Source organism: Dipodomys spectabilis, unplaced genomic scaffold (assembly GCF_019054845.1).
Source record: "Dipodomys spectabilis isolate Male_0828 unplaced genomic scaffold, ASM1905484v1 ptg000009l, whole genome shotgun sequence".
Lineage (NCBI taxonomy): Eukaryota > Metazoa > Chordata > Mammalia > Rodentia > Heteromyidae > Dipodomys > Dipodomys spectabilis.
The window spans coordinates 8,678,458-8,750,546 of NW_024870686.1; positions in this window are offsets into that span (position 1 = coordinate 8,678,458).

Genomic DNA, 72,089 nt, shown 5'->3' on the forward strand with positions numbered 1-72,089 from the left:
GGATGCCTTGCAAGCATGAGGCCCTGGGTTCGATTCCTCAGCACCACATAAACAGAAAAAGCCGGAAGTGGTGCTGTGGCTCCAGTGGTAGAGCGCTAGCCTTGAGCTGAAGAGCTGAGGGACAGCGCCCAGGCCCAGAGTTCAGACCCCATGACCGGCAAAAAAAAAAAAAAAAAAATCTTGGCCAAGCACCAGTGGCTCGTGCATGCAATCTTAGCTACTCAGGAACTTGAGATCTGAGGATCAATGTTTAAGCCAGCACTGCCTCCCCGACCTTCCCCCCCACCCCCGCAAAAAAAAAATGTCCATGAGACTCTTATGTCCAATTAACCACCAGAAAGATGGAAGTGGAATTGTGGCTCAAGCAGTAGTGTGATAGTGAGCTCAGGGACATCACTTAGGCCCTGAGTTCAAGCCCCGTGGCTGACAGACAAAAAAAAATGCCTAGGGACAGTGCCCTAGGCCCTGAGAGTTGAGGTAGTACCAGCTGAAGTCCTAGTGCACACGCAGAAACTTTCTTTATTGATAGTTAATCTTATCATCCTGTAAAACCTCAAAATCTGAAAACAACCATCCCAGCTATCCAAAAATTGAAAATGGATATATACATATCACATATACATACACATACATAGGAGGGCAACTCCCCCCCCCCAAAATGAAGAAGGCTGTTACTGGAGCTGCTCAGGGTAGACATTGATGAAAACTGGGAGTAGCCATGGAGAGAATCCATGATTAGAACAAGAGAGCTGCTGAAAGAAGAACTCAGCAGTGAGCAAAGAGCCGGTGCTGCTCACTTCCAGGGCTTCACACTTAGGATAGTCAAGTGCGAATTCTTTACTCCCCTCCTCCCCATCCACCCTTAGTTACCTCCCTCTCATTCTAGGAGAGGCCGAGATGGCAGTTAGCCAACCTGGAATAAGGGGAATAGAGGGAAACCTTTTTCTTGGTAATAGATATGGAAAAATTAAAAAGTATAATAGACTATATATTTGAATTCCTGGAATCTGATTCAAATTGATTATAAGATCATTTCGAAGTGATCAGAAAAGTCATAGAATGGCCCAAGTTTGCCCACATGTGCCAGACCCAGCCATGAGCCAATCCACATTAAGAACTGAGGGAAACCATATTATACTTGTTTTGGGTGTCACATCGCATAAATCCTATTTATTCAATAATTGATGACCATCATTAAGCAAGTAATCAAAAATCCTGCACATTGGAGGTGCTATTAAATAGTTGAATAAGGTAACGGGTGAATCTATGATTTAATCCTCCGTGAGTCAGTGAAATACATAGAAAAATGGGTTACCCGAGGGGAAAATAAAGTAGAAGAAAAGAATTAAAAAAGATGACCTGTCACTACATGAGAAAACTAGTTTATGATTCAGAGAGGCTGTGCTGATTTTAAACTCTTTCAGGAAATGTTATAGTAAAGGAATATGAATGCAAAGAGCTCCTTCTTAGAGCCGCCTCTATGCTTGAGTTACCTCTGACAGTGACTAACAATCAGGGCCCTAAACAAGATGGTTAATTTTAAAGGACCCAGGGTTTCGTACCTGGATGAGGAGAGGCTTTCCACAGGAAACCAAAGCATTGAGCTAGTAAAAACAAAAGGTTGAGAGACAGTGCAGAGGATATGACCAGAGAACGCAAATCTGTTGTCCCATATAAGACATGAACAAGAGCTAGGGAATGCAAGATTGATCCAGAAGGATAGGACCAGCGCTGAATCAGAAGGAAGGCAGGAAGTGACTAGCAGGGGGATGCTTTGCCCTGCCCTGGGAACAGAATGGAGCCCAGGCACATTCTCCCTTGTGGGGAAGTGATCCTGTCTGCATGCTCCATTGGTCTGGAAGCAATGAAACACAAATAGAGTAAATAGGCTCCCAAGGCCTCCATTTCCTCATCGGTAATAGAGAAATAATGCCTTCCTTGCCTAGATGTCAGACTTAAATGAGGCTATTGTTTGCAACTTCTCTATGTTTGTAAAGTTCTCCTAGGCATGGTCTCATGGAATGTTCAGATACACTAATTTAAACCCGGGGTCAAGGTACTCTGGAAATTCTTGTCCATTACTGCAATGCTAATCTGAATTCCAGACATTTTACATCTGATCCAGGGAGTAAATAGCTGCCTTGGGAATACATGTCTGCTTGTTCACCATGGAACCAAATGAGCATTTTGTTCTTCAACATGCAGATGCCACAAGCATAGGGATAGATGAGTGAGGGAGAAGAATGCAAAGTTTTGAAAGAAGTAAGGAGAGGAGACCAGAAGGATGTCCAGTAAAAAATACAGAATGAAACATTGGATCCAAGTTTTAAAGATCAGAAATGATTCCATGTTTAAAGTTGTATCCTCTTGGAGAATTTGGTGCTCAATTCTTTTCTTCACAACAATGTAGTTCTCAGTGATACAAGTGGCCACGACCTTGTAGCCTGCCATTTTGCTTCATGCTGAAATTGGACAACTGCCCGAGAAGTCAACTAAAAAGACATCTCTGTGAGATGAGAAGCAAACTTTCTAGTCACAAATTCTTGATCACTTGATCACTCAACCTTCCATGCGTTCTTTTTGAAACTGGAAGAACTTCAGCCTCTGGGCTGCTGTCAACACTAAGAGTCTTGCTCATTGGAAATCACCTGGGGCTACTTTGTGATGAAGAGCTTTCTGGCATGATGATTAGAAAAGTGCTTTTTAGTCTCAGCACAAGAAATTGTCTCAGGGGAGGCTGGATACAGAGACCCATGGGCTTCTCTTGCCTTCTGCCCTGGCTGGCAACATCTGCACTTAAGTTGGTAACTGCTGGAAGATTTCTGCTCTTCTAAAACGATGTGTGTATACATGTGTGGGTATGGTGTGGTGGTGGTGGTGTGTGTATGGTGTGTGTATGAACGCACATGTATTCTTTATTCTTAGAGCTGAAAAAATCATTCTCCTTCTTATTAAACAGAGCTGTCTCTGGAGGCTGTTTCCTAAAATTGCTCCGCCTCTGTGGATGACATATTAATCTAACACCGCTTGTCAGAAATGTCAGCAGCATTGTTAGACTCAAAACTCAGCATTACATGTACCTAGTACATAGTAAGCATTCTCTCTCTCTCTCTCTTTACCTGTTTCGCTCCAGACAAACAATGCCACAAATACAAATATACACACACAAATGCACACGCATCTTCTTTAAATCCTTTGTAGGGCCTAACTGTCTCTTCACACATTTTGTCTCCACTCTGTCATGATTACCAAATAATAGGGATGACGTTGATCAAGATACATTGTACTCATAACCTGATGTCTAGAATTGAAATGCCTTTGTATAAAACTAGTTAAAAACAACCCCTCTGTACAGTATGTTCACAAAAATAAAATAAAATTGAATTAAAAAACTAGTTAAAAACAATATTTTAGAATTATTTTTCTCTAAATATGTGTGTTTATGTGCTTTTTTTGGTTTGTTGAGGTTTGTTTATCCAAAGCCACCGACCTCCTGAATACTGTTTATGGACTTCCACGTGATTTTCTGAGAATGTGTTAGCCACAGAAAACAGGTTCTTTCACTTTTGAACACTCTTAATTCTCAGAAGCATAGTATCTCATTATGAAAGGTAACTTAGCCTTCTCATTAGTTCTTGTATTTTACTAATTTCTTGATTTTTTTCCTTAATCTTTACCTATTATCAAGAGAGATAGTCCTGTCCTACTCCCCTATTTTAAATTCATGTTCATTGATTAGAGGCTTTAAGGCTTCTATTCTGACTGTCTTTTCCTGAAGTTTACCCTCTTGATCAGGTTCACTCAAGTCTGATTGAAAATCTCAGGTCAGAAGAGGCTTGCCCTGGGGACAAGAAAAAAAGGCTTTGAATCCTTAACGCTAGCAACTGAAATCTCAGTGATTGATCCCCCTACATTCCCTAGTATGTTCCCATTCCTTTTGTCTAGTATAAGAAGTTGGCTTATGTTGCGTATTCAACAGGTGAGGCTCATAATCTGGTAGCTATGAGATTTTGTGAAAAAACCACGGGAATCCTTAAAACTCATTCTTATCACTTTATTTTATGGGTTCAGGTGCTAGCTAACATGTCACCTTGCTCCTAGACTAGGCAAGAGGAGACCTTGCTGTATAGATCACTGTATCATCCTCTCTCTGCGACTAAGATGTATAAGACAGTGTGGTGATTCAGAATAAAGTCCTTGTTGTGATACTAAGTAGCTATGTGACGTTGGGAAAGTTGCTTAATTTTTCTGTGCCTCTTATTACCTCACATGTACTGCATCCTTATGGAGCATTTTCTCATAGAAGTAACAGGTAATAAGCACTCAATTAATCATGCTATTATTAATATTACCAATATAGATAGCAGTAGCAATAGCTGTAACACCTTGAAGTAGCCACTAGTATTAAATGACATTAGCAATCCCAGACTTGTCCAAGGTTAGGAGTAAATCCACTTCTAATCAAGATTATTTGCTGATGTTCAGTATTACTCCATATAGCACACAGTCTAGGAAAAATGACCCCCCTTCTTGTCTTCAGTGGAGTCTCTCCAGTGAGCTAGCACCTCAATCCTAGCCCCCTGTGCTAGCCCCAGATGTAACCAGCATACCAGATTGTGGGGCTTATAATTAATATGCCCATCTGCGATCAGGATTAAACTCCTGAGAGATACAAGACAGGTAGGGCATGGTCATTCAAATATCTTCATTTATTCCTGGCTCAGGTTTGTGTCCCAGTTTATCTAAACTGCTAAGTTGGACTGTATACAAAAAAAATCTCAAGGCCTGCTTTCCTGGCTTCCCAAATCTGAATTATACCAGAGCCAGCCCAGACTCCATTTCTCATCCCTGGACTTTTCTCTGTCTCTAAGACACCCAGACAAAAGCACATGGCTTTCCTTTCAACAAGGAAATGCAGAAATAGACTTTTAAAAAGATCCTCAAGAGTTAGAGCTGGGAGTGAAGGGCATTATGGAAGTCCCTAAAGAGCTAGAGGTAGAGGTAGAGGCACCGCTGGTAATAATCTTTGCAAATGGCTGCCTGCCTGGGTCTCTGAATAGCCTAGTAGGAGCTTTTGCCTTCATCTGTCCTCTTGGCCTCAACTTAGATGAAAGATTGGTTCACTTGTCTTATGAGTTCATCATAGAAATACATACAGGAGTCAACTGCAGTGGCTTCAAAGAATCAAGAGGAAGAAACTGAGGAGGCTCTGGCTCTAAGGCCAGCCGAGGCAAAAGTTAGCAAGACCCTATCTCAAAGACAGGGAAGGGTGTAGTGATACACTGTTATTATCCCAGCTAGGTATAGGGTAGAGGCAGAAGGACTGAGGCCCCAGGACTGTCTTAGGCACAAATCTAAAGACTCTATCTAAAATAAATGAAAGCAAAACGTGACTGAGGGTGTGGATTAAGTGGTAAAGCACCTTCCTAACAAGTACAGGGCCTTCAGATCAAACTCTAGACAACTGAAAAGAATTAATAATTTACATTAATAAATAAATGAAAAAAAATATCAAGTGCATTTTTTTAAAGGCTATCTTTACAGTTCCTATATCTCAGAGCATGTAAGAATCCTGGGAAAACAATCCCATTATAGTCACCGGTTGGCTCTTATGTGAATGGAAGAGCTCTGAAGGCCCTATGTTCCATCAGCGTAGAATAGGAAACCTTTAACTTTCAAAAATGGAAAGATGTTTCTGGGGCCCAGACCATGACCTCTAAAGGCTAATTTTATATGAACTGGTTCCAGCTGAGCACCAGTCATCTGAACTACTCAGGAGGCTGAGATACAAAGATCATGGTTCAAAGCCAACCTGGGCAGGAAAGTCTGTGAGACTTTTCAATTAACTATCAAAAAGCCAGAAGTGGAGCTATAGCTTAAGTAATAGAGCAGTAGCCTTGAGCAAAAAAGCTCAGGACAATGCCCAGACCTTGAGTCAAAATCCTAGGACTGGCATGCACATAAAATACATGTAACTGTGCATGCGCATGCATGTGCGTGTGCACGCACACACACACACACACACACACAAACCAATCCCTCCAACAAATGTCTAAGCCTATGTCAAGGATAGAAGATGAGCCTGGAATATCTCATAACAGAATACAAATAAGCACTCCAAAACTCTGAGGGTTGAAATGGTGCAGGAGCCTAGTGAAAGAGGACCATACTGGTCAAAGTTGGGAAATTTTTAAAATTAAAGCTGGGTGTGAGGGCTCATGACTGTAATCCTAGCTACTCAATGGGCAGAGATCAGCATGATCATAGGTCAAGGCAAGCATAACTCCTATCTCAACCAAAAAGAAAAATAAAAACTAAAAAAAAAAATCTGGGCATGGTGTTGGTGTGTGCCTGACAACCCAGCTACATAGAAAGTATATGTAGGAAGATCCTGTACAAGCCCAGTGAGATGCTATTTCCAACAACAACAAAAGAATAAAGGTCTGGGGTGTGACTCAACTGGTGGAATGTCTTCCTAGCTAGCACAAGGTCCTGGTTTCAAGCCCAGTAGTACCTCCCTCCCCCTCACACAAAGAATTACGTAAATGCAACAGACCAAAGAATTTTGTAATTACCAAAATGGTAATGGTCTTGGCAATGACTCCTGACATCATACTTGAAGAGATCACTGAACTAGTTTGGGTTTGCTCCTGAAGGCAATAACATGTCTGTGAAGTATTTTGTCAAAAACCTAAGCCCACAGGAGCCTCTAGATCTAAGCCCAAGCACAAAAGGAATCAGGAAACACTCATATGGTAAATAATATCATATCAATTCAAGTCAACAAAATTGACTGAGTTGAACTCAAAAGATCAAATCCCTTAAAAACAAATTGCTAACCCAGAAGCCTCCTCCCTCTTAGATTAACATGCTCTCTCCCTAGGCAACACTAGGCCATATAGTAAAGGCAGCAAATGATCAGCTCCCTATCCCCTTTCCCTGAGAGCACACCCTTATATGACCATATAAAGCAGCAAGATCCCCCAAATCCCTGAGGTTATAAAAGGTCACCTGAGACATTAGCAGCACTTCTTTTCACTACCTTTCACCTGGTGAGGTGGTGTCTTGCTGGTCCCTTACTAGCAATAAACCTTTGTTCTTCCTACCTGGATGTCCATGTGGTTTTCTGGCTGAGTCTAACTTACTCCAACACAAATCCTCAAAGAAACAACCACCCCCTTAGTAAGTGGGGTAGAACTTAAAGAGACTTCTCTGAAGAGGAAATAAGAATGGCCAATAGACACATGAAGAAAAATACTCAACTTCTGTAGCCATAAAAGAAATGCAAATCAAAACAACATTGAGATTCCATCTCACCCAGTTAGAATGGCTAAAATCAAGAACTCTAATAACAACAGATGCTGAAGGGGATGTGTGGATAGAAGGGAACCCTACTGCATTGTTGATGGGAGTGTAAACTTGTTCAACCACTTTGGAAAGTAGTATGTAGGTTTCTTAAAAGACTCCACATAGAGCTCCCCTATGACCCAGCAAACCTACTTCTGGACATTTACCAACATGATCACAAACAAGGCCATACTAAAGCTACCAGCACAACTATGTTTATCACAGCATTATTCACCATAACTAAGATATGGAACCAACCCAAATGTCCCTCAGTAGATGAATGGATCAAGAAAATGTGATATATATATATATATATATATATATATATATGTGTATATATATATATATATACATATATACATATATAATGGAATTCTATTCTTCCATCAGAAATAATGATACCACCCCATTTGTTAGGAAATGGAAAGACTTCGGGAAAAATCATATTAAGTGAAGTAAGCCAGACCCAAAGAAATATAGGTCCCATGGTTTCCCTTATTTGCAATAATTACTATATGTCTAGGATAATCTTATCAGATGAGCAGACAAGCTCAAAAGCTATGTACATATGACCATATAAGATGATGCTAAGCGAAATGAACCCCAAGATAGGGACACAAGAGGTTTTTATTGTTGTTAACGTTGTATGAGTTTTTTTGGTTTCTTTTGTATGTTCTTCCTCCTATGGTATATCCCCTGTTGTCCCTATATTTGATTTTGGTACCCTGCATCTTGTATATCCATTTATCTAATTGGGGAGGGGGGGAAGGGAATAACAAAATGCTGAAACAACAACAGGCTGACCCATTGCAACAATGATACTCATAGGACACTATACTGGAAACAAACTTTACAACTTCTGGGCAGGGGTGAGGGGAGTGGGGAAGGTGAGGGAGGGAAGGGATAGTAAGAGAAAATCAAAGGCGGGGGTAACAATGTTCGACAAGAAATGTACTCATTACCTTACTCATGTAACTGTAACTCCTCTGAACAGCATCTTTACAATAAAATTTTAAAAAATTGACTGAGTTTCAAAAGGCCCTTCACAGGTAAAGTTTGAGAAGTCAAGAAAAAGAGAACAAGCATAAGGGAGAAGATAAAGAGGAGAAACTCATTGAAAGAGAGTATATAATTATGTAACTATGATAAATTTTCCATATTGTAATTATTATTGTATTATATGTTTTTTTAAAAGTAGGTATTTGAAGCAATTAGGGAAATTTAAAGGATGACTGGGTAATGGATGATATTAAAAATTATTCTTAATTTGAGGAGTTGTTATGATAATGAATTATAATAACTTATTTTTAAATTTTATTTGCTATAAATGCATAATGAATAAGGCTAACGGTTGGGAGTTTCTTTAAAATATACTTTGGGATAGGAGACAGTGGTTGATGGGAATAGAACTTTAATAAGCTACTCTAATTTTACTAGTAAGACACTCTAATGTTAAAATTTTAGCATGTTAAAAAGTTAAGAAAGAATAAAGTGAAATAGCAATACAGCCTTTTTTTTACCTATGAGACTGCTAAAAGTTCATTGTAAAAATTCTAAGAATTTTGGTATTAAAAATACACTAAAAATCTCCCAGAAAGGAACACCTATATTTTGTTATTATAAAGCAGAAAGGCAACTCACTTGATAAATCATCTTCTTTTCCACGTTTAGCTTCCAGGTCTCTGAAAATGGATAGAGCAAGTGAGGTTCATATGTTCTATGAAGCTGATTCAATGTCCTATTTTTCTAGAACATGCCTAAAAAATAAAAGCCTGTTCACAGAGGAGCTCAATCCAGTTGTTGTACACAGTAGGATGTTTGGCTTTGTTTTGTTAGCAATGAAGAGTTGACTTTTCATTCACTTGAACAAACAAGGGAATATTGGTATATTTGCCTATGGATTTGAATAAAAAGCAGCATGCTATACACATAAGCCATAGGTATGAAATTAAGCAATTGACATCTTAAAAGTCCAACCTCAAGAGTTTTCTGGAATGCGCACTGAAGTTCAGGACTAGTAGAGTACCAGATCAGGAGTATGTTTAGTTCAACCCTTAGAACCAAATACTGAATGATTTACCAAAGAGCTTCAAATTTCTGCCCAACCTGCAGTAAAAATGTGAGATCTGGGTCAAGGAAAACAGAGTTCCGGAATATTATCAGGTTACACCACTCTGGATAACTGCAGCTATTTAACTTCATGTTCTTCAAACGAGTGAAAACAGACAATTTGATCAAGGGTCAGAGTGACTTGGAGGTGGGTGTGGAGAGGGGGAAGCTAAGACATTAAAAAAAATGTGGAGAGCTACAAGTATATGGCCTCTGATAACATGACCTCATTCATTGTTTAATCTGATCACATTGCCTAGGAAATGAGCCCAACTAAATACCTATAACTATAGTTTATGCAGAAGCAAGAATAGAGGACTGAGATTTCTTTCTTTTTTCTTTTTCTTTTCTGCTCCTCATGTCCCAATTCTTTTTCTCCTTCCTTTCTCCTTCCTCTCCTCTCCCCCCACCAATCCTCCTTTTCTTCCCCTTCCTTTCCCTTTCATTTTTCCTTCTCCCCTTTCCCGCTTCCCCCTTTTTCTTTCTCCCTCTCTCCTTCCCTTCCCTTCTCTTTCCTTTCCTTTCCCCTCCCCTTCTCCCTTCCTCCTTTTCCCTTCCCTTCCCCTTCTCCTTCCCTTTCTTTCTTTTCTTTTTTTTGAATCTTTAATGAACATAATTATATTAAGGAGTTTGAAAGTCTGCTTCCTGCTAACCTTGAGGATTTAAATTTTAAGAAATTATTTTGAGCTCGCTAAACATAAAGTTCTAATCTCTCTATTTCAGTAAAGATTGTCAGGGAGAAAAATCATCTGAAATTGAAAACAGACAAAAGAAAATAGTAAACTTTTATTTTGTTCAACAGTGCAGTTGTAGGCCTGGCTTTCTATTTAGTATCCTGTTTTATATCTTCCCAGGAAGAGAGATCCACTAGTATATTTTTGCTCAATAGTAATGCAAATTATTTCTCTCTGGTAGAACAGATAACCCCAAAGGTTACTTTTAAATTGAAATGGATATTAACCAGCTTTATATCTAACCAAAGGATTTATTAATTCATTCACATAGCTTTCCAAATACCCTTTGAACACATTTTAACATCTTTCCATTTCCCTCATTAGTAAATGAGCTGAGCAGTGTTTTTGGACATGCTCATTTTGTAGCTGCCCTTTATATAAATTATACTTTATGTAAATTATGCTTTATTGGGATTACTGTGTTCCTCAGACAAATGTCTTAACAACTGTCTTACCTTGTCCTACCTCCTCAAATTTTAATATTATATTCAACGATAATTAAAAAGTATTTTAAAATGTTCTAAAAGTATGTCCACTACAGTTGACTTAATGTTTCTTATATAGTATCATATCACATTTTGTCTAGCAAGTAATTGAAATAAAAGTAACCAGCCTAGAAGACTACATGGACAGAGTCACGTAGAGCAAAAGGAGTTTATTGCCAGCAGCGCTGACAAAGCCAATTCTCTCATGGGAGAGGGAGAAACGGTGCCTGTTTCCTATGGGGCATCCTTGTACAGTCACAGGACTAGAGGCAGAGGTACTCTGCGTGTGCAGCTGGTCCCTGAAGACAGTGAGTAGGCAGGCCAGAGTTTAGGTCTGGGCCAAGGGTGTTCTGCTGATGCAGCAGGAGCTCGAGATACATGTTGAAGGCCAAGGATGGAGATTGTCACCCCCGTAATGGAAGAGGATATGCTAACAGTAACAATCCCTAGGTAGTCTAATAGGAAGTTTACTCTTTCTTTTTTTTTTCTCTTGAAAGTTTCCCATTGCTTTTAATAAACTTTACTTGATTATAAGTTTTTTTTTTTGTTTTTTGTTTGTTTGTTTTGGTCGGTCCTGGGGCTTGTACTCAGGGTCTTGGCACTGTCCCTCACGTCTTCAGCTCAAGGCTAGTGCTCTACCCACTTGAGCCACAGCACTGCTTCCGGTTTTCTGGTGGTTTATTGGAGATAAGAGTCTCACAGACTTTCCTGCCTGGACTGGCTTTGAACCATGATCCTCAGATCTCAGCCTCCTGAGTAGCTAGGATTACAAGCATGAGCCATTGGCACCCGACATCGATTATGTTTTTTAATGTATCTTTAAATAATGGCTTATTTAACAATGAGATTGGGGGGAAAAATTCCAGCTGTAGGAAATCCTTTCATCTCAATTCATTCAGATACCGTCACACCATGCAATGTCCTGAAATTCCCTTGTGGCTGGGTACCATCCCATGAGCACCAAGGTGCCAGTGGTGGTGAGAAGACCTCATGTGCCTGGTGGTTCAAATGTGAGCACTCTTCAGTCTGCCTGGTGCAGTTCCTCTTTCTCGTTCAAACATTTCCAAGCCTTCAGTCCAACAACTGGTCAAATTACCAGCTCTGCCTATGAGCCTTATTCCACATAGTTCTATAACAATACTAATAATAACAACATGCACCAACACTCACCAGGTATGACTGGCACTTAACCTTGGACACTTTTTCCCAATGAGTATCAATTAGTTGTTCAAGGAGGCTTCAGTTTAACATGTCCACTCATGCATCTGTACGTCCTGATCAGAGTCACGCTTCCCATCATTCTCCCTTTCTTCTCTTCCTCCTTACCCAGAGTTTACTTTGTCTGCCTATGAAATATAGGCTATGTAATGCCCGTTGAATGGGATTGTCTTGGCCCTAGCTTCTAGCTTCCAGGAGTTATTTTACTTGCAAGAGACACCGTGTGAGAGCTCAGTCATCACCCAGGAAGAAGATGAGTCATTATTATTGCTGGGAGAAAGAGCCTCTGCTATCACAGACTTTGGCCACAAACAGGCCTCCCGTCTGCTTGCTTTCATGAACTGGCTTTGAGTCCTTGCCAGGGTTTTCAGAAAAATGGAAAAGAAAGGATTTGTAGTATTTATGAGGCTCAGTCCTTATCTGAGTTCCCAGGGCTGGATTGTCCATTGGAAAGAAGCCATCCCATGGCTCCATCCCCTGGCTGTGCCTCCAAGGCTCTGGTTTAGCACCCTGCCCCCTATTTTCACATGTTATAGCTTGGTGAAGATTCTCTGATACCTGTTTTGGGGGCACTTAGGATGACATACTTGATGTTGGCAATGTTTCTAAGCACAACATTGTAGCTGCCTCTTAGCAATGAAGATCTGAGCAGGCTTGGCAAAATAGTTTGAAAACCAAGCTTGGAAACCCATTTGGTTTCAGGTAAACAGGCATTTTTGTCTCTTTGTGGATTTTTGTGGGGTTTTTCTTCCTTTTGTAAAAAGGTTTTTCTTCCTTTTGATAAATTCTGATAAATTCTAAGATGATAGAAAAAAACACACTCAAAAAAGCTCTAAGTTTCATTTGGATTATGGGATTCATGAGTAAGAAAAAAAAGAACAACATTCCAAAAAAGCTTTGCTCTGATTGATAAGGTGATCATGGATGACAAATGCAACCTCACTGGAATTTTCTCTTTGTACCATTCATCTCTCTTGCTGTCAATGTTTTCCTCTTGCCCTCATTACAGTCTGTAAAGGCAAGAACAGGAGGACATATGGGAAGATGTTTGGAACATCTCCTAAGAAGCTCCTCCTAAGGACTTTTCACTCATGGATTAGAAATACAGGCTACCAGATTGTAGCACATGAACCAGGCCATTTTTTTTTCATGCCATAGGTGTGATGTTTCAAGACAGAAAATGTTTGCTAAGTGAATTGAGCACATTCTATGTGAAAATCATATTCCACAATTACAAGATAACTAGAATTACAACTAAATTTGGCTGGAGAATGTCTGTAACATTCAATCCTAATATGATGAACTGCAATCTATTTTAGCACTAACATTAACCCTGTCTAAGGAGTACACATACTCTTGTAAACAAAAACTGTCTCAGCCAATCACAGGTAACCCATTGTTCTGACAATATTTAAATAAAGCCAACGCTGAGCTGCACTCAATGAAGCTGTCTCTGAAGCTGCCTCTCGTGTCTACTTCCTATACCTTACTTCCGATTTCTTCCATAATCACTGACTGACTTCATTTCAGGTTTTTGGAACCTATTCTGATTCTGAGGGATTCTTTGATTCATGACAAGTAAATCAACAGCCAGTTCAGTCTCCCAGTTGGTTGTGACTTTGGCAAATGTTCTTTAGACACAGCTAAGAGAAACTCACTTAGCTGAAGCTGTTGCAAAACTTGGCTTTGTGGTTACTACATTTACAGACGTCGTCATTTGTAAGTCACTTCACACAACAGCCCGGGCAGCTTCTGTGGTCGTAGGAGGATCAAACTGCTTTAACATCAGGACTATTAGAAAGTAGTAGTTTGTAAAATGTTCAGCCAATTTTGACAGAAAAACAACATCTAAAGTAAGCTTGTTCAAATTCTAATCAAAAATAATTTAACAATGATTGTTTTGTACCTAAGCAATCACAAGCATTTAAATTCATGTGTTAGTCATATGTGTGTTTTCTTTTAATTCCAAGTTTTATCTCTTGAGCTAAACTGAAAAGTTTATTAATGTCTTTGTTGCCATGTATGGCAAGTCTAGTCATGCATCTGGGTAAAAAAGGAAAGATGCCCTTCACAGGCTTGCAGTTTGAAGTGTATACCAGTATTATAATGTGCAAGGCAAGTTCTCTGAATGTGGTCTAGAATGCAATCCAATGCTGGGTAGTTGATTTTAGCTCTAAATTATTTTTTATGAGTCTATTTTGTAATCTGTTAGAACAGTTTGAAATATGAACTTGTTTCTACCTTATAGTATTTCCTTCTCTCCCTTTAGCTTTCTGTGTCCAGTCAGCCTGGCCATTCTGCAAGCATGGCCTCAAGGAAGATAAGACATCACAGAGCAGACACCACTAAGTCAGTTCAGACCTTTAGAACTACAGAAGTCAAGACCTATAGGGAAGCAGGAAGGACAGATGGAGGCAAGCAATGAACTTGGAAGAATGTTGCCCCTGGAGCTTTTCTACCTGGAAGATGACCAACTCTCCTTGGGATACAGGATGTGGGACAGAGATGATAAGGATTCAGATACTGCTGCTTCTGGAACATTGTGTTATGCCTCTGTCCGACTGTGTAGGTGGGCTAGGAGTAAAGACAGACAGACAGACAGACAGACAGACAGACAGATAGATAGATAGATAGATAGATTGATTGATTGATTTATTCAGAGTGATATTTGGAAGTAAAGAAACTTGTGTCCAGCCATGGGTAGAAGGCTAGTTAGAAGTAGAAGTGACAGGACCAAAAGAATGTGGGGCTTTCTAAACTGATGGTGCAGATTGTGGGTGAGTTCCCAGCATGTGGGTAGAGTAAATCTTCCGGTGACTCAACATTGACCTACATGTACAGATGACTGATGGCCTGCTGCGGCAAGATCCATCATTTGCCAGTTCTCTGCACTGAATACTGAACTCACACGCAGCTCCAGGAAATGAGGAATGCTGAATTGATGGTTTTCATGACACCTCCAGAATAATGAACTCTGCAAGATCTAAAGATCCAGAAAATAAACACTTTTTTTTGAATACCGAATTTTTAAAACTGAGTTCAGTATTCAGAACAGAGTGGTTATTTGTGTTTTCAACTTTTTCTGTATGTACTTTTCCCTCTATCCTGTCTACTTCCCTTCTCTGTTCAATTCTAATTTTGTTTTAGAAAGAAAGTGACAAAAGAATAGGTTTTTAGAGTTACCTCACCTAGATATATTTGCACTCTGAGGGAGATTAGAAACGCAGACCACAAGAAAAGAAACCTATCATTAGTAGAACACCTGTGAATTTCTATTCACACTGTCAGAACAATGGCTTTCTAGTAGTGCTCTCTTCCCAGGTTCTCTGGTCCCACTGAAGCTTCCTTCACACAGAATAAGGAAAACATGTTTAAAGACTGTCCACTACACTGCTTCTCAGAAAGCAAGTGCAATGTTTTTTATTAGCATTCCTCTAAGAAACTTGTTCAGACATTTTTTCCTCCTCCATGAGATTTTAATACCATAGAAACAGTATTAAGAGCCATTATAGTCTCTCTCTCTTTTACCTCTCTCTCTTTCTCTTGTGTGTGTGTGTGTGTGTGTGTGGAGGGTGGATATTGATATGCCACAAATGGTCATGTAGTAAAGTTTGGCTATTAGATAATGCTTTCAGTAGGTGGTGGGGCCTCTAGGAAATAGGGCCTATGGGGAGGTCTTTAGGTCATTGGAAGTATCTTATTGAAGGGGATTATGGTACGTCAGTCTTTTTAATCTATCTCTCTTTTGATTCCTGGCCATTGAGAGGCTTTACTCTATGACAAAATCCCATTATGGTGTTCTGCCTTGTCTCAGGCACAACACAAGAAAGGGAAACCAATCAAGGACTGAAACTTCCAAAATTGTAAGCCAAAAGAAACAAAAAAAAATAAATAAAATAAAAAAAGAAACCTTTATCTATATAAGTTGTTTATACTAGGTATTTGTTATTGTTACAAAAAGCTGACTAATACACCCAAAGAACCAATTTTTCTCCTTGGGAGACAGATTAGCCTCATCAACAGTTCTTTTCATGTGACCACGCAAGACTAGAATTCATAGAGCCACAAATACAAAAGGCCAATTGTCCTCCTCTTCTTCTAGCCTTGCTCCCTAGCTTTGAGATAACTCAGGCTCTTTGTAAGTAAGGTGAAGAACTTTCTCATGCTGTGGTTATTCACAGCTTCGGGAGACACAGTAAATAGATTCTTGGGAAATTTATGTTCAAGGCCCAGCCAATGGAATCTGAGGCACCTGACTCACATCAAAGTGTTCCTATAAACAGATAGCCAACCAAAATCCCTTTAAAATGGTATCCTGTGGTCTCATTGAAACTTTTCAACAATTGCCCTTTGTTAGATCAGCGTGATGGGGTATTTTGTATGATGGAAGCAAATAATGAACAGTTATATACATGGGCTATAATTATAGGAAGCATAATAGTATCTCACATTTTTATTGCTTGCTTTCATCTTCATGAATCCCAGGCCATTTTGCACATTATATCATTAATGATAAAAAAATACACCTACAGTAATTCTTCTTTTTCAATGTAGACATTATAACATAGGCTGTACAAGGAAATCTGTTCCTATGCAAAGTTGCAATTTAATTAGCACTGTAGAAGGGTTGAACTTTCTCATAATCTCCACTACTGTAATCTACTTGCTTTAGACAGACTATACCTTCATCCACTTCCATCTGGTGGTATGCCAAGCCCAGGACCAGTTAACTTACTCATTCATATTCATTCGTTCATCTATGAGCTGACTTTCTATTCCTGAGGTACCCATAGTTGTGGTGGGTGCTGGCTTTCTTTGTCAAGTACACAAGCAACACGCTGGGGGATGATCTGAAGGCAGAAAAGCTGCAAGGTATGGAAAATGTCAAGTTTCCTTCCTGGCACTCACTTTAAACATATACTCATACTTGCCTGAAGCATGAAGCCCTTTGTCTCCCTTAAATTAAAGTGAAGATAGAGCACTCTTCTCCTGCTTGACTCCCGAATGCATTCTGCAGTCCCTGGCAAAGATTTGCGTGTGCTCCATCACAGCAACCATCTTGGCAGCTCCTTTTCCTTCGAGAGGGTTTTATGTTGTTCTCAAAGAAGAAAAGAAAGAGGTAGCCTGAACAGCTCAGCAGCCAGCATGAGTCTTCATCACCCTTCTAGCAATGTATCCTGACTTCTTGGCTTAGTATGGCTTGGTTTGTTCATCTGTTTGGGATGGTACAACTAAAATCTGAGTAGGATCTTGATGAGTGGGTTGTGGTACCCAAGCAGGCAGCTATTTCCAGGAAAAGGAAGCAATTTAAGGTGAGACCTGGAAGTTAGAGAGAGCACTTGTTTCCCAGGAACAGAAAGATCTTCAGATAGAGCCTTCAGGCTGCAGGAATACTGACAGATATGGGGGAGGAGTACAGGAGGAAAGGTGTGCAGGGGGAGGGGGATATAGGAGAAGGAGTGCAGGGAAGAGAGGCAAGGCCCAGAGCCTACAGGCTCTTGCAGGAACTTCCATTTTATTTTTTAAGCATTACAGTAACATAGTCCAAAATGATTTTTTCAGCTACCTAAGGGCAAAAAAATTGGATGTGAATAGCAAAGAATAACAATGAAGCTAGGTACCAGTGGGTCACACCTGTAATCCTAACTACTCAGGAGGCTGAGATCTGAGGATTGAAGTTTGAAGCCAGTAGTTTGCTGTCTGTGCGACACCTATCTCCAATAACCAGCAAAAACCTAGATGTGGAGCTGTGGTTCAAGTAGTAGATGCTAGCTAGCCTTGAACAAAAATGCTCAGGGACAGTGCCCAGACCCTGAGTTTGAGCCCCAGGATAGGCACCAAAAATAAATAAATAAGTAAAGACAGAAGAGCAATGAAAGGGGATGGAGGTAAGAAGATGGAAGAGGGGACTACTGTGGTAGTACTAAGCAATATTAAGTACTAAGACAAGACTTGTGATGGGTGGCAGTGGAGCCAAGTGGAGGATTTGTATTTTGGGGGTGTAACTTGTCATTCTCGGCACAATAAGGGGAGCAAAGGAAAATGAGATGTGGTGGGTGAATGCTGAGTTTCAGGCCTAAGGCTGTTTATTGAGGTGGTAAAGGCAGAGAAAATAATTTTTCTGGGTTCCAGGGGAGCGTGGGACTCCAAGTCTAAGTAGTTGGAGGCTAGAACTGTGTCAGAATTCAAGGGCTGGTATTAACGATTTCCAGACACAATTTCCAAGCAGAGGAATTGAGCCACTCTTGATCTACAGTGTGGTTTTGCCCAGAACCAGAAGTCTAGGAACCAGAGGGATGGAGGTGAGGAAGGCATCCCTCACTGTTGCCTGTAAGGATGCACTTCAAATACTTTGCTTCCATTTTTTTAGTGGTGGTACTGGGGGTGGAACTCAGGGCTCTGTGCTTGCTAGGCAGGTGCTTTGTGACTTGAGTCACATCCCCCGATCATTTACTTCCATTCTTAACTCCTACATTCTTCCCCTCCAAGAAGAAAGAGTTTCTAGAAGATTCCATAGTCGAAAACGGTCACTTCCTTATGTTTCTGCTGCAATAAAACGACAGCAATACAGTGAACAATGACTTGCAAGCAACCTTCACCTCCGCACTTAGATTGGCTATGTATAGGGGTGGTCTGGCTTCGGAGAAGACCTAGAGCTGAGGGACAAGCTCACCATATGGATTAAGAGAGAGTGGAGTTTTCTGTACTTAAAAGGGTATGAGAAAGGGGGTAAAAGGGAAGGCCAGAGTGAAGTTTTTGGTTCAGAATGGGAACACATTTGAGCATAAAAGTTGAATAGCTATAACTGGATAAGGAAAGCTGCGCTGAGACTTAGGGCTGTGATTAAATTCATCAGGAATTTGAAGCACGATGTTGAGATGGATGAGCTGTCAGGATCAGTGTTTCTGCCTCCAACAGGTCACTTCATTGGATGGAGCTTCCAAAACCTTTGCTCCTTGAGGCCCTGATAAGAGCTGGAATGCCAGACTACAGTTCTGGGTTGGGCTGGTCTCATAATGCAGGCCTTGAGCATATGTGAGCTTCTTAGGGGATTTTCTTTTTTACCCATTTAGATTTATAATTCTAAAGCTTTGGGGAGAATGATATTCTGAGATCAGCTGGGTTCAATGCATGATGTTTCTTTATATCACACACGATGTATCTTTATATCACTGCCTAGTCTCCCACATAAACTGGACACATTCAGCAATGCTTTGGATGAGAGGAATTGCCTCCACACAGGGGGTGGACATCAAGGCTGTGTATTTTTTTAAAATTCTTACAGGTTGTTGTTGGCTGGGAATTGATCCTACTCTCCATCCTTTTAAATGACCTTTCTCTGCTAAAGACTATGTGGTAAATGAATGAGCTGTTATTTACAAAGTAATAACAACGAATACTTACTGTTGAAGTATGACGGGGGCGGGGGGGGGCATAACATGTTTAATGTCCATTAAAGTGGGTCCTTCCTTATTCCCTTTCTTTTTCTTTCTTTCTTTCTTTCTTTCTTTCTTTCTTTCTTTCTTTCTTTCTTTCTTTCTTTCTTTCTTTCTTTCTTTCTTCTTTCTTTCTTTCTTTCTTTCTTTCTTTCTTTCTTTCTTCTTTCTTTCTTCTTTCTTTCTTTCTTTCTTTCTTTCTTTCTTTCTTTCTTTCTTTCTTTCTTTCTTTCTTTCTTTCTTTCTTTCTTTTTTCTTCTTATTGTGAAAATACCATACAGAAGAGTTACAATTACATGGGCAAGATAATGAGTACATTTCTTATCAAGCATTGTTGCCTCCTCCTTTGTTTCCCCTTCCTAACCCTTCCCACACCCCTCATAGCCACCTCCCCCACAGCCAAAGTTCTAAAGTTCATTTTTCAACACAACGACTTGTACATCTCATTGTTGCAATGGGTCCACCTGTATCCCTATTTAAACAATTTGTTTTTTTTCTCTTTCCCTCCACAAATTATACCAACATCAAATACAGTGAAAGCAGGGGTTATATCGTGGGGGAGGAACATACAAAGCAACAAAGAAATCATCTTATAAATATGTTAGAAACAATCACATGAAAGGAAAAACATTTGAATACTTGTCTTGGGGTTCATTTCACCAAACATCAGCTTATCTGACCTTTTCTGCTTGTCTCAGACATATACTAGTTATTGCAAATAAAGGAAACCATGGGACCTATGTTTCTTTGGGCCTGGCTTACTTCACTTAATATAATTTTTTCCAAGTCTTTCCATTTCCTAACAAATGGGGCAATGTCATTCTTTCTGATGGAGGCATAGATACTTTCTTTCTTTCTTTTTCTTTGTCAGTCGTGGGGCTTGAACTCTGGGCCTGGGCGCTGTCCCTCAGCTCTTCAGCTCAAGGCTAGCACTACCACTTGAGCCACAGCACCACTTCCAGTTTTCTGAATCATTTTATTGGAGATAAGAGTCTCACGGACTTTCCTGCCTGGGCTGGCTTTGAACCGCAATCCTCAGATCTCAGCCTCCTGAGTAACTAGGGTTATAGGCATGAGCCACAAGTGCCCAGCTATTCCATTTCTTTTTATCTCCTTCCTTTTATTCCTCCCAATGGTCAAAATATTGTTTGGTGAGACTTGGGAGCTTGGATTGGAGATTCATCTTCATACATCCTTCTTTTATATCATGACTACACAACCTAATCTTCTGGGACTATTTGGAAATACGGAAATAATAAATTCCCTGTAATCATTTTTCCCTTTTTCTTTATGCATACTTTATTTTTCAGTCTTTTACCCTGTAATTCTTATGAAATCACAAAAGGTAAGGTGGAGGGCCATTACACAAATGGGGCCCTGCTTTTGTTGTTGAGGAAAAATAACAGTGGAATCATTTCCACTTGTCATTGGGTACTTTTATGCTAGACACTGGAGCTAAAGTGATAAGCCAGCTAAGTCAACCCTGAAAGGATTTCAGTACAGTTGGACATGCACTTGCTGGGTATTATGGAAGCTACCTACAGTGTATTGGTGGTTATTGGAACACAAGGATGGGACACCTGGCCCAACTATCAAGGTCAAGGTAATAGCATCTATGCACAAGGCTGAGAAGTTAACCAAGTAAGGCCTGGGAATACAGAACATTCCAGGAGACAACCGTGAGTGGGAAGGTCTGCCAAAGAGCAGTGTCTGGGGAACAGGATAATTCCAATGTGTGGGGTAATTGCATTGTGGAGGAGAGTGAGGATAATGGAGGGGAGGGAGGTTGGAGGGAGAGAACAGATCTTGCTGATGTGAAATGTCTGGACATCTCTGTTTCTTTCCGAAGGAACAGGGAGCCCCTGAGCATGTGACATGCTAGATGACAGAGAAAGGAAGAGAGACAGACCAGTGATCTAGGCCTGCAAAGCTTTTCATTTGTACCCATCTTAAAGGTTTCAAGCATGAATCTCACAATATGATTATCTATTTATAAATTATATAGAGTAGCACATATTTTGTGCATATTTCAAACATATAAATAGTATCAAACACTTCAAACAAATGCATAAATATATGTAAAATACGTTTTTGAATGCATACAATAGAATTTTAAAGATAAAGTGAAATATATAAAATCAAAGTTTTCAACTGTCGCCTCATTCCCAATGGGTTCTCTGGTGCTGACCTCATGTTCTTGTACTTGCTCCACCTTAGAGACTTCAGTGAGCATGAGGTAGATCAATCCGCTAGATTCTGACACCGGGTACGGTGGCACTGTGATTTTTTTACTGCAGCCTAAGCATCCTTAATCTGAAAACCCTGAGTGCCTAACTGGTAAAGTCTATGTCAGTATTTCAAAATCTAAAAAAAATCTGAAATCTGACACTCAAGCATTTGGGAAAAGGCAAACTCAACTTGTATGCTTATGCTGTGTCTCAAGGTAATTTGTACACTCAGCCAGTCTGAGAGTCCTGGGTGGGTCTACATCTCAATCTCAGAGTGTTTGAACCCTACTTACAACAAATTCTAATACAAATACCGCAGTTTCCTAGAGAAAATCAACTTGTCAGCTATTTTCAACATTATAGAGAGAAACTAATTGCACCGTCTCTTACCAAAGCAAAGCTACTTTTCTGAGTGTTAATATTTTTCTACCTTCTTAAATAATATTTTGATGTTGCTGGTTGAATTATTTTCGTGGAAAGTTATGAGAGGATTTCTCATTGCCTTAGTTACATGTAAAATTCTTGCAAATTTTGACTGAATCAGCTACCTGACCATTGATGGAAGAGTGCCTGTGTTCACCTCACTTGAACGTCTGGAAAGCCAGTGGTACAGCGAGGATCAGCCACCTGTGCCAGCCATGTGTCAGATGCCAGCAATGCATAGGAAGCTCTTCAAACTGTCTACTGAGCAGAGTTGTTCTCTCCCTGGTCCTGACTTCTCTGCCCTTCTTAGTCTGTGACCTCCTTCTACCCCCTTCCATCTTCCGATGGTCTGTTCCAGTACTTACATACCATAACCCCAGTAATATTAGGCACTGAGACACTCACAAAAATCAAGAGGCCCAGGTGATGGACATTTCATGGTAACTTTTGCTCCTTCTAGGAAAGGACTTAGAGATCCCTTTCCTGCATAAGTCAGATGCTCTTTTAAAGCTCACAGATGCATATTTATAATGCATATTTCACAGACATCTGTGAAAGCATAATTCTGTATCCAAATGTTTCTTGGGACACAGGAGAATCAGGGAGAATGGAAGTGAAAGGAATGATAAAATGCTCCAGTAATTTTTTTAAAGATTGTTCTTTCTGGCTGTATTATATTTCTTCATCTTTCAGGATCTGACTTGAAACATATGTACACTGGAAGTTGAAGGAAGATACAGAGAGAACCTTTCAAACCACAATGCATGGGTGCATGAAAGGCATCTTTCACAGAGATAAAGAGAACATGAAGTTACACAAAATGCATCAAATTTAACCAAGGACATAGAATCATACAAGGATTTTTAAAACTGCTAGTATTTGAATGGATCTAAAGTTCAATGTGTTCAGTGTGTTAAAGCCTTGGTTCCCAGGAGGAAGGTGGGTCTTTCAGAGGTGAGGGACCAGTAAGAAGTCATTAGGTCATTGGGCATGTGACTTTGAAGGGGATTATAGGATCCCCGCTTGTCCTCTCTGATTCTTGACTTTGTTGCCCATATTCCTGACTCTGCTGCCCTTACTAGGGGCTTAGAGCAATGGGGAAATGTAATTTTGAACCAGAACCACTAGAGTTATGAAATAAAGAAAACTTTTCATCTTTGTGAGTTATTGCCTCGGGTATTTTGTTAATTTAACACAATGCTGACCAATGCAAAAGCCTAATTACAAAAATAACAACTTATCTTCAAAAATATAACAGTGCTGTCTTTGGATGAATGTTATGTTTCTTTTGTTTCCTTAAATCTCAGGTATTTCTATCGTAATCTGGAGGGAAACAATGAAGGACCTTCTTTTCCTGATGATTTATTCTCTCTTCTGTTCTCTTCTTTTTTCTCTCTTCTATTTTCTTTTTCTTTTAATTTGAACCAACCATGAACACAAGAAATGATTTATTCTTTTGTTTCTAGACCAGGCAGTTGTAAGGCAAAAATGAAAGAGTACATTGTCACTAGGGCAGGAAGGCCGTAGTAGAGAGGAGATGGTGAGATGAAGGAGGGTGAGTTGCTTAGTCCAGGAAGAAATGCCATCTTTGGCAAGCATCTGGCAAGGCTGGGTTTAAGACTGCCACAGCAGTTGGGAAAACCACCTGGAATTTAATTAATAAAAAATGAGACTTTTCCTCAGACTATCATCTTCAGGGACGTAAAGGTCAGGCATCCATAATTAGATCACTTCATTCTCTCATTCATTCATTCATTCACTTGTTTAACAAAGATTTATTCAGCACCAGCTTATACCAGGTTCTCTTCTTGGAACTGAGGTTATACTGTGGACAAAACCAAACAAAACAAAAATGCCTATAGTCATGGATCACACATTCTAGGAGGAAGTTAAACAATAGACTGGTAGTCAAATAAATACGTTATTTTAATTAACAAGGAGGACAAGCAGTATGGAAGTCTAACACTAAGTTGAAAATGGGCATGGGTAAGAGGGAAAAGATACAGATACTGAAGGGAATGAGAGTTAAGTCCTTTCAACCTGCAAGCATGAGCCCAGAAGGCTGAAACTGTGTGTGTGGAATGTGAAGAAGAGCAAGAGGCAAGATGCCTGGAATTGAGGGAGCCAAACAGTGGCACGGAGGAGCTGGAGGAGATAAGATATAATGGAGGGCCATTATAAGGATATGACACAAGACTGGGTGAGATCAAGCTACTGGAAGGCTTTGAAGAGAAGTGTGTGGAAGTTATTAGGTTATATGTTGAGAAAGATAGACCATGATTGGGGGAAAGGAAGGTCAACACAGGAAATGAAACGAGTTCACTTGGTTCAGGATGCAGACTTTTTCAACCACGCTGGGCTACGTAAGCGGTGGTGTGGAACAGACGCAGAGCTGAATTGAGCTAGGTTTGAGGTTTGCAAATGAATGAATGAATGAATGGTGATAATAATGATGATGATGATGATGGATCAGGGACCAAGGTGAACACATTTATTTTCTGCAGCTTATATAACAGACATTTTGTCTGAAAACCAAAGAAATATATTTCCTCACAGTTCTGGAGGCCAGAAATCCAGAAATCAAGTTGCCTGTGTGTTGCTCTTAAACAAACAGCTCTGGGGAGAATACTTGTTCACCTTCTTAATTTTTGGTAGTTCCAGAAGTTCCTTGTCTTATGTGTTCTTCTACCTTCACATCAGATTCTCCTCTATTCTTCTGTTTCTTATGAGACCTTTTTATTGGATTTAGGGCCAGCCTAATATCTCAACATCCTTTAACTTAGTTGCATTTATACAGGTACTTCTTCCAAATAAGGTCACATTCATGGGCTTTGGGGATGAGGATGTGGGCATGTTTTTGTAGTGGCACACAGAATTTCATGCTTAAACTGTGTAATGCATTAAATTAGACTCTGCCATCCGGTGCCATGCCAGTGGCTCATGCCTGTAATCCTTGCTACTCAGGAAGCTGAAATCTGAGGATCAAGGTTCAAATTATCTCCAATTAACTACCAAAATATAACTGGAAGTAGCAGTGTGACTCAAGTGATGGAGAACTAGTCTTGAGTATGAAAGCACAGTGTCCATGCTCTGAGTTCAAGCCCCAGGACCAGCACAAAAACAAAATTAGAGTATGCCACTGTGCTGTTATGAGTTGAAAGTACAGCAACAAGTATAAGTAGAATAGGTAGGGTAAGGTGACCTTGAAGATCAAGGGGATAAAGGCATCAATGATTGGAATGACCCTCCAGTGGCTTAAGAGATCATCATCAAGAATGATGTCAGAATCAATGGTGGACAAAGCGATCATAATCCTGAAGCTGAAATTTCCAAATAACTAGGAGAGCAAGTGGGCCAAACAGTCTATGGTGTGAGTCTCAAAGAGTAGGACTGCTAGGGAAGAAAGAGATAGGGGGATTTGCCAACAATAGCAAAGGAGCATGCTTCTCCACCCCAAGGCTCAGAAATATAGCACCCCTGGTGCTACAGGGTAGGAGGAGACCAATAGCTACTCCCTGAAAAGGTTGAAGGGAAGCGGGGTCCTAGGCAGAGTCTTAGGGCGAGAGTTTTAGTTAGAGCAAGGAGGTGAAGAGAAACTTTGGGAATAAAGCTGAAGATAAATTAAAGGTTTTTGATAGTGAACCTAAAACTCTAAGGGACAGGGTAAGAGTCTCAGATGTTTGGGGGTATGGGCAGTAAGGAGAGGAGTTCAGGTCAGGAAGAAGCTAAGCGATGAAGGGTGTTCTGGTGTCTCCTTCTTGGGATAGAAAGAGGAGGTGGACGAGTAAGGCTGAAAGAGTTGTTTCTCCATGAATCATGTATTACTTTGGAGCTAGGATCCTGGCTTCACCACTTTGGAATGATGGGTTCCCATAGCACCCACAACTCTAGAGGCAAAGACCCTGATCGTGGGAGAAGACTGGAATCTAGTATAGCCTCAGGGAGAAGCTAGATAGCAGGTAAATCCTCAGATATGATCAAAATTGACTGGAGGCTCAGAGGGCTTCCCCTGGTGTTTTCTGAGAATGGTGAAGAAAACTTTGGGGCGGCCCAGTGGGACAAAGGGTGAACTAATTCAGCAGTGATACTCACTAGACACTATTTTGAAAATGACCTATATAACTTGAGGGGGGTGGGGGACAGGTTCAGGAGGGGAAAAATTGGGAGAAAATGAGGGAAGAGGTTAAACTGTTCAAAAAGAAATGTACTTATTACCTGACCTATGTAACTGTAACCCCTCTGTACATCACCTTTATAATAAAAATAAATTAAAAAGCTGGGTGCTGGTGGCTCACGCCTGTAATCCTAGCTGCTCAGGAGGCTGAGGTCTGAGGATCGTGGTTCAAAGCCAGCTGCTCAGGAGGCTGAGATCTGGGGATCGTGGTTCAAAGCCAGCCTGGGCAAGAAAGTCCATGAGACTCTTAGCTCCAATAAACCACCAGAAAAACCAGAAGTAGCACTGTAGCTCAAGTGGTAGAGGGCTAGCCTTAAGCTGAAGAGCTGAGTGACAGTGCCCGGGCCCAGAATTCAAGCCTGTGACTGACAATAAATAAATAAACAAATAAATAATTTAAATTTAAAAAGAATAACAATATATTCTTTTTGTATATATTTTATTGTAAAGATACTGTAGAGAGGCTACAGTTACATGTGTAAGGTAATGAGTACATTTCCTATCGAGCATTGCTACCTCTTCCCTTGTTTTTACCCTACCATTCCTTCCCTCCCCACCTCCCTAACTCCTCCCTCCTATCCCCCCCTCCCTACCACCCCCAAGCTGTAAAGTTCATTTTGTACATAGTATCTTGTACATCTCATTATTACAATGGGTCAACCTAATAACAATATATTCTATTGGTCAAGGGCACAGTTTGTTTATAGCTGGGTTATTCTAAGTCCTTAACATAGATGACCTTAATTCAAAATAACTCTATGATTCAAGTTGTAATTATTCCTGTTTTATAGAGGAGAGTAAGTAGGGCTTAGAGATCCTTCAGTGCTGAAGTTCCTGAGTTTGGAGTCAGATTGGTCTGGATTAAAATTTGAGCCCAGTAATTTAGATATGTTAACCTGGGCAACTTGCTTTTCCTTCTTATCTATGAAATGTGCCATAGTAGTTTTCATTATTGCCACTTATTGTAGGTTCTGCTGAGTTAAAATAACAATAAGCTTTGGGAACCTGTTGTGTTAGCACTACAACTATATTACCATTCAGCATCGAGCACAGTGCCTAGCTCTTGACAAGACCCCATAAATATTTGTTCAAGGAACAAATATGTCAAGCCCCCAATGCTAAACTTGTAATCACTTTGCTATATCATATCTCAAAAGAGCATGTGTGTATATGTATATGTGTGTGTGTGTGTGTGTGTGTGTGTGCGTGTGTGTGTGTGTGTGTCTGCCTGTCTGTCTGTAAGGGAGAATGGAGATTGAACTCAGGGTCTCATGCATTCTAGGCAAGTGTTCTAGTACTTGAGCTATAGCCCCAGTCCTTTTGTTTATATTTGTTTTGGAGATAGACTCACTAATTTTGTTCAGGTTGACCCTTATGATCCTCCTGTTTCTTCCATCCAGGTAGCTAGATCATATATCATACAAGTGCATCACCACATCCCTAATTAAAACGGGGATCTTATATGTGATGAAGCAAAAACTTGAGTCAAGCCATTTTCCCAAGATCCTATAGCTAGTTCTTCACAGTTCTGTAACTGCTGTTTACCCCAAATCCATATTTCCTTTTTTTTTTAATCTGCACCACATCATTCATTGTCATTAAGGTCATTGTCATTCACTGTTGTCAATGCATGTCAATATCCTAAACTCCAGACTGGCATGATCTCAGAAAATATGGGTTAAGAGCTTTACCCAATTCCCCATTTTTAGTATATCATATATATGGCCTATAGACTCATCCAACCATAAAACAGCCAAACTGCGGTAGAGCTAGGAGGAGGTGGGTCTTATAAGTATCTTACACAGGAACTGAGAGGTATCCTGATCTCCAGCAGCAGACTAGGTCTTTAGTGTGGAGGGAAAAGTAATAATTGGCAAGTTCTTAAACTCTGTATCTAACACCAAAGAGACCATTGATTTCATCTCTCGGTCCCCTAGTTCAAAGCTTCTAGGAAGGGACTTGCTGGTTTTCTGGTGGACTGTAACCAAGAACAATATCATGTAAGCACACACCATTTCTAGATGGCCTTGTAGGTAGAAAAGAGCAAATGGAGCCAGAATCTTGACTGGGAAACGCAAAGCACTCTGCTTCCTGTCTTTTTTTCCTGTTAGAGAGCAAGGTTATTGGTCTTTTTCCAGTGCTTATGCAGAACAACTGATTTTTGTGTGTACTTATTTGGTCAGCTTGAATCATGCTTTGGGTCTGTTGTAGCAACCTGTCCTTCCTTTCCCTGAATCGAGTACACATTTTTTTTCAGGGTATGTTCCTCACTCTGCTGTTGTTGCTTTTTTGACTTTGTTAAATACCTAAATACATAATGGTAGATGGAGAATCCAGCACCTTTGCTTCTTGAAATGGTTTGAGTTATGCATTTTAACCAAAATGAAACATTACTCATTGGCATAGCTAAATCTCAATATACAATGGGTTTTCATTTATTTGTTCATTCATTTATTCACTCAGGAAAACATCTTTTTTAAATAGCTGCCAAGTACCAAACGATATTTTAAAGAATTCAACTGGAGTTGGGTGCTGGTGGCTCATGCTACTCAGGACGCTGAGATCTAAGGATCACAGCTCAAAGCCAGACCAGACAAGAAAGTCGTGAGACTTTTATCTTCAACTAATCACAAAAAGGTGAAACTATGGCTCAAGTGGTAGGGCACTAACCTTGAACACAACAGTTAAGGTACAGCATCATGCCTTGCGTTCAAGCCCCAGTTCTGACACAAAAATAAAAAAGAGAAAGAAAGGAAAAGAAAGAAAGGAAGGAAGAAAGAAAGAAAGAAAGAAAAAAGGAAGGAAGGAGAGAAGGAAGAGAAAGGAAGGAAAGAGAAAGGAAGAGAGAAAGAAAGAAAGAGAGAGAGAAAGAAAGAGAAAGGAAGGAAAGAGGGAGAGAGGAAAGAAAGAAGAAAGGAAGGAAGAAGGAAGGAGAGAAAGAGAAAGAAAGAAAAAGAAAGAAAGATTAAACTTTTTAAAATGAACTAAGCATGCTATCTCTGCAGTTCAAAAATATTTCTTGCAAATCTTCTAGATTTAGGCTCTTTTTCAGAGCACTCCATCTTCAGTAGTTCCAATACTATGGGAACTTGTCATCCCTGCAGTATCTCAAGTCTACCCCAGAGCTGTTAAATCAGTATTGTACATCTCAACAAGACCCCCAGATGATTCAAATACAATCTAAAAACTGGGGATTGATATAGAGTTTTAGTTTTCATCAAACAGGGGATTCTTTCTCTGAATCTTGCAAGAAAGGCCACATTTATCTTTCTGAACTTGCAGCTAAAAAGTCTGCGCTATCTGTTACTTGCTAAACTTCAGGTCTGCTGGAGCCATCGCTCTGTCCTGAGATAACAAAGTCCTAGAGGACTTTCACCAATCCCTGCTTCTTTCTGAGAGTCAGCACACACTTACTAATGCTAAATCCACTGCCCTAGAATGGGGTGGTCTGTGGCTAATCTATACTCAGATCATGACACTGGCACTAACAGGAAATCCCTTGTCATGAGTTTCTACCACTTTCCCATTTGATTTAAATCCCAAGAAGCTCTCCCATTCTGTGGCCTCGCCTGCTTATGCTGGGGCTCATGGACTTGCCCTGGGACTTCATTCCCAGGGTACAGAATGAGTGTTTCAGGGATAGTTCATTTGCAAATCTAATCATGGGAGGAATGCTGGCAACAATACAGTCAGGATGGTCTCACTGTGCTACAGATCTCTTCCAGAAATTTGCTAATCTGATCTTGCCTCCTTTCCTGGCAGTGCCCAGCAATTTCCAAACTCCTACCTTTTGCTGCCCAAGGCTGCTATACTCAGCATTGATAATCCCTGTGCCTTCTTCTCAGACACCTCCAAAAGCCTAATAAAGGGCATATTATAGGCATGGAATGACACGCATTGTGTGACAAATGCTTGACTTCCATTCTCTAATCAGCTAAAATCATTTGTTCTTCTCATATTAGATACCTACTACCATTGTATAATTCCATACTTATACAGTACAATGATTTTTCCCTAGCAACCCTATTGATATTTTCTAAAAAGTATTCATGTGTTTAAAGGGCCTGCATTTTATCCTCTTAAAAATATCTTAGAGCACTTTAAATCATTTCTCATTCTCTCTGAGGGGAATTTTGCCTCTTATGAGCTGCATTAAGGGCCATGCATGCTTATTTACAGTGAGTCCACTGTAGAGCTTCATGATAGGTTTTACAAATAACTAATAATTATCTCAATAATGCTATCCATCCAGGTAGAATAAAAATTCAACATAGCAACCAGTGGAACCCATATTGATTTGCAGTCTTACAGGTGAAGTTCTACTCACATGTAATCTAAACTAATAAGTAACAAATAGCAAACTTGTCTTGGTTTGTTGGCTGTTGTATGTGCCTGTGTAGATAGAAATTGGATCAGAATATCTATTTGATCATGTAACTCATAGGAAATGGTGACATTTGAATGGTACACTGAGGTCAGCTATAGCTAACCTCAAACACCAAACAAAGCTGTTACCATTCAAGATGGCTGCCTTCTCCCTTCTCCCTCCCCCTACCTCCCAACCACTGCTCAGCTCTGTCTGGGAAAGTCTTACAGTAAGGGAGTTATTCTTACCTTTAAAGACTAGAACACACAAGCAGATGACGATGACTCATATGCTTGGCTGGCGTCCAGCAACAACGCCCGCTGTTCCTATCAAAGGGCAGGACATGCTCTTATTAGGAAGTGCTACAGTAATAACCTCCTCTGAAGTTAGGGCACAAGTCAGAGCCCACTGCACTCACTGTCATCTTACCTCATGTTCTGGGGTAGTAAGGTTTCCGGCTCATATTGTCTATTGTCTAATTCAGTGGATGGTTTCGGAAAAACATTTCATATAACTCAGAGAAGTCTTAGAATTTCCTTCCTGTGTGTTAGATATATGTCCAGGTATCTGGTTGCATGATCTAGAAAATTCACCAATAAAAATTCTTCAAAAAACAAAAAAGGAGATACCTGTTGTAGATATCCGTTGTAAATTTGCAAAAATAGATTTCCAATATCCTTAAAATGCAGGGTATATCATTAGTTATATTTCTGTGTATGTAACAATAAAACAACTTTTAGTGGAGTGCCAGTGCTTTATGTCTATAGTCCTTGCTACTTAGGAGACTGAGATCTGAGGATCACAGTTTGAAGCCAACAAGACTCCATTTCTAAAAATAAAAACAGCAAAAAGCTGAGCTGGAGGCATGGCTCAAGTGGTTGCCAGCCAAACAATCAACCTGAGAAAACAAGAGCTTGAGTTCAAGCCATGGTAAAGCATTTGGAATTTCTCAAATTGGAAAAATTATGTGTATGTTTTCAATAAAATTTAACTCTTTAAGAGTCCCAAGGAATAGTTCAATCGTGGTTGAGAAATACTAACATAAAGAACTAGTTTATTTTAGGAAACTATCTCTTAGTTGCAAATTATTACTGCAGAATAAGTGATTTTTCTGTTTTATATTATATTTTTAATATACACAATATATAGATACAAAGATGTTATAAGCTGTTTTTATGCTTACCCATCTTCCAGCTTCAATAAAGATAAATTCAGTTCACAGCCACTTCTCTTTGGTCTTCACTGTGCCCACCATATTATTATGAAACAACTCTTAGACATCATCTCAGCCTCTTGGCAAATACTAACTGAAAAATACTATTATTTCACAAAAAATAACTTGTGATTTCACCATTGCACTTAGTTTTTCAATATAATCAAGTATCTAGTCTGTATTCTGATTTCCCCAAATGTCTCCCATGTAGTTTATTACAATGGGATTAGACAAAGTAGGATCCAACTTTTCTATCTGTACACTTACTAAATAAGCATGTGATAAAGATTACACTAGAATAAAAACACAACTTTTTTTTTCAAAGTCTAAGTTGGGGATTACTACCAGCTCTTTGACTTACAAAATAGGTGGACTAAAGTTTGAGAAAAATTAGTGTGGAGGTAAACATGAGTTAAGCACTGGTGGCTTATAACTATAATCCTAGCTACTAAGGAGGCTGACATCTGAGGATCGTGGTTCAAAACTAGCCTGGGCAGAAAAGTCTGTGAGGCTCTTATCTCCAATTAATCATAGAAAAAGCTAGAAGTGGCACTGTGGCTCAACTGATATAGCACTAGCCTTGAGCAAAAAATAGTGCCCAGGCCCCAAGTTCAAGCCCCAGGATCTGAAAACAAAAAAGAAAAGTAAATTGATAAGTTTAATTAGAATTTGGCTCCTGAATTCTGAGCACTATTTACTAGCTCCGTGACATTAAGCCACTGTCAAAGAATCGACCATTTCTGTAAATGAGGTTAGGACAGTTCTGAATTCTCTTACAAGGTTGTCAGACAAAGCACGGTATGCTTAGCTAACTTTGAATTTCAGAAGAACAACAAATATATTTTGCAAATTTTCCCCAAACAAAGATTCAAATTAACTAGGTATTATGTTAATTTGGTTGTTTAGCTTTGCGCCAGTACTGGGACTTGAACTCAGGGCTCATATTCACTCAAGACTAGTGCTCTGCCATTTGAGCCACAACTTGTCTTCTGGCTTTTTTGGTGGTTAATGGGAAATAAGAGTCTCACAATCTTTCCTACCTCTGCTGACTTCAAACTGCAATTCTCAGATCTCAGTCTCTTGAATAGCTAGGGTTATAGGTGTGAACCACTATCCCTCAGAGTAGCCCAGGGTTTTATTTGCTCAATTTGATCATCTTACTTTCATGAGTATTGTCAGGATTCAGTGGAATTGCACATGCAAAGTGCTTACCACAACTGCCTTATGTATGTCAGCTGCCCCTCAAGTCCATGGTTAGGGAGTGGAGGGAGGGAGGAAGGGCTGACTCTCTTGTCTGGCTCCCATCTGCTCTCTGCTTTGTTTGGGTACTAGTCCCCAGGTGGGTGATAGCAATCTTCACCACACTCAAACTCTGAGCTTCAGTCAGTAATTAGCTTGCACTGGTTTCCAAATGGCATTGAAGAATTGTACAGGGTTTGAGCAGCCTGCAATGGCTCTGATAACAAAGATATTTCTGGCTTCTTCTTAAAAATTGAGAGCTCTGGCAATAATAAGTCCCCACTCCCACCTGGTACCAATCAGGAGTGCCACCTAGCAGCTGCTCCCTTTAGTGGAGTCTGTGCTTGCCAGTATGCCATCTGGCCTACTCACTCACTTAGATCACCTGCCTGACCTCCTGTGGGCATGGCAGTTTGTGAGCCCAAGCCTTCTCTTGGCTCTCTCCCACTGCTGGCACTTTGGCCCCAGAAAAATACTGCCTAAAGTAAGACTGGGGGCTGGAGGGAAGTGTTTGCTAGAAGGAAATGAGAATAAATGCTCTGAAGATAACATCTTTATTGGTCCTAATTCAAGAAAACAGAATGGAGTTACCCAAGATGCAAGAGAAGGGGGGAGGGGGGGAGTTGGTACAAATAAAATGAAGACCAACAATAAACAAAAGGGCAGTGTAGTCTGTCTGGCCTGGGTTGAAGAGGCTCAGGAAAAGAGTGGAGAAGCAGGTGAGAAAGACAAAGAACAGAAAACTGGGGAGTGAGGAAAACCAGTAGGGGGGAAAAAGAGGCAGGAAATGGCAGATGGGTAGAGAATATTACAAATGGACTTTTGTTCTAGTGGATTAGAGTCCCTTCAAGTACAATCCCCACCTGTTTAGAGTTTCTGAGGAATTCTTAGAAATATGCAAATACACTAACCATGGCCTTTCTTTTCTTCTTCTTGCCTCCACCCCTTCCCCTCCTTCTTCCCTCCTCCCCCTCCTCTTTCTCCTTTCCCCCTCCTCCCCCACCAATCCTGTGCCTGTACTGAGGCTTGAACTCTGGACCTGGGTTACTGCCCCTTAGCTGTTTCTGCTCATTATTTGTCATTTGTAAAATCCCATGTTTTAATCTTGTTCACAATCCCACTACTTTTTTTTTTATTATTACATTCTAACATTTTGCTAAATTACTTGTTTTTTTTTTCAGGATTCTTTTTTTGTTGTTATCTTTTTAACTTCTTGAGTACTAGCTGGTTTTTTCTATTTTCAAGTCTTTCCTATTGAATTTTTCTATAACTCACTTCTATTAGTATTTACATTTCAGATGAGGAGCACCACTTATTATTAAAAATCATCCTATTAGAAAGGAACTCCTGGGACACACCCCTCCTGACAAGGACATTCTATTTCTCTTGTGGTTCTGAGAATGCCCGGCATGGGTACTACAGGTAACTATTATTTTGCTACCAAAAGCAACAGAGAGGAAACAAGAATTGATGACATGATTTGAGCACCCAGAGCAAATCATAGCTGAAGTCTACACCATACCTTTTATTTTTCTCCATGATTTCATCCTTCAGTTCTTTTTTTAAAAATTGTTTAATTATTATCTTTAAGTAGTTGTACAAAGAAGTTTCCATTCTACAAAACAGTATATGAGTACAAGGTGTCTGACAACATGGTCATGCATCGCTCCTAACCCATCCCTTCTCTCACTTGTTTTTTTAAATTGAAATTAGGTGATTGCATAAATTTCACATATTTCACAGTATTGTGGGATATTGATACTTAGGCAAAGTCATAAACATATTTTAACCTTCACAAGGCACATTGTCATTACCATGGCCTATACAGTTTTACACAGGACTTTTTAAATATATGTCACTATATTTTTCCATTTGCATGTGCTATTTGTATTGAGTTTCATACCCTTAAAACTGGGGCATTTTCTTCCAATATGGCCATTTAGATCTTTCTATATTCTTCCTCAAATCATTGAGAGTATGTATTTTGATATATTTTTCTTATTGTATTTAATTTCTTTTACAGTTTGGATCTTTTTAATAATTTTTATTGTAAAAATATTTTACAGAGGGGTTACAGATACATGAGTAAGGTAATGAGTATATTTCCCATCGAGCATTGTCACCTCCTCCTTTGTTTTTCCCCTACCATCCCTTCCCTTCTCACCTCCCCAACTTCTCCCTGCCACCCAAGTTGTAAAGTTCATTTTCAACATAGTGTCTTGTACATCTCATTGTTACAATGGGTCAAATTGTATCCTTATTTCAGCATTTTGTTATTTCCCTTCCCCTCTCCTAATTAGAAAAATGTATATACAAAATTCAGAGCACCAAAATCAAATACAGTGAAAACAGAGGTTATACCATGGGGGAAGAACATACAAAAGAAACAAAAAAAATCACATGGTACATTATAAATACATTAAAAACAACAGCAAGAAAGATGAAACCGCTTGTGTCCCTATCATTTCACTTAGCATCACCTTATATGGTCATATGTACATAGCTTTTAAGTTTTTCTGCTTGTCCTAGACATATACTAGTTATTGCAAATAAGGGAAACCATGGGACCTATGTTTCTTTGTGCCTGGCTTACTTCACTTAAGATAACTTTTTCCAAGTCTTTCCACTTCCTAACAAATGAGGTGGTGTCATTCTTTCTGATGGAGCATAGAATACCATTGTGTATATACACCACATTTTCTTGATCTGTTTATCTACTGAGGGGCATCTGAGTTAGTTTATGGTTTGGATCTTAAGAGAAGGGCCAAGGGGCTGGGAAGGTGGCTCAGTGGTAGAGTGCTTGCCTTGCATGCATGAGGCCCTGGGTTCAATTTCTCAGTACCACGTAAGCAGAAAAAGCTGGAAGTGGTGCTGTGACTCAAGTGGTAGAGCGCTGGCCTTGAGCTGAGGACCCCAGGCCCAGAGTTCAGGCCCCACAACCTACAGAGAGAGAGAGAGAGAGAGAGAGAGAGAGAGGCCAAAAGAATATGTGGTCCTCAGTTGGGACCAAGTAGAGGTTGTAGAAACTTTAGACTGTGGGACTTAGTTGGAAAAAATAGACTATTGGAGGAATGACCTTCCAGGGTATATTGGGACCCTCATCCCTTCCTTTCTCTCTATGCTTCTTACCATCACGAGGTGAACAGTTTACCTCTATCATCCACTCTAACAATGGTGTTCTGTCTCACCACAGGCCCCACAACAGTGGAACCACAGACCATGGACTGAAACTATGAAAACAAGAACCAAGATAAATCCTTCTTCCTTTTAGGTTAATCTCAAGAATTTTGATACAGCAGCACAGAGCTGACTAACACTACTTCTAAATAGCTAACAGATTCTATTTTAATTTTCCCTTATACTGGGACAGTTTAATTTTCAAATTCTGATTAGGTCATTTACTTTTTTATATTTTTAAAATATTAATTATATTGATGGGTGCCAGCAGTTCACACCCATAACCCTAGCTACACAGGAGGCTGAGATCTGAGGATCAAGATTCAAAGCCAGCCCATGCAGGAAAGCCCATGAGACTCTTTTCTCTGGTTTATCATCAAAAACTAGAAGTAGAAGTGTGACTCAAATGGTATAGTGCCAGCTTTAAACAAAAAAGCTCAGGACAGTGCCCAGGCCCTAAGTTCAATAATATTATATTGCATTACAATCAGTAACTGTGACTTACTTCTTTCGTGGGGAATTTTAAAATTTATGAAGATTTTTTTCTGTGTTAAAATAAGGATGATTTTTAGGAATTTTCCATGTATGTATATCTGGATTCTGTCTACACACTTTTGTGTATAAATACATTTTGTGATGAAGAGTTATATTTTGTAATGAAGAATTACATGCACTAGATTGGGTTTATCAATTGTGTCATCCAAATCTTAGATGGCTGTTTTACTGGGACATACTTTAAAAATCTCTTTTAACACTAAATTTGCTCATTTTTTCTTTGTGTTTGTGCATTTCTTATGTAGCTTGTGCAATTTGTTGGCAATGTTAGGGTTCAGGGTATAATTTGCTAGATAATTGTACCTCTTCACAATGGAACATACCCTCTTTGTTCCTTTTAATGCTTTCTTTTGCCTTGAATTCCATTTTGTCTGGTATAGTTGTCATACTTGTGATGTGGGTTGTTGTTAGTATTTGCCTTGTAAATTTTTTTAACTTTTTAGATTTGTAATTGTATCTTTTATACGCAGCAGGTAGCTATTTTATCTTTTTACCTCAGTATTTAGCAGGTGAATGCATTACCTTACTGTAAGAGCTGATATAATTTCTGACAGTAAAATCTAGCCAATTGCTGTTGTAAGTCTGTCAAGGAATATACTTCTGTCTTTGAGGTTCACTTCCCTCTCCTGACTGTTTTCTTCTTAGATAGATGTTACAATTTTTGTTCTCCAAAACTTTTCATGCCTTTTTTCTTTGTTTTTGTTGAATTGTCTTTTCAGAAATTACTTAACTTCATTTTCCACCATTATAGCTTTTGTGTATGTCTACTATTAACTCATCTATTGAAAGTGTTAGTCCAATAATCAGTATTTTAATTTCCATACCCTTTTATTATGTTCCAATCTGTGTTTTGCTTCATGGATGAGTGATCTCTTACACTGCTTATACCTTCGCATCATCTTTATGCCTCAGTTTTGTTCCTCCATTAACTCTGTTATCATTCATTTCAGTTCTTTTGTTTATGAAGTTGGATTATCTGTCATAGATAATGGGATTTTTAGCTGGGGGCTCACCTTTATCCTTGAAAGTTTCTCCTTTGAATTTGTAAATGTTCTATCATTTAACATAATCTGTCCCAGTGATGTAGGGTAGAGTCAAACTGTTCGAGGAAGATGCTGAACTAATCAATAAATGGTATTGTGAGGGCATTACAACTCCCCCTGGCTATAAGCTGCCTTTGGGGCTTGAGTCCCCATATTCACTACTCTTGTACTGGAGGGGAGGAAAACAGCCACACTGTCATTTCATAGTGGCCTAACCTCTCCTCCTGCTTTCTCTCCATTGTCTGGGTGAAGGGAACTACAATAGACAGCAGATTTGTCTCTGTGTTTGGGCTGCCTTTGTTTTCTTTAGTTTTGAATATCATTTTAAAACTTGGTAACTTGGAATACCTCACACCCTCCTGTTTCCTTTCTAGAGTGAGTTAATAGAATTGACTCCATTCGTAATGTAGCTCTCATAATTTAATTTCAGAAAGCCTCTCTTGCTGTTGTATATTTAAAATATTTACACTTTGAATTGCTTTGGACTGTCCCCTTAAGAAGCAAGGAAACATTTTCCAATTTAAAGTGAGATGTTTCTCAGGATTATCCTGCGCATTTCAATGCATTCCATAGGGTTTATAATTAATAGTCAAAGCAGCACCTGTTCTAAATCTTAATTGCTTTCTTTCCTCATGAAAACCGATGCTGGAGGTGTTGGTGAATTGATTTGTACTACATAATCTGGCTACAAACTCAGCTCCGAAATACACAATGCAGAAAACTGAACACAGTATTGGAAAATTCCCAAGGAAAAGCGTAACTGTAATTGAGATATTCAAGTCTTGCTAATGAATGGATATGGATGGAAAGTACTATTATTTAACATTTGGTGTTGGGCATGTGTTAAATGGTTATAAGTACATTTGAATATCCAAAGAAACTAATGGGGTGGTGTCATCTCTCTTATAACAACAGAAACCATGTAGAATTGGTTTTGCATTAAGCTACTTGCAAAAGACTACATGTTTGTGTGTTCCTCAGTTTTTACGTTGAACTCCTAATCCGTTGTGCGATGGCATTAGGAAATGGGCCCCTCGGAGAATGATTAGATCAGGATGGTGGACACCTGGTGAATAGCATTAGCGCTCTGTAAAAAGAGACACAAGACCTTGCTAGTTTTCTTTCCACCAGGACAGGATGCAGGGAGAAGACAGCAGTCTGCACCCCAGAAAGAGGGTTATTACCAGAACACAGCTATGCTGGTATCCTCAGCTAACTGAATTTCAGGCTCCAAGACTGTAAAATAAATGCTTATTGTTTATGAGCTTCTAACTTATAGTCCTTTATTACAGAAACTCCAGCTGAAATACTGGCCCAACTTCCCCAAGGCATTCAACCTCAGTGTCATTTTATTCATTATAGCTCTCTATGCAAAATATTTCTAGGCTTTGAGCCCATCTGTGCCAGATGAGGAATGGACCATGCTATCCTCATACCTCAGCTTTTTTTTTCAATCCCACAAAAATGATGAGTCAGATGCAAACAGCACCCAGCCCACCATCACAAGTGAAGCTGGTACCGGCTCCAGGGTTTGGAGTAAAATTTACTTTGGAAAAGATTAGTTAAAATGTCACTTTTACAAATTAAACTTTTGGAAATAGCTTCTATTATTGTTTCTTCTAAACAAATAAGACAAATTTGTTTCAGGGGGAAAATGATGAAAGACAGAATTAGCTATGAAGAAAATTTCCTGCCCTGCTATGGTTACAGTCTTTAATACTTAATCAATTGCATTTTAAATGTCCTAGAGGAAGAAAAATGTTATGAGACCCATAAGATGAATTCTTTCGTAATGGGTGTTTGATTTATTTGCCCAATTTTTCATGTAATAAATTTCCTGTAAAAAAGATTCACTAGAATTTCCTGTAAGATGCTCATTCATTTATTCAATCACATTTCTAGAGTTCTGCTTTAAGGCCATTTTTGTGGATATGTTGCATTTGATGGGGGGGGGGGGGGGGGTTGTTCCTTTCCATAGGTAATTGTAGTGATAGTTTCACATTGTGAAGCCCTTGGGTCCCACAACTGATTCATTATTCTTGCATTTACTGATCCAAGATGATGGAGACCCTCAGGGTTTGTTGTAAACCCTGTGATTTCAGTCAATTATCTAACTAATCTTTATTGCTATTGTACTAGAATTCCATTCCCCAAAAGACATACTTTCAAAACATGGTTTATTTAGGGGATGAATTTGTTACTCTTCCTTGGTCTCTTGGATGGAGAGTGTATGGGTGAAGGTTGAATAAGGAGCAGACAGCCCCTCCAGATGCTGAGGGAGAGCTGCAAAGAATTGTGCATTTCATTATGTGCTTAAGTGAACGAATCAGATTCAAACAGTCTAAAACAGTGCCATGAAACTTGAAAGCACATAGGTCATTTCACATCCTGGTCTCTCTGTAATTGTGGCTTTCATCGTCCATCTCTGAAGAGCAAGGAGACACCTTCCTGACGTTCCCTAAAGGAACCATCATCATCAAAGGGAGCTAGGTTTATTCTTTCAGCTAGTTTTTCAGATTTCCAGTTTGGCTTCTTGTGTTAATAAAACATGCATTGTAGTTGACAGTTGCTGTTGAAATTAGCTCTCATATTTATGGTTCTCCAGAGCCTCCTCTTCTGAGATTTCTAACCACAGGGATTTCCTGGTACTCTACTACTTTATTTCTCTGGGCTTATTATTTGAAATGTCAGTAAATGCAAGATGTGAGTGAAAAAAAATGTGGATTTTTTGCACAGGAGCATTTGATTCTCCAAAAATGTCTCCTGTTGTATGAAAAGAGAGTTATGCATAACACTGTCTTATTATTCATGTCGTGTCAAAGCTTATTGATTAAAACAAATAGATGAATAATGCGCAAACACAAATAATCCTTACAAGTGACTAGATATATTCACAGTGTGTACATAGGCATACATCACAATTATATATACAGTAATAATTTTGGCTCTAGATATAGATACAGATGTCTTGAAGGACATTTCATTTGCTTATCATGCATTTACAAAATGTCCCGAGAATAATACATTCTGTGGATTTATAATTTTTAACTTTTTAAAGATGGGTAGACACTGGTCTATGTGGGATGAAGGGAGAAGCTTATTGTCACTCTATGTCCATAGATGAATCTTCATTTGGTTTCAAAAGGTAATATTCTGACTAATAATATAAGGACAGCAAATAAATGAAGTATATTTAATACTTTTTAAAAAATACTTTGAAGTTTTAATTGACAAATAATAATTAAACATACCTATAGGGCATAATGGAACAGTTTCCACACATATGTATAATGAATACTAACCAAGTCAGGGCAATTAGTCTGTCCAGTACCTCAAACACTTACTGCTCCTTTATGCCGACAACATCCAAAATCATATTAACTATTGTCAAATATACAGTTAATTATTGTCAAACAGTTACTCTACTGTGCCATGGAATATTAGAATTCATTCCTCCTAGTCAAACTGCATTACTACACCTGTTGGCCATATTTCTCCACTCTCCTTTCCTTCCTTCCATCCTACATAGCCCCTGATAATATTTATTCTACTCCACACTTCTATGAAGAAAGCTTTCTTAGTTTCAACATGTGAGTGAGGTCATGTCTTCCCATGTCTGACTCATTTCAGGTAATAGAATGTCCTATAGGTTCATCCATTCTTTCGTATTCTTTCATTGATGGATACCTAGGTTGATTCTCCATCTTTGCTATTGTTAACAGTGTTGCAATAATGTGGGAGAGTATATGTTGCTTGACATACTGATTTCATTTCCTTTGGATAGGTATACAATTGTTTTTATGTATAAAACAAACTAAATTTAGCCAGGCGCCAGTGGCTCATGCCTATAATCCTAGCTACTCAGGAGGCTGAGATCTGAGGATCAGGACTTGAAGCCAGCCTAGGCAAGACAGTCCGTGAGACTCTTATCTCAAAAAAAAAAAAATCACCAGAAAACTGGAAGTAGTGCTGTGGCTCAAGTGGTAGAGCTATAACCTTGAGCAAACGAACTCAGGGACAGCACCCAGACTGAGTTCAAGCCCCATGACCAACAAAAACAAAAACGAAGTTTACCACAATGGCTGTATTAACATTTACAGTTATTAATGATTAACATTTACAATTATTAATTAAAAAGAAAAATTACAACAATAACTTTCATCTGTCTGCTTTTCTCAGCCATTTGGAGGGTTTTTTCTCCCCAGCTGTTTGTAGTTCAATGTGTTAAAGCAGTGATTCTCAACTCTAGGTGATATTGGATCCCACAGGATACTTGGCAACATCTAGAGAGTACTAGTTATCAGAGCCCAGGACTGAGTTGGTGCTACTGGAATATGAGGCCAGGGAGAGCTCATAGACACCCTCCCATACATGGTACTGCTCCCCAAAGTCAGTTATCCAATCGAAAATACAACAGTACCAAAGCTGTGTTATAGCTTTGTTATAGCGTGAGACTAGTGGGAAATGTTAGGATTGATGGAAATGATAACTGAGATGGAAGGGGATATTTTTCTAGAGGTTGGTCTTACAGTTGTCAAACCTTAGTGGAACATTCACTTCTAGACACCTTTAGCAAATCTATGGAGAGAGGTATCATCAACTGAGAAACCTGAGTATGGCTCTCCAGATTACTGCTCAGCGGACAATTCTCTTCCCCCAACTTCCTGTCTCTCCCTCTCCCCCACCCCACCACCCCCACCATCTTTTCAGGCCTATACTTCTCTCTTCCAATCCGCTTTCTCTTCTGCTCTTGATTGTCTGTACTTCTCTTATGGATAACCCAAGTCCTATATCCACTATTAAATGCTACTGTACTTCCTCAGGAACCATTGCCCACAAGATGCACACCCCTCCAGTCTGCAACCTAATTCAGACAGCTGACTCCTTCTTTAAATTAAGGAATTTTAATGGCAGGACCTGATAACAACTGTGCCCATTTTTTCCCCCTCTAACATTCACAGAAAGATCTGTCTTTCAAAGAGCTGCCTCTTCTTTCCAGTATACCATTAGAGGAAAAGTATAGCAATTTACCCTTTGAAGTCTTTCCATTTAAAAGGGAACATGAGAAGATTGTTGGAGAAAAAGAATGCAAAAAGCAGCATTCCTCCAAGAAAATATCCCAGACAGATGAATTGATTTAGGGCCCTTACACGCAGGCAGCTTTTTAACAGCCTGAATAATTCAGCAAAACTGAAACAAAGAGGATTCTAAAAAAAGTAACTTAGTGCAGGGGGGAACTGAGGGTAATGAAATTTGCTTTGAACAATGTGACCACTGTATGTGAGATGACCAGAACACAAACACAAAAATCTTTGTGCCATTCGTGGTGTTCTAATCTTAGAAGCAGATTAGATCGTGTGCATTTGCCACCATGGAAATTTACTTCTTTGTGGAATTACCCACTTCTTCTCTAAGATGGGACAGAACATAGCACTGCAGATGCTCTAAGGCAGAGGTGACGAAGGTCTACCCATGTCTGGCACAGCTGTGGATCTTCTCCCTGCTTCCTTTCCCATGGGCAGCACTGTTCACTAACCATGGCTTCGATCTGCTTGACTCCAACTTGCCATTCCCATGACATCCTTTCTCATCTGAGATACCTGAAGAGGACCAGGATGTAACTTAGTGACAAAGTGCTCACCTAGCAAGTGCAACGTCCTGGGTTTGATCCCAGTACCAAAAAAGAAAAGACAAAAAAATACAGTTAAGATACCTGAAGAACAGGTGGAATGATCATGGTGTGAACTGCAAGATCTTTTGATCACAGAGTTTCTAGAGTTTTGACAAAATGCAACCAAGAAAATATGTTATTTTTCTCAACCCAAAGAACATCAATAGTCAAGTGGGCTACTGGAATCTAAAAACTATACTAAGTTAACTCTAAAAATGGCTCCAATGGTTTCTTTTACTCACACTTAGATCAACAGGAAGTACAAAACTCTTGAAGCAGAGCAAACATGGCTATGCTTAAAGACCAGAAATATGGCACCTGTGACTAGCATGGGCCAGGGGAACAAAGTGGGTACAATAAAGACAGAGTCAGACATAGCTACACTGAGACCCAGGGTAGGATGCTGGGCTTTCATGTTAAGTGTGCTGGGAAAGCATCTCAGAAGTACATAACAGGTCTTCAGATGTAAGAGGAACCATAGCTCTGTGGGAGAATAGTAGAAGGCCAGAATTGATGCAGGCAGGCATCTGGGGTTCTTGTAGTAACATTGACCTAAAGCAATGGTTTAGACCAGAGCTGCCCAAGTGAGATGATAAGAAGTGAGAATATTTGGATATTTGGGGAGTTCAGTGGACAAGTTTTGCTGCTGGCTTTGAACAGAGTTGAAGGAATGGCAAAGGAAGGTGAGTAACTTTTATACTTGGAATTTTTCACCGCAGGTACTGGGAATTGAACCCAGGGCCTTGTACATGCGAGGTACTTTACCACTTGATTTTGAGACAGGGGCTTGATAACCTTGCCTTTCTAGCCTAGAACTCTTGATCCTCCTAACTCTGCCTAAAGTAGCTGGGATTCCATGCAGATGCTATTACACCCAGTTTGGATTTGGAATTTGAAGGACTAGGTAGATGGAAATGTTGTTGACCAAAAGAGTGAAGACTTAAAGAAGGACCAGCCATTTTGGGCATTTGGGTGGGTAGAGTGAGTAGGAGTAGAAATCATCTGCCTGTTCTAAACAGTTACCACTAAGCAGCTAAACATAGCTAGCTTTGTTGTTAAAGGTGGGTAGCAACTTCTCTACGGTCATTATATTTAGATATGTAAAGAAAATGATCACCTTTGCAACAACTTTTTTGAATGTGACCATGACTACAACTGCTTCTTAAAGTTGGTAAGAACTAACATTTGGTACAGTTTTCTTCCTCAGCCTCACATGGAATGAGGAACTTCTTTTCATGATAAAAATAAAAGAATGAAAGTCACAGAAGTGAGGAGAGAAGGCTTTTTTCCCCTTACACCATAACAGATCAGACTATAGATCATCTAGCTTGGTGTTGTGTCATTTAACACACCCAATTTATGGCTGACAATTTAGGCATTTGTTCCTTCTTCTTTCATTTTTGACATGGCTGAGGGCTTGCATGATGTTTACATTTCTCAGAAGGGAGTGGTTTCACAAAGGTTTCTGTCAAGCTGTTCAGGAGACAGATGAGTCCCGGTCTGCATGCTCTATTGGTCAGGTCACTTTTTCTCAGTTGAATAATTCAGCAGTCATTTGACCCTCTCTCTGGTCTGGTCCTCCTGCCTTTTGTAGTAGCAAAGTATTTTTCTCCCACCTTTCTATTTTTAATAAACTAATTCAAGCCCAATCACTAGGTAACATAGTGGCAAGCAAAGATAGATAGATAGATGGATAGATAGGTAAGTAGATAGATAGATAGAGAGAGAGAGAGAGAGAGAGAGAGAGAGAGAGAGAGAGAGAGTCATACAGGTGCTCATGTTGTACAAATATGCTAAGGAGTTCATTTGAATTGAGTTACTAAGTGGATATCAAAACCCACTGGGCACTCTTCAGTCTACCTTACAGGTAGACTTGCTAATGGTCTATTTTTGTCTGAGTCTTTTTAATGTCTACAAAGCTATCAGTACCATGGAACTCCAAGAATCTGAAATGTATCCTACAGGTGTGAGGACACCTGAATTTAAACAGAGGTCAGCATTCTCATGAAAACAGAGTGAGGGACAGGTATTTGACCTGGCTAGGCAGTTAGGGATAGAAAGCAACTGGGACAAAGGCTCATATGACAGGAAACTAAGAAAGAACATAAATTTCCTTTCTTGTCCCAGCAAGTTCCAAGTCTGGACACCTATGCTTAGACCAGAAGCAAAACCAGAAAGCTATCCCTCCCACTTTTACCCAGGATAGGAGAGGTCCAACCAGATGAAAACTTACATCCAATCAGAAAGGCCTTCGACAGTGAGTGTGACCCCAGCTTAACAAATCATACTAAAGATACATCCCCCAAGAGGGAGGAGACTAAGGACCAAATATCTAGGGGGAACAGACAAAGAAGGCTTGTCCTCCTAGGGTGACAGGGAGATCCCCTCCCACTTGGGATTCTGCTAATTCTTCCCACTTTCTTTCATGACTCTCCTTTTACCTTCAAATAAACTTGCTTGGTTTACCTTAATCACTTTCCTGTCTTTTTATTCTTTAAAAGGCCAAGAAAAGGACTGAAACTGCCCCTGGACCTTATCAAAAGTGTGAATAGTTCTTGGGGCAAAAATCTCATACTGCCTTTCAAGTATCAGGAAATAAAGGACACAGAGCCTTAACATTCTTCATAGTTGTTGGTGTTAAATTCTGAAAGGCTGCCTATGCCCAGGGCAATAGAAGGCTGAGCTGGTAACCCCCTCAGGCTAGGAGCACAAATTGACAGAGATGTGGGGTGACACAAATTTGAAATGGAAATTAGGTTTATGATTACCATCTGGCAGTCCCTGTTACACAATGTAGCCCAGAATGCCAGAGAACAGATCTCTTCACCCAAGAAAAGCATTCAAATCAGGAGCAGCTGGCTAGGATGTTTGTTCCCCCAATATAAAACTCACAGTCCTTGCTTTTCTAAACCCTGGTTGGTAACCCCTTATCCTAAAGTGTCCTCCATCCTCTAGAGAGTCAACTCCAGGAAGAGCAGACAAGACAACATCAATGTCTTGCTCCATGAACCAGACAGCCAGGGGTCAGTGGTCTCCCTTCCTACTTGAAAAGCAACCAATTCTTTTATACTCCAAAGCTTACTGCTAGGGACCTTCATTCAGGACCAGACTTCCAAGCCTTTGAACTCAGAAAGGCTCAAATTTTAATCCAGGATGATTGCAAGACACTCCTTTAGTCATCCAAACTCCTGGACAATGAGATTGTGTAATAGAGGAAAAGGAGGTCAGGGATAGCTGCCCAGACAGAACCTCTAACAGAATGACATTGCCTTTCACCTGGGTTCCCTTACATTGAGATGCTTGGAACCTTGGATGGTAGTTGGTTTTACAGTTAGATCCTTTGATGTGGTACATAACTGTTTCTTTGAAACAATCATAGTGCATTCCACTATTTAATAGGCATATAACAGGCAGCATGGCAAGCCTGTACCCATCCCTTCCTACCAGAGGTAGCATTAAGCTGGTGAAGATTTCAACAGCCTCTAGCCATGACTCCTATGACTTCTACACAGGACCAAACAAGTGAGAACAAAATCAGGAGGAAAAGCAAAAACCAGCTAGATCACACATAGACCTATCCTCTACAAGAAGCCAGAAGGAAGAGAAATTAAGACATAGACTTACTCGGAAAGTCATCGATTGTTTCAAAGAGTTTTTCCTGTTATTTTGGATATTTTGGCTGTTGAGCTATAACAAATGGTACAGTCCATAAGTCGCAAGTGCATAAGTCAATGCCGACAAATGCATGCACTGATAAAACACTTAACCAGTTAATCATTATTTTTAAGTAATCAAATGTCTAAAAGGAACATGAATAGGCTAATCTAGTTTCTCCTTTGTTTTCAAGTAAACTTAAAATCTTCTGTTTTAGACATCAGACCTTGGGGAAGTTTAGAAACAGAGGAGCAAGTATCTGACTCTCCCATGACCAAAGAGATTGTGGGTTTAAATAGAAGTAGAAATCTTCCCATCAGCAAGAAATAAGATCTCTGGGTAAGAATTTTTTATTTTAAGTTTTGATACATGGAAATCTTGAAGCAAGTCATTTTTTAATATTATAAAATATTTGTTGAAAATTCTAATAACTTATATTATACCCATCCCCTCTCCCTTTACATAAGCAAATGGGATTTTGATTTGGTTTGGTTTGGTTTAGGTTTGTTTTGGCACACATCTGTGATCACAGTTACTCAGAAGATAGAAGCAGGAGGATCATAAGTTTAAGGCTAGCTAAGGTAAAAATATGAAGCCTGTATCTCAAAGACAAAATACTTTAGAAAGCAAAAGTACTGGAGATTGAATGTATGGCTCAGGTGGTAGAATGCTTACCTAGCAAGCCTGAGGCACTTGGTTGAATACCCAGTACTGAGAGGAACAGCAGCAGCAGCAGTAGCAGCAGCAACAACAACAAAACCCTCTGACTTCAGTTAAAAAGTTGGAAGTCTTTTGAATGCTACCAATTCACAACCTTCTTTTCTGAAAATGAACTTGAGAGTACTAAATGGCCAAAGTTAGTGTCTGCCATATTGCAACCATTTAATAGGCTGACTGTCCTTGATCATTCTTCAACCTTGTCCCCAGGTATTTTTAGATGTGAAGGTGATCCTTCCCCAGGAGTTTCTGGGCTACTTTCCAGCAAGATGGAAGGTACTAGTCCACTCATCTTTCTTCTCCTCTTTCCACTGGCTCAGTTCCCATATCTGGTGTAGGAGCCAGATGCCATGCTGTCCGTCCAGTCTCACCTGCTACGTGGCTTCCACTGCTCCAGGAAAGCAGGCTGTGTGGATCGGTTAGAATATGCACCTGAATCTAATGTCAGCCTTCCTTCCTTAGCAACTTGATCGGTAGGCACCAGAGCTCTGCAGATGTCTCCAACGGGCCAGATGAGGAGTGAGGGCTCCAGAACGCAGGTGGTCCTGGCATCAACCGAGTCTTCCACGGAGTCATCTCCAGCCTCCCCAAGGCACTCTGTTTACCACAATTTAGGATGCAGACCCTTTCAGGGCCCTGAGCAACAACTCCAGACTGGAAAGTAAGCTGCCCTTCCTGAGTTGGCCTACTCAGCCTTTCCATCAGCTTCCCTTCTGTTTCTAACACTCCAAGCCTGCCCCCACTTTCTGGCCCTGGCTTTCCTCGATGCCTGTTCTCCTATCCTGTCTGCAAAGTTGAAGTTTCTCTCCATCTTGTTTCGGTACATCTCCAGCTGTCATGCATGATATTACTGGATCACGACTAAGGGCTCAATACTCAATAAATCTTGATTCGCTTATGATTTTATTTGAATGGCTTGGTCATTAAATCACAAAAAAGATGGCATTATCCAGGTTCAGGTATGGTGGAACACTTCTGTAATCCCAGCTATTTAGGAGGCAGAGGTAGGAGGATTTCAGCTTGAGCTTGAGGCCAGTCCAGGAAAAGCAAGAGAACTGGAAGAATGGCTCAAGTGGTAGAGTGCTCACTTAGCAAGAATAAGGATGTGAATTTAATCCCCAGTGGGTGGGGGGGGGGGGGGGTAGGGAAGGAGGAAGGCTTAGTTCCCTATCAGAGTCCAGTGGTAAAGCCTCAGATGGCCCTTTCTTTTTTCTTGACTGTTTTTTGCTTCAATCAGTGCCCAGGATTGATTGAAGTTCAGTCTTGACCATTAGAAGTCAGGCAGTTACGATAAGTTATTAAAGGGCTTTGAAGTCAAGTAGAATTTTTTTTAACTTTCAAGTATGACCCACTGTCATTTCCTACCGTAATGGAAGCATAAGGACAGTATGGTGGGACTGTGGAGAACTGAAAAGTGACTCACCCACACCCATACAGTGTTACCTGGCATCTCTTGGGTGTCTGTTGCACATGGTGTGTTTTACATGAATAAACTAATTTCATCTTATTTGCAGTGAAGTAGTTAAGCAAAATTAGGATTAGGTATCATCTTCATTCTAGTGATGAGGATATTGATGTGTGCGTGTGCGTGCGTGTGTATGTGTGTGTGTGTGTGTTGTTTGTGTGTGTGTGTGTGTGTGTGTGTGTGTGTGTGTGTGTATACTGGCCTCATGCTTTTAGCCTTTTTGCCCAAGGATGGTGCTCTACCACTTGAGCTATATCTCCACATTTGGGTTTTTGCTGGTTAAATGGAGATAAGAGTCTCACAGACTTTCCTGCCTGGGATGACTTCAAACCACAGTCCTCAGATCTCAGCCTCCTGATTAGCTAGGATTCCAGGTATGAGACACTGGTGCTCAGTGATTTTTTTTTAATTGATGGAGAAATTCCATAATTTAAACGAGAGCCCAAATGTTGAAAAGAATCATGTTAGGATGAGAAGCCAAACCAAATGTCCCCAGAACCAGAATTTGCAGCTCTACACTAGACAGGCTTTAAAATAGCATTTTTTTTTAGCTGAGCAATCATTGAGTTCTCACAGTTCTTGAGACCCTGCAGACTGTCAGGAGGTGGATGGTATGAAGCTTGTGAACACCTGGTTACTGGCTTCTATTTACCTCTCCAGGTATCCGCTGTAACCACAGTCTTCTGACTGCTATAGTGCACTTCATGAATGAATGTCTGAACTTGAAGGAGGTAATCACAGGAAATATGTAATTCGGCAGACTGCGCTCCATTAATCAGGGTCTGTTTGATTCCTCATAACTCTAGCACCTAGCAGGAGGTCTGGCATGTGGTGGTTGCCTAACATGTGCTTGTTGAATAAGCTGATAATGTTCTCACCCCTGGATTCCTTGCCTTTTGGAGATGAGGGAATACATATAGGAGGAGAATGACAGAATGACAGAGCCAGCGTGCATGGCCTTGAAAGGGACCCTGCACTGGACCATGCTCCTCATCAAGTGGACCTGCTAAGTCCCAGGAGACTCACTTGCAAAACTCTGGGAGCTGAATAAGAAAACTTTGGGGTTTAGAACTCTAGGTTTCGATGAGTCAACAGCCAGAGGGCCAGAACTGAGAGCCAGCTCCCTATCAGAAGTATCAGTCATATATCTATCTCTTATCTGTAACAAGGGAATCTCTCTTTTTCTGTAGGAAGCACACAGGACAAGTTGTTCTATGCCCGCTCTGGGAATGCCCATGGGAGAAAAGTGTTATCAGACTTCTCAAGGAAAGAAACAGACATGTAACTGAGTGAGATGACTCAAGCTTGTAATGCTAGCTACTTGGGAGGTGGAGATGAGAATAATTGTGGTTAGAAGCCAGCATGCATAAAAGTTCTCAAGACTCCATTTCATTCAATGGCTGGGCACCATGGCATGTGTCTGTTACAATAGCTGGTCACGGTGACTCTTCCCTGTCATCCCCAGCAACACAGGAAAGCACAAGAAGGAAGATTGCAGTCTGAGCTGGCCAGGGCATAAATGGAGACCTTACCTTGAAAATAACCAAAAGGTGGTAGGGACATTGCTCAAGTGGTAGAGTGCTTGGGGTATCCAAGGAGGAGACTCTGAGTTCAAACCCCAGGACTATCAGAAAATTAGACACACACACACACACACACACACACACACACACACATCAGCTGTGTATGGTGTTCTTAAGCAATATATGTCAAAAATGCCACATGAGAATAGGATCATTAGGGAAGTTCTATCGAGAGACAATGTCAAAGAAAGAATTAGAGGCCAAAAGTTACTGGGTCCTAAAGGAAGGCTCACTATTAAGAGAAAGAAGTAGCAATATGGAGATCTCACCATCAAATCATAGTCCTTGAACCGATTTATAAGCACTAAGAGTTAAATGTGTCAACAGTAATCTGCAAAAATAACCTGCAAGTGACATAACCAGCAGGTTACAGGGGCACTGAGATAATTTTACAGATCATGGATTTTAAGCACACTATTTATTTTCTTAACTATCTTTATTATCTTGTAAGTATTTGTACAAAGGAGTCGCGATTCAGCAGAGCAGTTGATGAGTACAGTGCATCTTGATCAGTGTCACCCGGCTCAGCCTTCTCACCCACCCCTCCCCACGCACCCCTTCCCTCACTTTTCTCCATTTGGTATGTTATGTATTGACTTCTTTTTGCCCTTTAACAAAGCAGTGTGGGTATACAGTGTATCTTGATCTGTGTGATGCCTTCAACATCTTCACTCTCCTTGGACCTAGGCCTTCCCTTATTTTTCTCAATTCTGTGGTACGTACAAAGCATTCTTGCCTGCGTTCTCCCCCCTCCTCCCTTCACCCTTCTCCCTTGGTCTCCTCCTCCTCTCTTGCAAGTCCCCGTTTCCTGGTACTCATTTTGTGGGTAAGATGCTTTCTGATCTCCTTTTTGGCTAAGATTGGTTCATTAACTTCCTGTGGTTGCTGTAACAAATTACCTCAAGTAGGGTGGCTTAAAATGATTTTAAAAAAACGTTATTCTCTCCTGGTTCTGGAGGTCAGAAGTTCCAAATCAAAGCCACGAAGCTGCAGCAGAGGTAGCTGCAGCACCATGAGCCCCTAAAGGGTGCTAGAGAATCACTCCTCCATCCTTAACTGTGTTTGTACCCTCCCTCAGCCTCCATGGCCACTTTCTCTTCCCTTATTCGTCTTTCCATTACTGTGAATACCCCTCCACACACACACACACAAAGAAAATTAGAAAGGCAATTTCAAAGGAGGGAAGATTTGTTCTAGCCCAGTTCTTGAGGTTTCAGTTGACAATCAAGACCATGGCTCTGGTCTTATAGCAAAACAGCACATCACCTCCTAACAGAACCTTTAAGAGCACGTCCCAATGACCTAAGTACTCCAACTTCTTCCTCCTCACATTTCCCCTACCTCCTAAAGCTTCTCTTACCTCGCAGTAGCATCACTAGCTGGAACCAAGCCTTCAACATAAAAGCCTTTGGGAACATTCCAGATCTACTCTATAGCACCTCCTCTTTCGAGTGTCTGCTGTCCCTCTAGCTGTCCTTGTAGAGATACTTCTGATTAGGTCAAAAGCCCACTTCTGCCATCCAAGAGAATGTCATATCAAGAACCTTAGTTTTGTCACCTAAGATATTATTATGTGGCAAACACCATCACCGACCTACATATACAATAGTGAACACACAAATACTGGTGAGGGAAGAGACTGTGGGCTGCCATCAGGATCAGTTTCTCCATATAGGAGAAAAGGGGACTTGCTTTCCCTTCGTTGCTGTGTTCAGGGCACAGATCCTGGTCTTCATTTCTCTCTGGAGAAAAGTAAAGGCAGAGATTCTGACCACTGTATCAGCAGGAACTCAGAAGGAGCAGGGAGAAGGAGGAGGAAGAGAAGGAGGAGAAAGTAGAGAAGAAGGGGGAGCAAGATGAGTAGGAGGAGGGGAAGGAGTAGGAGAGGGAAAGAGAATAGAAGGAAAGGGGAGGGGAAGAGAGGAGGGACTAGATAGAGTAGGGCCAAACTGCTCACTGGTCACATTATAGGATGGATCATTGAAGACCCAGATGACAGATGGCTCTTTGTAGCCAGGAAGTATGACATAACCTGGCCAACAAGCAAGGGTCCCAAGACCCTAAGCTAGAGGAAGGAGTCATCATTAGGAGCCACCAGAGCATCAACGTTGCTCTCATCTGAAGTGGCCCAAAGGAGAGATGGTGGATGATTTATGTCATACCATGTCTAACTCAATGTTTGACCACAACTGTGAACACCAAAAAAGACCTTCTGGCCTTGCCTATTCTTCCTTCCCTTCAACCTCAGCCCCAGAGGAACTAGAATCAATTCTGTGAGGCAGAAGGAAAAGGAGGAACAAAAAGTCTCAATGTCAGTTCTTAAGTCCAAGATCTTGATCAAGAACAGAAGAGGAGGAAAATCTTACTTTTGGATTTTCACTTTGGATCATCACACTGAACTGGCCATTTTATTTGTTGAAATACTTTATTTGGAACATTTTAGTTCTTAAAATTCTTCATTTCTGCAGTGAGATTCATCATAGGACTTAACCCAGAGGATGTTTTTTTTTTTTTAAATAACTAACACTGACTAAGACCTTGAGCTTTCTTGAGTTTTCACCCCCACTCTGGGGAGGGAGCCAACCTATAGAATTAGAGAATTTGTGATCACGCTCCAGAAAGAGAGAGAGAGAGAGATACACAGAAAGAAAATAATGCAGGTTTCTACCTGCATCCTATCAAGCCCAGTCCATTCACTGTAATATTTGCGCTTCTTTTAATCGTTTAGTTTGTTTGTTAATTAGGCTCCAAGGCTGCCTTTTACTAATGCTCCTAAGGTACAGGCAAGGCAACCACAGGTATGTGAGCCGGTCAGAATATCCCAGGTCTTTTCTTCTTCTTTTTTTTAAAATCAAAGATCAACAACACCAATCACCTTCATAATGTGTGCCACTGATTGAGCAGGATTTCTGGTCAGCCAGGAATGCTTGTGTTTCTGCTATGAACTGAACCAGTGATCTCATACCCTGCTTAAAGAGTAGAGCAACCTTTTCCTCCAGCCTCGGTACATAGCTCACTGCTTTCCTCGTTCTTCTCTGGCCTGGGAACCCCCTGCCTTTTTATCTTCCTTTGAAGTTTCTACAAAGAGTATCTGCATTTATCTGCTCCTGATGTTAAGCTACCTCAACAGCTGGAGCATACAAACTCAGGCAAGAATTGAATAAAGAAGTTGGATGCCAGACTTCCATCTCCATTTTTCTTCTTTGTAGGCCCAGGCAGTGAGCCTAAAAGGTGAATGGAGGTGAAAAGTAGACTCACAGTTTCCCATACTCTGGAGGACATGGGCACATTGTTCTTATGGTTTCAGTGTCATCAGGGTAGCCCAGATACCCTAGATGGACATGGCAGTGGAGTAGAAGTCTGGAATTTATGATATAGTGTTGGCTATTTGTTATAGTCACTGAAAGCTGCCTAACACATGAACCATCAAAAAAGCTCACAGAAACAGTTTTCTAAATCAAAGCCTGTTTGCTCATTCAAGATTCATTCCCACAGGAGATTCTGACTCTGAGATGCATTTAGTCTTGGGCTTTAGAATGAGCCAGATGGGAACTTTTTGAAGGTTTGAGCAGCAGAGTTGCAGGATGGAAGGTATGTTTCAAAACTCCCTGGCCACTCAACCAAAATGACCCATTTACTGTATTGAAAATAGATGTTAACCAGGCACTGCTGGCTCATACCTGTAATCCTAGCTACTCAGGAGTCTGAGAACTGAGAATCAAGGTTAAAAACCAGCCTGGGCAGGAAAGTCCGTGAAACTCTTATCTTCAGTTAGCCGCCAGAAAACTTTGAACTGAGGCTCAAAGTGGTAGAACACTAGCCATGAGCAAAAGGGCTCAGGCACAACAGCACCCAGGCTCCAGGTTCAATTCCCATGACTGACAAAAGAAAAAGAAAACAAATAGATGTTGCTGAAACACAATACAGAGCAGGAGACCAAGCAAAACCTTTGTCATTTTCCAGTTCTCTTTTTACCAGTTGTCAACTGAAACCTGCTGTGGTAGAGTTGGTGAGATGTCATTATGGCATCAGAATCTGGTTTTCCTGACAACACGAAGATGAAAGATTCACAATGGCTTCCACTAGTGGATGAGGAAAAGCAAGGCTGTGGTTGACTCCACACAACCAGGACTGTTCCTCTCACAGGAATCATGTATACCCACCTTCTGTCTCTCCCACCTGCTTGTGGTTTTGTTCCAAGTTTCTAAATGTCTGAACATGGTGTCCATGTTTACAACCTGTGGCTAGCAGCCATGGAAACTTCCTTCATGTTCATGGATCAGACTTTGATAAGTCCTTGCTTGGGGCTTAAGCCCAATCTTCAGATCAGTTATTCCTATCAAGTAAGAAAGATAAAACAATTGGCCACACTTGGAATACATATTCATCTGTGCGTCCAGGAGAGCAGAAAATGCTTCTGGAATTGGAATCCAGAGAGAGCTTTCTTTGTCTTTTTTTTCCTTTTTTAATTTTTTTAAGTGGATCTGGGATTGAACTCAGGGCCTTGTACTTGTTAAGAAAGTGCTCTATCACTTGATCCATACTCTCAATCCTTTTGATATTTAGTTTGCTTTCACATGGTATTTTCGTAGGCTGGCCTCCGACCTTAACCCTCCTATCTCCACTTCTTGCGTAGCTAGGAATACAGGCCTATACCACCATACCAGGCTTGTTTTTGAGATAAGACCTCACACTTTTATGCATTCCATCCTCAGACTGCAATCCTCTTATCACTACCTTCTGAGTAGCTAAGATTGCAGATATGCATCACCACGCCTAACCCAGAGAAGGAAGGAAGGAAGGAAGGAAGGAAGGAAGGAAGGAAGGAAGGAAGGAAGGAAAGGAAGGAAGGAAGGAAGGAAGGGAGGAAGGAAGGGAGGGAGGGAGGGAGGGAGGGAGGGAGGGAGGGAGGGAGGGAGGGAGGGAGGAAGGAATTTAATTACTACAGTTTAGTCTCCCAACTACAACCCAAATTGTTCTTCTTTTAATTTGGTTCTCTTGCCTAGACCCTGAAGATATTACCTTTCCCCCCAAACCCAGAACAGCTTCTTACAGGGACAATCACTCCAAAAAGAATATTGCTTGTACAGTATCAGAAAATAAGAGATGACATTAAAAGTCTTCATAAACCTAAATCTGGCTTCAGGATTCAAGTGTGCCTGTCATTCGAAAGCAGGTGGAGTGGCAAAGGGGCAGAAGGAAGATGTTTCTCCTGGATTGCTGGAAAGATTTTCCAATCAAGATTACCTTAGTTACTGAAAGAGAGCACTCTGCATGGAGAAATGGTTCCAACCAGTTCTTTGAACAGCCTGAGATGATTTAGAGCAAAGCATATGAACTCTAAAATTTTTGGCACTTGGCCTGTTAAAGGTATTGAGCCTCAAACCAGCTCCACCACTAGTATCTGTATGGTTTCTTTTTCTTTTTTTTTTGAGTGGGGGGATGTCTCTGTTGAATTAAGGAAATAGTTTATGGTCTCAAAGCACGTATACAATGTGTAAATACAGGATCTTGAGATATGGGTTCAGAAAATAACAGGAGTTGATGTGTGCTGTGAGTCTCCATTAGCGCTCCGTGTTAATCTTGTTCTTTGTCATCAGAGTCTGATCACTGATGCCAGCTGCCATCTTTACTATCCTTTTAGAACACCTGTTCCCCCAGTCTCTGTTAAAAACTGCTGTGTTGTCATTTTCCCCTACCCCAAACACCTTGAGCTGTTGACAGTAAATACTGCACATTATAGTGAGGCTTGATTGATCTCCTTTTCCCAGACATTCCTCCAACCCCTCTTGTCCTGTCACCCATTTCCGTATGTCTGCCATCTCAATACAACAAACACAGCTCTTGTTGCTTTTCTGAACACCAGAGGCAAGGATAATATTGACAATGGCAGTTAGACAACCTCACAGCAGCCAGTCCTCACAGCTCTGGTGTTCAAAGGTTGCAGAGATCAACAAGAACCAAAAATGGAAGAAGGCTCCTCCCTTTCACACACCAGAAAAAATGTCCAGTTCTGGTCTACACTCTACGTGTGGTTCTAGGTGGATACCTCCAATTCAGCCATCTGGAGCATAGTAACCAGGAAGCTCCGATAAGTTTTCCCCAAATTGAAGTAAATGTGCTTCTAGGCATTCAGGAAAAGACCAGATCTATGGGGAAAGAGTTATAAAAATGAATGACAGATCAGGTTGAAATAGATAAACCATCTCCACAGCAGAATTTATGTATCCCCAAGCAAATAAAGGCCATCCTTGAAGATTCAAGAAGAAAATGTTATAGCTTTTCATTTTATTTTTCTTTCTAAACATAATAATTTTATAGAAGTTTTAAAATAGCTGCACGGCTGCAGACATATCAGTGTGTACTTTAAAAGGAAAATGTGAGGGCTGGGAGTACCAGTCAGTAATAGAGAGGCTCTGGTTTCAGTCCCCATCCCCAATAAGTAAACAAGCAAACTAACAGTGGAGGTGTATACCTAAATAGAAGCTATTTTTGCAAGTTGTTTTTATTGCCAAGGATAACATATCAAAATGATTTGAGATAGGAGATACTGTAGCTTTCCTCACACAGTGTCCTAGGACAGATTCCATTCACATAAACCTGACAGAGGGAGCTGAACACAGATAACTCATCTCCCACTGGGGCCAAATTCCATGAGCTTCTGCCCTCTGGGATGCTGCATCCTTTTACCTTCCAAGAGGAAGCTAGATCAGAACCCACTCACAGGATGTAGGGAAGTGTAATTCCAGGCACAGGATGGACAATGGTCTGGTTGCTGCCCCTTAAGCCATCCAAGCATTGAGACCAGGCTGGATCTGAAGAAGATGATGGCTTCATGTCTTTGTGGATTAGGCAGCCTGGATGGAATCATCTTATCCTTATTTGGCTTAGGATTTTTGTGTGCAATAGGCTACATCAGCTCCAGCTGTTAACTGGAAAGTTCTATCTATCATCCACTCCTACTCTGGCCATTTTTGGGGTTCTTCCATTGGGGTTGTATATAAGAATTTTGTTTTAAATCTTTCTGCTTTGCTCTATTTTTTTTTTTTTTAGTTTTCTCTTGTCTTTTCATCTCTTTCCTTCTTCCTAGTATTTTTTTAACCTTCTTTCTACTTCTGAGGATGCGTGCCAACCACCCTCTCTTTTGCTCTAGACAACAAAAGTTGCCAGAGGACCAGTTCCTACAAGGAGCTTGACCCTTCACTTGGGGCTGCCTCTGTTCCCTATTGTGTTTCTAACTTAGTCTTCCAAACTCTTCGGACAAGCAAAATGCCCAACGCTTTTTTAAAAAACATTACACATCACCTCTGCTGAAAAGCTATCTCTGGTTCTTTGGCATTTAAGAACCCACACTGCTCCTTTCATTGTAGTGTGTGTGTGTGTGTGTGTGTGTGTGTGTAGGTGCGTGCGTGTGCAGTATCAAGGACACATATATTTTCATGTCCCTCTCCCTTTATAGTTTATCAACTCACCCAAGACAAAGGTCTATGTACTTCACACCTGGTACAAAAACAAGTTCTTGATACATTCAGTGATGGAAGGAAAGATATCTGAGGGCTCTCTGTTGATCCACTAGAGTAGAGCCAACTCTAGAGGTGTCAGCAACAATAGCAAGAACAGCAACAGAGCACAAGTCCTTTGTGTGTTTCCATTTGGTTTCAGTGAGAAACCAATTACGCTTCCTAACTGGCCAAGCAGGGACCAGCCGGCCAATTAATCATAGGCTGTTTGTTGATAAGTACTTCCTTCTTCCCCCCACATTTGGAAAAGTCTGTTCCAGGCTAATGTCCTTTGCTTGCTTGGCTCCCATTGCAGGACTATTTCTCAGACTCATTTCTATCTTCTAATCAAAGTTCAGACAAGGTCTGTGAACCTTGGAGAATTGAACTTTGCACCAGGAACACTCATATTTTCTTGCTCCTAGATATCCATTGGAAACTTTCCAGTTATTAACAGACATGGTCTATTTGGTTTGTTGTAAACATTTTCTTATATTGTCTATCCACCAAGGGAAATCGTCTTTTGAAAAATGATTGGCACCAGTGGCTCCTGTCATGTTATCCTAGCTACTCAAGGGGCTGAGATCTGAGAATCGCAGTTCAAAGCCAGCCCAGGCAGGGACGTCCATGAGCCTCTTGACTCCAATTAACTACCAAAAAGACAGAAATGGAGCTGTGACTCAAGTGGTAGAGTGCTAACCTTGAACACAAAAGCTCAGGGATAGCACTCAGGCCCTGAGTTTGAGCCCCAGGACTGGCACACACACATACATATTACTACTAGTAGTACTACTATTACTACTAATAATAACAATTGGTTCGCAAATGACTAACAATTTGATTCCCAGAATTAAAAATAAATAAATGTAAATTTCTAACTTTAATTACCAATGCTTCATCTGACCCCTCAACCACAAGTTGGGGTTATGAGGACAGTCAAGGGTGACATCGTGGTTATTCTATATCTGAGTTCCACCTAGCAAAATATCTCTTTCTTCTCTTTTTCTCCCTTACTCTCTGTTACCTGTTTACTATCTCTCTGTATCTCTGTCTTACTGTCTCTCAGTCCCTCTGTCTCTGTCTGTCTGTCTGTCTCTCTGTCTTTCTCTGTCTCTCTCTCTCACACACACACACATACACACACAAAACATAGTCATGTAGTCATGTCAATTTAACTCCTAGGACATGAAAGCTTCTATCTAAGCTGATAATGACCCATTCTCTTCCATACAACCCAGTCAGGTCTTACAACCCCAAACTTACTAGTACCTTTCGGAAACAAATGCACCCAGGAAAGTAACACATCCTGGCCTGACTTCTGTGGAAGCACACCTGTCCCCACAGCCCAGATCCCAGATTCACTCTTAGATCCACACGCCCGTTCCAACAACTTGTCTACAAAGAAAATTTCTCTCCCAAGGCGTTGCAGTCCATCCCATCCTCTAGCTTGAAAAAGATATTCTTTTCTCTTTGTTGGGAGCCACAATCATATTATTGTCTAGAAAAAAAAACTGAACTAAGAGTCAAGTAACCAAATTCTTACATCATCAATCACCTTGAAACCTGTGAGAGACCTGGTGGTTCTAAGCCTCTCTAGATCACTTAAAATGGAGAAAAAAATCACATTTTCCTTACTTTTTTTCTCTCTTAGTTTTCCTGATATTCTATTCTCTCTGCTTCTGCCTAAGCATTGCAAGGAAAAACAAGACCAGGGGTATACAATGTCCCACATTCCTTTAAAGGAAGCTAAAAAATTCCAAAACCACTTATTTCTAACTTGGTGATTTTAATGGTGTGCTGACATGGTTAAAATATGTTTGAGCATGGGAAGAGCTCATGGCTGCTTCATGGTATGGAGAGTTTGGTGATACTTAATTATGCCAATGTTAAAATTCACCTTTCCTTCTGTGATTGAATTCCTGAGGAAACCAACTCTCAGCAGAAAAAGGTTTGTTGAGACTCATGGTTTAATTGTTTTTTTTCTATGGTGGGCTAGCTCCACTGATTTTGAGCATGAAGTAAAACATTGTGGTATGAGCATGTGGGAGCAGACGCTGCTCACCTCAGAGTGGTCAAGAAGCAAAGAAACAGAGAGATAGGAAGAGGGAAGTAGAGAGAAATACAGAGAGAGATGGCAGGGGGTAGGGGGTTAGCAACAGAGAGAGAGACAGAAACAGACTGATAGACAAATACGCAACAAAATACACACCTTTTAAATACACACCTCCAGTTACTCACTTCCTCTGAAGGCCCCACACACTAAAGTTTCTACCGCTTCCCAATAACCCACTAAGCTATGAATCAATGGATGAAGTCAGAGTCCCCATGATCCAATCCCCTCCCAAACGCTCCACTTCTGAACACTGCTGTAATTAAGAAACAAGCTTTCAACATCCAGACTTTTTAGGAGATATTGAAGATCTGAACTATAACACCATTGAACTGTTCACTTTAAAACAACCGAGAGTAAACGTTATATTATTCACATTTGCCTATCATTTTATTTATCACATTTTATTATTTTAATCTATTCACCTTAAATATATTGTATATAAATATGACATATATGACATAATATGTCATATTTATATAATACATAATATAATGTATAATTTATATGATATATTATTAATATATAATAGTATATGAAACAGTATAATATTTAATATATCATATATACTCCCAGTTCCCTGTTCACCATTGCTCTCTCTTTCACACACACATAATATAACACTTTCAAAATGGAAAAAATGTTACATATTATATTACAATACATTATAAATAATTTATCTATAAGTATATAAATAACCATCACAAAACCTCTGTATTATTTATTTCGAAGATGGGCTTCCTTGCACTCATTTCTCACCCTGTGACAGTTTGTAGAATTCTCACAGGGCTGACTTTCCACCTCACCCTTCCTCTTCGGTGACACATGTGAGGCCCAATATAAGGTTCTTAATTCAGGTCGAATGTGGTTGTCTTAGAGGAACATCGCACGTCATTCTATGTGTTACAGGCAGCAATGACCCATCTGATTAAGAACTGTCAAGAGGAGAATCTGTAAGAACAGCTTCCATAACATTCCTATTCCCTGCTAGCACCAGAACATCACAGAGCTTGAACCCAACTTGACTCAAACACACCCTCTGTTTCCTCCTGAGAAGACACATCCCAGGCTGCTGTTCTGGCATGGACACTAAAGCAGGACTGATTTTTCTCCCTCTCTCTTTCAGGTTTGACAGTGACCAGTCATCACCCCTCTGTGATCCCACGAAACAAATGCCAAGTGTTTCTGGCGAATGGACATTTTACAGCTGGGTTATAATCGCTCGCCAAGAGGCTCTCAGGGAGGTTGACATGACCTCAAGCACTACATGTGACTCTTTGTGACGTCTGTGTTCCCTGGAGACAGGGTTGCTAGATGGGTCACATCTGCACTGGCAGGCAGGGCAGAATCCAGTTCCAGCCATTAGAAATTTGTAGGAGGTCGGAACAGGAAGGGGCTTTTAGCAATCTGGACAAATCCCTAATTTCATAGATGATGGTCTGAGCATGGAGGATGACATCGAGCAAGTACTTTGTCCAAGGTTAAGGACCAGCCAAATGCATCCGGAAATGAAAGCTGCACCAAGTACCAGCCACTGTCCAACACTTCCCCCACACTATCCCACCTGTGGCCAGGCAGATGGAAAGAGATGGGAGAAAGTAGACACCGGATTTAGGCCTGGCTCTGCATCCCATCTCTCTTTCTCCAAAGGCCTCTAAGGCTTTAGATAAGTCACTCTTTCTGAGCCTCGTTTTCCTCACCCATGAATTTGGGCATGGTAATTCTCATCTTTCAAGATTAGCATGAAGATTGGATTGAATGAGGTTCACAAAGGACCAGCACAGTTCCACAGAAAGAGCCACCTATTCTCTGAATAGGGTGAGCCCTAGTCGTAGCAGAGTTTCAAAGCACCATATGGGTCTTGCTAGTTGGATGAGGACAAGTCCAGGGCACAAGGCAGGCTCCAAGTTGGAAGGCAGGAGATTACACAGAGAAATTTCCAGGGCTAGTCAAAGGCAGGAGTAAAAGGGACTTCTGGCAGCTGGCTAGCTATGCACAGAATTCCATGTTCTCTTTAGGCTTACCCAATACTAACAATGACAATTAGAAGGCTTTTAAGCAAAGGGGGAGTGGGAAGAGCATCAATGAATGAAGCCCATATGCTTGAGCCTGGATTGGCTCTAGGGAGTCCCATGAATAAATAGGGAGACTTTCCCACTAAGCACATGGAAATATAGGTCCTCAGAAATATGGCTTTGGCTCTGAGAGGTCCTCAAAGAATACCGAATGGTTCTTCTATTTGCTATCTTAGGACATGATGACTTTGTAACTTAGTGGGTCCTCACTAGCCTTAAAGTGTGGTTCTCACTAGCCTGGTGGCCCCACAACCATTCTAAATTTGTTAGAATTGCAGGAACACCTGTCCTGCCCTGATCTACCCAATTAGGAACTCTTAGAAACTGATTTCCCAGCACTCCATATGTTTTGGAGGGCCAGTAAGCTTGAAAGCCACATACCCAAGCATTTTCCCCTGTGCCCTGCTCAGTGGTTAACAATCTTAGTTGTACCTAAGAAGCCTACCACCAAATCTGCAATCCAATTCTGTGTAGCTCTATACCCAAGAGAAATCTGAATACATTGTCTCTATTCATGTACCCACTATGAGCCCCTGTGACAGCTGAATGATAAAATTATGAGTTTATTCATCAGTTCAAAGGAAACCCATTGATTCAGACCCTTCCAGATCTATCATGAATTTGCTAATTAAAGACAATATGTTTCCCTCATAACGGTCTCTTCTCTGTTGGATTTGTTCACCATGTTCTGGCTTATATTTGAACATTTGATTTAGCTGTTGGTACTTACTGATCAGTACTAAGCAAGCTAATAAGGTTCCATCTGGCTTGTGGTTTGTTTGTCATTTTGTTGTATGGGAACTCGATCGCTAGAAACAGAGAAGCTACGTGTTGAGAAGTCGAATTGTGAGTCTTTGTTGGAGAGCAGACAACTGCAGGTGAACTCCTGTCTCAAAGACCTGCAGCCCAGAACCTAACTTGCTCAAAGCTTTTAAAGACAAAAACTACATGTTTAGGGTGGAGACCCAAGCCCATAAAGGGAAATACTCGGGTACAAACAAAACTTTCCATACATATAGGGAAACAGGTTTGAGCAAATCAAACCATTTGGGGGAATAAGAGCAAAGCTTTCCTGAGGTTAAAAAGCATGATACCTGCAATTCAAAGAATGGCCTGTCTGCCCTCTAGGCCTTTTGGAGCTGAGTGGAAAAGCCCCCATCACCTAGCAAGCCATCAGGATGGCTATGAGAAAAAGGTGATGTTACTTAGTCTCCCTATTTCAGTTTGAAACATGCACTTCACACTGAATATCAGAGAAGGTAGGGAATCTTCACATCAGAGGTCTTTTCTGGTGAGTAGAAAGTGGGTAAGAAAGGAGAGAATCAGTTCTTCTCATAGTCAAATAGACTGTAAGGACCAGTCAGTCAGCTAGTCGGTAGCTGTAGGACTCACCTTTCTAGTTACTAATAAAAAATACTGTGTTTTAAACTGTGGCAAAAGCACAGTAGATGCCATTGTACAGGCCAGGCCTGTGTATCTTCTGATCAGTTAGTTGGACTCTAGAAAAATCTTCCCAGAAGCCTAATTTAGAAATTTGTCTAAATCATGCCATTTGCAATTTTAATCTGCCAATATAAATCAAATGTTCTTTCTCAGGAGATTTTTCTAGGGTGCCATAGTTCACAAAGTCTCTAAGAGTTCTGAAATTATGGGCAGAAATGCATATTAATTAACACGTCGTCTTGCATTCCTTCACATAGCAGGATGATGGATCATCCTGATTCTTCTAGGACTCATCATTCTAGCACTGAAAGTTTCCAATCCCAGAAAACGTTTCAGTCCTGACTGACCAGGACAGTGGGTCACTCTTATATTCTTGTCATTTCTACACAATCATCGCTTTTCTTCTTTCTTTTCAAACTCTACCATGTACATGATTCATGAAGATGCTCTTCCCAAAGCAACAGCACTTAGATTTAGAAGAATGCTCATGTGTGAACACACACACACACACACACACAAACCCCCAGTCGCTTCCTCGTAATGTTATCACAAGTCCACTTGTACATTTTCTTATGTTTTGACTTCTCATTTTCCCCACTGCTATCACCACCTTCTCTCTCTCCACAGGGATGATTCCAGAAACATCTTGTTTCTCTTCATCAGACTGCCAGAACAAATGTGGGAAGAGAGAAAAGTGATTCCCATGTTCCCAAGCTGAGCCCAGATGAAAGGATACATCATAAAAGTTAAAGAGTGCCTTTTTATCTAGTGAAATCAATCTTTATTGCTTTTCCCTTCTGGGCCAGACAGTGTGGTTACACAGCAGCAGCAGCACATCAGAGCATCAGATGTCAAGCTAATGCATGAAACAAATGTGGTCCCTCTACCATCAACACTAGCATCCCAGAGTTTCTTCTTCTATTGCAATTCACCAGGAAAAACACAACGTTGAATCCTGCCGCTCTATACCCTGAGCTGTTAGTAACAGTCAGCTTGCTCTACTGCCAAGTCCCTGCTAACTTCAGGACTGCCCCAAGATTATAATACACTCAATGAATTTCTTATATCAGTTCTAAGTCTTTCCCACAATTCTATGCTTTAGCCTACCCATCAAGCAGCACATAACTTTGTCATCCTAATTCCTGAATCAACATCATTTGACGTAATTCCAGCAAGCATACATTCTTCTACATTCTGCTTACTTTCGTGTGGTCATCTTCTCTTGCTTAAATTAGTAATAAATATCATTTCTCCTATTTGAGCTACCTCCTTTGTGTTTAATCACTTCCTCTTTTAGCTTGCTTCTTTTAGCAGTTACCAGATATAGTTTGACTTCTGTTTTTTGACATTTCATCAACATGTCAATATGCTTAGATTGTAAGTGTTTTTTAGGGGGAAAAAGTACTCTGATGTCACCCATTAGAATTTTCACTGCCCTCCTCCTTTCTCATCTCCCATCTACCTTTCTCAGTACTCCATAATCTGCCATTTGCTCCTGATAAGCTGAAATGTTCTCGCAGGGTTGCTAATAAACTTATCACGTGAACCATGCCTCCAATTCTTCATTTTGCTGGTTAATTGGAAACGGAGTCTCACAGACTTTTCTGTACTTGCAGACTTCCAATCTCAAGTCTCAATCTTTATAGCAGCTAGGAGTATAGGTGTGAGCCACCAGCATCTGGCTTAATAAACTTATAAAAGGTAATCCCTCTTCAAATTTCTCATCTAACTTGGGCTCTTTGCTCTCTCTCTACCCCAGTGACTCCCAAGTCTCTATTTCAGAACTCTCTCCTGACGTGGCTATCCATATTTCCAGCCAACCATGGGCCACTCTGCATGAAAAAGGCTGAAGATCCTCAAACTCTTATGTCCAGAATTTATTATCACCCCAAAAATTTTCATCCAAAGCTCATCATCACCACCTTTAATACCTACCATTAAATCATCCTTGCTAGCTCCTGCATCATTCTTCCCCATCTCTCTTTTTCACAGCCAAGTATTTGTTGAAGAACACCACAGTATTTTCATTGCTAGAACTTTTTATCACTATGGCAGGATTCCCAACTCAAATTAAACAAGGAAAGGGGACTTATGGGCCCCTGAAGCCTGAGTATGGAAGGGAGATTTCACATGATGACAGCCATTTTCCTCTGAACTCTCATATCAGCTTTTGTTTCTATTTGCCCTCCTTCTTTCAGGATCCACATAGAGGGCACCATGGTTGCTACAGCTCTGAAATCTGTCCTGATGACAGTAATGTAGAACATATTTCCTATGTGCCAGGCATAGGTTCAGAACTTGTTAGTCCTGAGGCAAAAAGAAAGGGTTAATATCTTCCACTTCCATTTCAGAGAAATCTATAAATGAAACCTAAATCAAGTTAGCATGCGCCATGACCCCCATCTACAAGGACAATAACTAGATCTAGAACCATGAAGTAAATACTTGGCCAGGCTTGGGTTCTCTATCCACTTGAGATGAGAGGTTTTCAATTAAAAGACAGCACAGCAAATCAGAAATATAGAAAGTTAGACTTTGAGCTAAGAATTTAAAAGGCAGACAATTGTGACATTGATTGAGGTCCACAAATCTTTGTATTATGTCCCGGAAGTTCAGGGATATAACAAGGAATTATATAAATACTTTCCCCACCAACAAAGAAACCAACCTATGCATATAGGGGAGAACTAAGACTTCTATTCAGAAATAGTTTGGAATACAACAAAACACAAATAAATGGGTCATCCAGGCCCAAAGTTCTTTGTGGATAGTTCCTAGTTGCTTCCAAAGTCATTTCTTCTAAAATATTTTTAATGCTTCAAATTTCTAAATGATTGTGGCTGAAAATGTGAAAATTGATAGTACATCACAGTTTAATGGCCAAGTATTACGTTTGTTAGGCAAACACTCTACTACTTGAGCCATGCCCGCTGAACATTTTTGCCTTATTTATTTTTCAGGTAGAGTCTTCAGCCTAGGTATCTGCATAGCTAAAATTATAGAGATGTACCTGACATCCAATTCACATATTGGCACAGGATCTTGCTAACATTTAATCTGTGCTGGCCTTGAATTGAGATTCTCTTTTCTCTGTACCCAGCTTGTCAATCTGACTTTGAGACACTGGGTATGCAGGTTGGCATTGATCATGAATGGAGTGCTTTGTTTTCCCTGGTTCTACTTTTATTGACTCATCAGAAGAAAATTGGTAAGCGTAATGAAGTCTAAATTGAACACACAGAAATATGAATCCTATGGTATACATAAATTAGAGAATGCCATTGCAACATGTGAGGGAGATGGTTCTCCCAGGACTAAATGCTGCAAACAATCAGGTGTATGATGAGGTGCTGTCTCCATCTTCCATGTTTAAGATGAAGCCAGGGGAAGAGTTGTCCCCATCAATGCTGGGATCATCATTATCATGCTCCAGTGGATTTGGGAATGAAGAAGAACCAATGTCCTCATATTAAGCTGTTTCATCTGTTTTCTTTTCCTCTTGCACTTACATATGATCAAAAGATCTCCCAAAATGAAATGCAGCCTGGTATGAAATTAAATTAATCTCTCATTTGTATTTGGCTAGAGAATATTTATCCTAAGCATTATTAGTCTGCAACACTATTCTCTTTATTAAAAATAAAAGAAAGAGGAAAAGCTATTGGAGTAGAACATTATGAAGAGAAATCTATGCAGTGTATTCTGCCTTTGAAACCTCCAAGCTGTCCAGGACCTTACTTCTTTGTATGAAAAGAATTAGGCATCCTCTTGTTCGCTGTTTGCCTTTGCCATGCTTTGCCCAGTGCTTGCTGGGAAGTGGCCTGCCCTAGCCAGAATGGAAGGGACAGCCTCTGGGATGGACCAACAGCAGCATAGCTTCTTTCATTCATAGTTTTCACTCTAAATTACGTGTGTGTGTGTATGTGTGTGTGTGTGATGTGTATATGAATCCTGGGTCTTGAATTCAGGGTATGGATACTGTCTCTGAGATTTTTTATTTTTTGCCCAAGGCTAGTGCTCTACCACTTAAACCACAGCTCCACTTCCAGCTTTTTAGTGGTATATTGCACAGACTCTCCTGTCTTAGTTGGCTTCTAACTGTGATCTTCAGATCTCAGCCTCCTGAATAGCTAGGATTACAGGCATGAGCCACTAATGCCAGGCAACACATTACTTTTTTGCTGCTAGCAGTGACTCCATTTTATAAACAAAGCCACCTGCCATTGAGTAAGAGTAACGGAATGGTCTTGGTCTATACCTATGCACATATGTATGTGTGCATGCGTATGTGTGTATATGTGCATGTGTGTGCGCCTCTATGTGTGTCTGTGTGCCGGGGGTTAAAACAACAAATTTGTGTGTCTCCATGGAGTCATTTACATATCTGTTCTTCAGTGGTAGCATATGTAGCATCTCTTTGAGAGATGCCTCAGCTCAAATGGACCAGTCACTTCCAAAGAAGGAGGATTGCTCAGCCACTTCTCTGCCTTGGTAGGGTTATAGGGGTCCCATGAATGCACTCAACACAGACAGGCTTAACAGAGAAACCTCTGGTATATGGGCCTGTGCCTTCTCATCTTTCTTCACTATGGGTAATGAAGTACATCATATTCACTTTGGGTGCTGTGGATTTCCTGTGTGGAAAATGAAACATTTAGAATGTCAGGGATCATCACCCTGCATGTCGTTAGACTCACTTGCTTTTAAAAATTGAGATTGCAGGGGTCTTACCCCAGACCAATTAAATGAAACCTAGAGGGATGTGACTCAAAGGTGAATATTGTTTTTAAAATTCCCGCTGAGTCGAGGTACAGCTGGGGATACAAGATGGCTGGGGAAGGTGAGGTCTGTGACTCTCCAGCACTAACGTGGCTGGATTGGCTCTTGTCCAATCAGGGGCCTATCAGCTCAGCTCTGTCCTCTCAGCTGTCTACACTGCCCAACATCTAATGAACATCAAGCTAATGAAACCTATGCCTATGGTGTTTAGACCACAGCCTCAACAGAGTGTACTGAAACAAGCCTGTGAGTCTACGGATGAAACATCTAAGGGCAGAGAGGGAACATCTGTTGTTAAAATGAATCGCCATGGTTCCTAAGAAAACTGCAGGATGGCAGCAAAGCCAGCTCTTTTCTCTCCGAATCTGCATGGCAAGCTCATTTGACTGCTTTACACTTTGCTATAATTCCTCTTTTGCAACTCAGGGCTGTGCTGAAGAGATAAACTAATTTAATCAATAGCAAGAGCTACGTTTTTCATCTGGTAATCATGTCACATAATTTCCTTTTCCAGGGCAACTCCACACTTCCCTCTGTCCCCTCTCCACCTCTCCTCTCTCAGAGCCTTTTACTCTGACTCTTTTGCAGACTACCCCATTCGCACATGGTCATCAAATTCTCCACCACTGACCCCAGCACCCTCCTTAGGGAGGGTCTTCTTTTGTCATTTCCCTTTCTCCCTGTGCCCTTTAGTATACTCTCCCCCTCCTCCCACCCTTTCCCAGACAATGAAGCTGGACCACCAATAGCTGTGAGGATGTGAAAACCTGAGACACAGGCATGAATAATAAATTGGGAGAGCCAGAATGAAGCCAGCAGAAATGAGAACAGTATTTCAGAAATGCAGCCAATTCATTGAAAAGCAGTATCAAGTTACTGCCATCCCCGGAAGCTGTTAATTATAAAAATGCTGCTCTGACTAACTGAAGAATCCAGTCTTTCCTGCTTCAAGCTGAAGCTGACCAGTACTGCCCTACTGAATATGCTGCTCATTCCAAAAATACCATCGTCTTACTCAGGGGAGGGGGCAGGGCAGGCAGTAGCTGGACAGGGATTGTTAGAGGGGCTGGAATTGGAAACTCCACACAAGCAGCCAGATCAGGAATTAAGGAAGAGAAGAATCAAGACTCTGGGGTTGACGGAAAGGCCTGGAAGGCAGAGTGGGTTGTGGGGGGTGGGGCAGAAGGAGGACTTGCTGCTTCTATGTCACCAGAAAGAGTTCTTGAAGACTAGTTCTCAGAAAAGATCTTTCTGATTCTGAACTGTCTCCCAGCTAGTCTCAAACTCCTTCAGAACTCCTTTGGCAAGCAAGATAGGGTAGATTAGTCTAATCTAGGGACTTGTTGGAGCTGGTTCATGAGTGAGAAAACTTCAGACTGTTTCTAGCATTCTCGTTGCCCCTTGCCTCCATCCTCCAAATGCTGTTAATCTTTGCAAACTATAAACCTAGATATACCAGCATCTTGCAAGAAAAGAGTCCCTTCAACTGCCAAGTTATATGTCTAATTATGGCACTCAAGACCTTCTAAGACTTAGCCCAACCTTTCATCTCCAACCTCATTACTCCTCACTTTCTCAACTATCTATTGATGCTGAATGCTTTGCTCTCTGGACACAATCTACATGCCTTTGCTAAGCCAGCAATTTCTTTCTCAGCTGGAGTAAAGAACTCCCATTTATCCTCTGGGACTTAACTTAGAAATCTTTTCTAGGAATTGCTCATGAGCCATCAAACTGGCTTAATTGTCCTCCCCCTCTGCTTCCACCAGGTTTTCTCCCTAGTGTAATTGGAAAATTGGAAAGCTCTCTCTCTCTCTCTCTCTGAGCAGATATGCTGAGTAGGGATCTCATCTCACTCCTATTTTCAGCACCCAACACCACATCATAAACACTGATGGATCTTCATCTGGGGAATCTTGTCTGGAAAATGATAGGGGCAAAGACTTCACTTCCATCTTCTGGACATGGACAAGAGCATAGCTTGTACATTCCATAGAGTCCAGCAACCTAAGTGATGATCTCCCTCCTAGTGATGGGGAACTACCCAGCACTCCTCCATCCTAAGTGCTAAGACTGTGATCTCACAGTATTAACGTTCCCACATCTCAGGCTCTTCTCCTTGGCAGGCATTGGAGACACATCCTGATGCCTCCTTTGCTGCCAGCTGAATCTTTCAAACCAAAACTTACTTCATTTTCCTTGAACAAGGGTAATGTCTGACTCTGTAAATTCAAAAGTGCTAGGAAAGTACCTTGCTCTTTATCATGATTCATTTAAATTTAGATTTCTGTCCCATTTTTAAGGGCTACTTTCCTCTCCTTCCTATCTCATTCTAGGCATCTGGGCCCTAGGAGGCTGTCTAGATGGGGATGGATCTTGCTGTCATCTCAGTGTTTGCTGTACTTCCTTCTGGAAAGGCTGCTCTTGCCCGATACTATTGTCCATCTAGAGAGCTTTTTTTTTTGGGGGGGGGGGGTCTGGTCGTGGGGCCTGAACTCTGGGCCTGGGCGCTGTCCCTCAGCTCTTCAGCTCAAGGCTAGCACTCTACCACTTGAGCCATAGCGTCACTTCCGGCTTTTTTCTTTTTTGCTTATGTGATGCTGAGGAATTGAACCCAGGGCCTCAGGCATGCAAGGCAGGCGTCCTACCACTGAGCCACCTTCCCAGCCCATCCAGAGAGCTTTTGAGAATGTCTTGTGCCCATCCTTTGTCTGACACTCTTGGTGGTCAAGAAACAATAAAGTGGGCAAGACAAGGCTTGCAGAAGTCTGTAAGTTGAAGTTACCTCTGCCTATCTCACTAACAGTCATTGCTACTTCACCAAAACCTTAAAGAGACCACACATAGAGTCATTCTATCTTCAGATTCCATAAACCCCTGCAAGTGCAGGGGTTGATTGGTTTGTTGGTTTGGATTTTCATCATCCCTAACTCTTGGTATGGGAGCAGGGCTCAAGCACCTCTTTCTCTGTGTCATAGCTTTATCTGTACTTGTACAACACTCCAATCCAGTTGTTTCTCCTCCTACCTATGGCATCCTGTTCCAGCCAATGTATGCGTAGGGTAAAGGGCATAGCAGCTCCTACACTTATAGGACATTCTGTCTATTGATTATCTCTGCCTCGTTTCCATTTCCTTAGAGTCTATCTTTTGAAAATCAAAAGTCACAGACAACTTATTTCTTCCTTTTAGTCTTTGCCATCACATCCTTTCTCAATTTCAATGATCACAGACTGCAGTCTACTTATGGACTGGAGAAAGAGGGAAAAGTGTAAAAAGGAATCTGAGCAGAAAATACAATAGGAAACATTTACAATTAACTAGGTACTGCTTGTAGGACTCTATAA